This window comes from Saccostrea cucullata, unplaced genomic scaffold (genome assembly GCF_032062105.1).
Source record: "Saccostrea cucullata isolate Sc308-1 unplaced genomic scaffold, CSIRO_AGI_Scuc_v1 ctg284, whole genome shotgun sequence".
Classification (NCBI taxonomy): Eukaryota; Metazoa; Mollusca; class Bivalvia; order Ostreida; family Ostreidae; genus Saccostrea; species Saccostrea cuccullata.
The window spans coordinates 1-58,502 of NW_026924831.1; the positions used below are offsets into that span (position 1 = coordinate 1).

The 58,502-nt window shown below is 32.0% G+C and overlaps 5 protein-coding genes and 1 non-coding gene across 6 annotated transcripts; 3 read left to right on the forward strand and 3 right to left on the reverse strand.

The window, feature by feature from the left end:
* Nucleotides 1–169: 169 nt before the first annotated feature.
* Nucleotides 170–935, forward strand: LOC134267396 (uncharacterized). Its single transcript, XM_062749614.1, has 2 exons — nt 170–302; nt 526–935. Exons 1-2 carry the CDS (start codon nt 239–241, stop codon nt 798–800), a joined length of 339 nt encoding a protein of 112 aa, XP_062605598.1. The 5' UTR covers nt 170–238; the 3' UTR covers nt 801–935.
* A 20,036-nt stretch (nt 936–20,971) lies between these two features.
* On the reverse strand, nt 20,972–28,549 carry LOC134267401 (ADP-ribosylation factor-like protein 13B). The gene is made up of 9 exons (XM_062749618.1): nt 28,183–28,549; nt 27,802–27,872; nt 26,803–27,052; nt 25,847–25,952; nt 25,099–25,301; nt 24,514–24,643; nt 22,843–23,587; nt 22,211–22,441; nt 20,972–21,905 (listed from the first exon to the last, which is right to left on the reverse strand). Exons 1-9 carry the CDS (start codon nt 28,221–28,223, stop codon nt 21,790–21,792), a joined length of 1,893 nt encoding a protein of 630 aa, XP_062605602.1. The 5' UTR covers nt 28,224–28,549; the 3' UTR covers nt 20,972–21,789.
* A 202-nt stretch (nt 28,550–28,751) lies between these two features.
* On the forward strand, nt 28,752–28,834 carry Trnal-uaa (transfer RNA leucine (anticodon UAA)). Its single transcript has one exon. It is a non-coding gene; the product is annotated as a tRNA-Leu (tRNA).
* A 617-nt stretch (nt 28,835–29,451) lies between these two features.
* Nucleotides 29,452–31,276, reverse strand: LOC134267402 (mitochondrial pyruvate carrier 2-like). The gene is made up of 5 exons (XM_062749619.1): nt 31,137–31,276; nt 30,904–30,944; nt 30,619–30,700; nt 29,800–29,911; nt 29,452–29,708 (listed from the first exon to the last, which is right to left on the reverse strand). The coding sequence occupies exons 1-5, from the start codon at nt 31,219–31,221 to the stop codon at nt 29,666–29,668; spliced, it is 363 nt and encodes a 120-aa protein (XP_062605603.1). The 5' UTR covers nt 31,222–31,276; the 3' UTR covers nt 29,452–29,665.
* Nucleotides 31,277–41,072: 9,796 nt separating this feature from the next.
* On the forward strand, nt 41,073–42,864 carry LOC134267403 (regulation of nuclear pre-mRNA domain-containing protein 2-like). The gene is made up of 2 exons (XM_062749620.1): nt 41,073–41,177; nt 41,872–42,864. Exons 1-2 carry the CDS (start codon nt 41,175–41,177, stop codon nt 42,781–42,783), a joined length of 915 nt encoding a protein of 304 aa, XP_062605604.1. The 5' UTR covers nt 41,073–41,174; the 3' UTR covers nt 42,784–42,864.
* Nucleotides 42,865–50,974: 8,110 nt separating this feature from the next.
* LOC134267398 (glutamic acid-rich protein-like) lies at nt 50,975–53,040 on the reverse strand. The gene is made up of 3 exons (XM_062749615.1): nt 52,972–53,040; nt 52,374–52,525; nt 50,975–51,591 (listed from the first exon to the last, which is right to left on the reverse strand). Exons 1-3 carry the CDS (start codon nt 52,999–53,001, stop codon nt 51,444–51,446), a joined length of 330 nt encoding a protein of 109 aa, XP_062605599.1. The 5' UTR covers nt 53,002–53,040; the 3' UTR covers nt 50,975–51,443.
* Between the last annotated feature and the right edge of the window lie 5,462 nt (nt 53,041–58,502).

The following is a 58,502-nucleotide window of genomic DNA, read 5'->3' on the forward strand; positions in this document are numbered from 1 at the left end:
ACATCTTTGTGTAAACACAGAAGTGAATTTTGATGTTGATATCAAACTTTTGTTATAACGTTAATTGTTTGTATATTTTCATGTAAAACATTGAAAAATATTCAGAAAATTTCATATTTGAAGGATTTACTACTTTGTAAATTTCTGTTGAAAGCAAAAAAAATTAATGACTGTTTTTGTTATTTTAGCTCCACTTGGTGTATTAGACCCACTAGAACAACAAAACTTTTATAACAACATGAATACTGGCCCCCAGGGATCCATTTATTCCAGACCTCCCCCTCAGACCCCTTCACGAGAAAGTAAGTACATGTACCTGTACCTGTCACCCCCAACTAATGTGCAAATGTCAAAGGATATTTATTTTAAAAATATTTAATTTTTTCTTTAGGAAAAAATTTTGTGCTGTATCTTAAAGGATTTATTTTACGTGATAATTCATGATAATGGCACCACAGAAAATTGATTCTAAAATGTTTCTCGTATTATTTTTGTAAAAACAAAACTTGCGGTTGCTTCTTTCAGCACCACCTCCTATTCCTCCCCGGACGCCGATCACCACGCCAACCACTGCCTTGATACCGCCGGCGCCCCCACCCCAGCCCCAGCAGGACTCGGACGGCGACGGCGAACCCTGGAATTGCTCAGCCTGTACCTTTCTTAACCATCCAGCTCTGAATAAGTGTGAATGTTGTGAAATGCCCCGAATGAACACCTCTCCGCCTAGTACAGGTACTGTTACCACAGGTATTGTCCGCCATGTTTGTACATCCGAATTATGCTATTGTCATAATAGATGAAGGTTATAACCTCTGACTTTTGACCTTTTGATTTTATTCATTCATCTTACCAAGGGAGATGACTGGGGAAATTCATTATGAAACTGTCAACTTGAATATATGCAAGTAGCTGAGTAATTTTATTCCAAATGTTTTATTTTTATGCCCCCCTTCGAAGAAGGGAGGGCATATTGCTTTGCTGCTGTCTGTCGGTCCGTCGGTCTGTCGGTCCACTTAGTTTCCGTTCATTTTCTTCGCAACCGTTGTACATACTGATATGCAATTTGGTATGCAGATATATCACATGAATATCTAGGTCGAGTTCTGTTATGGGTACGATCGCACCATTTTTATCAGAGTTATGCCCCCTGAACTTAGAAAAATTTCAATTATTTGCAGTTTCCGTTCATTTTCTTCGCAACCGTTGTACATACTGAAATGAAATTTGGTATACAGATATATCACATGAATATCTAGGTCGAGTTCTGTTTTGGGTACAATCGCACCAATTTTGACAGAGTTATGCCCCCTGAACTTAGAAAAATTTCAATTATTTGCAGTTTCCATTCATTTCCTTTGCAACCGTTGCACATACTGAAATGAAATTTAGCGTACAGATTTATCAGAGGAATATCTAGTTCAAGTTTTATTTTGGGTACCATTGCACCATTTTTGATAGAGATATGCCCCTTGGACATAGAAAAATTCCAATTATTTGAAGTTTCTGTTCATTTTCTTCACAACCGTTGCACATACTGAGATCACATTTAGTGTACAGATTTATCAGATGAATTTCTAGATTAAATTAAGTTTTGGGTACCATTGCACCATTTTTGACAGAGTTATGCCCCCTGTGACTAAGAAAAAATTTCAATTATTTGCAGTTTCCTTACATTTTCTGGAGAGGGACGTTAAACAGTATACAATCAATCAATCAATCTTTGCAGAGGTTGCACATACTAAAATGAAATTTGGTATACAGATTTATCAGATGACTATCTTGGTCAAGTTCTGTTTTGGGTACATGTACAATCACACCATTTTTGACAGAGCTATGCCCTTTTGGACTTGGAAAAATTCCAATTTGGGGGGAGGGGGGCATAAGTGTTTTACAAACATCTCTTGTTGGTTTAGTATTTTCCTTTTTGGGGAAGTAATTTTATGATAGTAGTATTTTTTTTTTTAAACCTTATTATTATGGAATTAAAATTCCTGCTAATTTGTCTCAATAAGCAGATAAGCTGATTTGTAAGTGAAAAGTGATTTCTTGTAAGTTGTTGAATGAAAAATAATTTTGCACATGTTAGGGCCTTCAAAAGGAAACATTGCATATTTATATACCTACATGAAATTTTCTTTTTTAGTAAAGGGTTATCGTGATTATTGTCAAAAATTTTTATTTATTCTAAATATTTATTTCCCGTAATCATAGATAAACATTACAGGCACCTTTAACAAGGTCTTTTATTAAAAAAAAAGTTTTGAAGTGAATGCCTCTGTATATTTATGAAGACAATGAAGATTTGAGAATATTTTCTTCACTGTGATATGATAGTTACCTATGGATGATAGTTTTTTCCTGACATCTGATGTACCTTGTTATACAAATCAATGCAGATTAAATCCTGTACAGTTCTGAATTTGTGTACATACATTTCATAGTTTGAATAAAATCTAATCAAACTGGACAATTTTTTGTTTTATTCTAAGAAATGAGCAATAATACATTGTAGATCATATGAACTCTAGAACAGATAAGCATGGCTTTGTCTATATGTTAAAAGACTTTCCAACCACGTTTTTCAGTTTCTTTGCATGTTTAGAGGGTGCAAAGTTTTACTTTGCTTCTAGGTCTTAGATACACATTAAAGAAGCAATATACATTGTACTTGTAGTAGCACAATTTTAATTTTGCATGAAGTCATATTTAAAATCTTTATTTTTAATAATACAAATTTTTTCAGCAGTTTAATTTTGCCTCAATGGTTTAGATAAAATGAATTTTATTTTGGGCTTCAGTGTGGTTGCAGTAGGGGAATTTTTTAGAGCACTGTTTTCTTCTTTCTTTTATTTTGCATGCCTGTTTATTTCTATCCTTTGCTTGATTCTTTCCAGGGACACCCTCCTGAATGATCTGAGTGTGTTGAGCATACTTGACACATGGAAAAAGTGACCATTTTTACAAGATCCAACCCTTTAAAGGAGGACAGTTTTCTTTGAAGAAATCAAAAGATCGCTTTTCTTTGTCAGAATAGGCTAATTTTCAGTTTGTGTTGGATTTAATTTTATAATGTTAGGTTTTACAATGTGTTTAAAGATGATCTTTTACATGACTGAGTTTTAGAAAGGGGGATTATGTTTGAAATGTACTGAGAGTACATCAGATTTTTAATTGTATTTTTGTATGAGATATATACCTACCTTGCCGTTTTAACTTGCAGTTTTTGTCTTTGAATGTTACATCAGGATTCCTGTTTTAATTTTCTGTTATCCTTAATTTTTATTAGCTTTTTTCCCCTTTCTTCAAGCAACTTATAACAGAAGGCCTATATAATCAGGCGCGTAGCCAGCATCGAAATGAAGTGTACGCAGAAAATGGTCGGGGGTCTGGGGGCCGCCCTGAGGCCCCCAGTGGGTCCAGTGCGAAGCCCTGGTTATATTTAGGGGGCGAAAATTGGATTTTACGAAATTATTCAGTCATTTTCCTTTAAAAGAAATCACGCTACATCTCTTTTCTCAAACAAACACTTAGCTAAATTATACTTCCATGGATACTTCAGGAGGAGAAGGATAATTTGATCAAATTAATTAACAAATATATTGGTATTGGAAAAAAGTTTCCAAGTGTGACAAGATAAAACAGAGAAGTAATTCAATAAGTTATCATTGGAGTTAAAGTATTTCAAAATATACTAGTAAACGGGGATATGGGTCTTTTGATAACCTTTATGTTCTGATAGCTTAAACAATGTGAGAGTACTTAAATTCTATAAATTGGTAACATCAGTAAAAGAAGATATTCATAAATGATCTATATTTTTATATATACTTTGTTAGTAATTTGAATTTTGCCATTTTTTTTTTTTTTTGTTTATCGATATCTATTCATTACTTCAACGGAATTTCTTGTATAGTTGTCCAAAACCCTTGTAACTTTTTCTTTAGATCAATGTCACTTAGATCGCTTTCCTTCATCAAATATATACGTGTATTTGTCCGGATAATCAGGATTACGCGGATTAACAGTTGAAAATTTTGGTGCAACAATATTTTCTTGCTGAAAGAATTTTGGATTTCATTTTATAAAAGACTGGATTTTAACAATATTCTGAACAAAATTTGAATAGAAACAATAAGACGTAAAATAATTTGAAAGACAGATATAGTGCCTCTTTTTCTCCGAATAAATCTCTTTCTTTTTTATTCTTTTTTCTTTCTTTCTCTTCTTTTTTTTCTTTTTTTTTTTGAAAATGATGTGTACGCACTTGCGTACTTGCGTATAGGCAGCTACGCGCCTGATAATGATTGAAAAAATTCAGATTTTTTTTTTTTAATCCTCTTGCTTCTTTTTTACTGTTAAAATCAGGATATCAAAAGGCAGCATTAAGTACAAGTAATTTTACTTTCGAAAAGGTTATTTTAAAAAAAAATTAAAGATGCTGTAAATATACTTCTTTTTCGAAGTCATAATTCTGCATTTTTGTTTACGGTAATTTGAATGTAGCAAATTAAATGGATTTTTTGGATTGCCTTTTGAGCTTACTATGTAAAATAATTCGACATTCACATTTTTTTTTTGTTCTTTTTTCAATTAATGTCACAAATGCTGGATCTGCCCCTAATTATTTCCACATTCCACCCCCCCCAGAATTTTAAAAAAAAAAAACGACTCGTGCTTTTCTTTTTATTTTCATTTCATTGTATTCGGAAATCCTTAATACTCTAAATTTAGATATCTCTAGATGTTTCTCCTTTTCCCCAAATTTGTTATTGAAGAGGCTCTGAAATCATGAAGGTCACAAGTAAAGGTCATGTTGAAAAAGTTTAACTCAAACTTAAATGGTGAAAACATGTAATTACATAAAAATGTCAAATCCTGCTTAATTGCCATAAGTAAAATGAGGATTTGTTTATTGAAAGGGCTAATCAACAGGTATAAGCTTTGTTTTGATTTACTTCTAAAATGAAATTTACATATACCCAATATTAAATCATTTTTACTACAAGATAGCTCACAGGTTGGGTCAAAGTTAAATGAAATATGCTTGACATCTATGTATATTTTTCGTTGTTATATTCATATGACTTGCAAAATATGTCTTGCTAATTTACATGTATATTTTCTCTTGGTTGTGCTTATTTTCAAAGTAGAAAATTAACTTAATACTGCAGTATATCTGATGGCATTCATGATGAAATGCATTTATATCCTATTTGCACAGTACATGCATGTTGACTGATCTAGAGGTTCTAATGTGCACAACTAATTATTTTTCTTCCTGTAAATCAAAATGCTTTTGTTATTTATGCTTAGTTTCTTTATTAAGTTTTTCTCTCTTTTTGTTTAGAATTGCAACTTGCAATCATGAAATATCAGGAAAGAAAATATTAGGTATACATCATATGTGATAGCTTAGCAGCTCATAAGTTTGACGTTGGCTGGATCATGGATTTTTCAAATACCATTGTGATGTCAAAGTCATTTGGAAGTTTAGAACACTTTTCTTTTACCTGTATTTTGACCTCAATAATTTTAGTCCTTTGATATCTCATCCCCACTGAGTTCTACAGAACAAGGTTTGATGATACTTGTTAAATGACAAATATTACATCTTTAAAAATGTTCATTAAAAACTCCAGTCTAGTCAAAGATGAAGAAACTTCTGATTTATTATCTGTTCATGAAATCGGTGTGCAAAAATACAATTCGCATTTGATACCCAATTTCATTTATTACTTGCATTCACAAAGAAAATAATATCATTCATAAATGCTTGTTGACATTTTTGCCAATTGCTAGTACTTGAAATTTCGAAGGAAAAAGATTTTTTTTTTAAATATTTTCTTTTCTTTTAAAAGGATATATTGTTAACAGTTTATGTATAGAATGAGTGAAATTCAAAAGTTGTTGCTAGATTGAATTGTGCAGATATAAGGTGTGATATATATCGAGATTCATGCATGAATTGTAATAACTGCTTGGTATATGATTTAAATGATAAAGCAGTGTAAGATGTACTGCACAGTAATATATTGTTGTTCACATTTCATATATAATATATATGAAAAATTATGAATAAATAAAAATTGTTACAATTAAAAGATATTGAGTTCAGTTTATCTTTTAAATATGTAGGTAAAGGCAACTCAATTTTACAGATATCGGATGAAGAAATACTGTATACAAGGGAATTTTTCGCCATACCCTCATTTACAATTTAAAACCGGGCAATGCAGTATAATTCCTAAACAAAACTTTAACACGGTGAATTTAAAATGGGGCAAAATTGTATGAAAGTGTGAAAATAACTCTGGGTGAAAAAACCTTGTAAAGAGTACTCCCTATAAATAGTATGAGGAAATACTTTATACAGGGTTATTTTTGCCCCGCTTTTATGCCTGTCTGAAATTCGCCCAGTTACAGTTCTGTTTAAGAAATTATGCTGTATTCTTTGAATTCGCCCAAACAAGGATGGGGCGAAAATAATACAGGGGTGAAAATTTCCCTGTATACTGTAACCTGTCTCTGACATGGACAACAGCTGCCAAAGTCTCCCAAAGTGGTTGTTGAAATTGGTTTCAATTTATTTTCAGTCTCTCAGAGGCTTAGTCCTATCTCGCAACCACTTGGCTCTGACAACATAGCCCAAAACATTCAAAGACAGAAACAAAAGGAAAACCGAAGAAAATGTAGTAAACAGAAATTCTGATGTTCACTGGGGTTTTATTCACCCATGAAACAAAATTTTCAGCTCAACTGAGCTGGAGATTCTAGTGAGGGCTTTTTTTTTTTAATGACTAGGCCTGGAGACCGTGAACTGAGAACAGACATGGGAAAAAAGTTCAATTTTCTATAGCTTAATTGTCATAATATATACTTTATCAAACATTGGCAGGTTTGTTAAATATTTCAATATAAACATTTGTAAAAAAAAAATTTGTTTTGTTGTTATCAAAATTATTTCAAAAGTTATTTTGATTTGAAAATTTGACTTAAGTCTGTTCTCAATTTATGATCTTGGATCTAGATTACATTTCACCTTAATTATACCCCCCGCAAACGAAGTTTAGGAGGGGGTATATTGGAATCACCATGTCCGTCTGTCTGTCTGTAGACGACATTTTGTCCGGACTATTACTCAGAAACTATTGGAAGGATTTGTCTGAAAATTTGTACACATATTATTCACCATATAAAGTTGTGCACCTGAAATTTTCATCTTGATTCGACTATTATTTTGGATTTTACAGGTGTTTTTTTCATTTTTATTTTGTGGTTTTGTCCGGCCCGTTTCTCAGAAACTATTGCAATGATTAATCTGAAAATTTGTACACTTATTATTCACCATATGAAGGTGTGCACCTTGAATTTTCAACTCTTTTTGTTAATTTTTTTGCATTTTACAGGTTTTATTTTTTATTTTAATTGACTTGTTCATTTTGGGGCAAAATTTGGGCTCATGTATAAGGTTTGAGACATAGAATCTAGAATATCTGTACAAAAATACTACAGCTTAAAACTACTCATAAAAACTTAAAAGAAAGAAACATCATCAAGTGTTAAAAACAGTTTTTACATTGCACAGAAGATAATGTAATTTCATTTGTCTCTTGGGAATAATGACTGGACATGCATCCAGTTAAAGATAAATTAATGAGTTTGGTGTTGGAAGTTGTTAAGGCATACAGTATCTCTTATCAAGCGTGTGTGTTATCTAATCTCCAGGGAATAAGGCACAAGAATTAAAGAATTCTCTTAATTGTAATTTATTGTCTGTCAAAGCACTTCATTACTGGATGACCAGCTCTTTATTTTCAAAATGCATTTCAAATTGATATATCAAGATTAATTTGATTTTGTATAATGGTTTTTTTTTTTTCAACAATCAGTTTGCAGAGTGACATAACGCATAATTGCAGTATATTTTTTTAATGCAGAAATAAAAAAAATGTTACAGTGGAATTACAATGTATTAGTATTGATGTTTCATTTGGTTGCACCTTTGTTTCATTCATTAGGAAACATAATGAGCAATTATATTTCACTGCAAATTTTTGTAGGTAAATTGTGAACACCTCTAGATCCATAAAGTATTTGTGAATTGGCACCTTCTCTGAAAAACCCAGCGGGGGGTATTTGTCCCTATTGGACAGTTCTAGTTATGTTTAGCTGTCTGTCCATCTGTATTTTTTTTTTTAATTTTCGAATACTTCACAAGAACCATGCACTGAGCCAATTTCATCCAAACTGCCACAAACTACCTTAGGAAAAGGGGATTCAAATCTGTACAAGGGAAGGGCCACACCTTTTTCTGAAGGGAAATCATTAAGGCCATGCAAAGTTAATTCCTTAGTTCTCAGGCCTTTTTTCAAGAAATATGATGAGGGAGGGAGGCATTTTTAAGGTCTTCCGTCTTTACGGAAGACCTTTAATACCGTAAATCTGGAAATTTTTACGTCGATTTTATTTTGCGAATCTGGGTCAAAATGCTAAATTGATTAATTTTTACGTTTCAAAATTTTGTGAAAGACCACTACTTTGTTTACATTTTCTTACTGTTGAATCATTTTTAAGAAAAATATTTTTACAAATGCTATTTACTCGCAAATTTGCTAAAAATTTATCTACAGCAAAAATTTCAAGATTTACGGTAATTCTTTTTATTATTTTTTAGACTCTCTAATTTTGTGTCCGCGATTTCTCGAAGACTACTGGATAGAATTACATGAAATATTCAGAAAAGATGTATCGTTTAATGAACTTGATATATCTGACCGATTTTTTGAAAATTCTTATCTGGTGCCAAGTTATGGACCTTTTTCTGAATTTAAAATGACATTTTGTCCGCGGTTAATCTCAAGAACGGTACAAGATATCAATGTGAAACTTTCAGGGATTATAGATCGTGATAGATACTAACCAGGATGCGACCTTTCGTTCGTCGTCATTACTTCCGGTCTTTTGGACAAGCGAATTCAAAAATTGTATTTTCTAACCTTTTTTGTTTTTCAATATTTTGCAATTCTTGGAATGCTAATAGAGACCCTTATTAAAACGCTAAATATATAATTTGTTTAGATATTGGTAAATCTGAACTCTAGATATTAATATTTAAAAGTCTGAAGCGTGTTCAAAATGGCGGCTGTCTCCGTCAACTCCGCCATTTCGCAAGTGGGGGTTTATGGAGGCAGCCGAGCGTTTGCCGAACTAACACAAGGATAAATGTAATGTAAAAGTCTACTTGGATTGTCACGTAGTAGTTACGTTGCAATACTGTGTAAAACTCAAGCTTAATCGCCGTTTCACTGCTTTAGTGTCACTTGGCTAGATACCATATGTAATGTGTACTATGTGTTAAATGTACCGGGTACTTTCTAAACCTCGAAATAAAATATAGGCGATACGAACGTTCTATTTTTATTTAGTTTCATTGAAGCAATCACACCTATTTAATAGAAAATTACAAAGAAAAGACGCAAATATTTACTCGCGGCGTCTGGCGCAAAATTGTGAATACTGACCCTTTTTTCATAATTCTAAGACTGGTATACTGTTGTAGAAGTATAAACAAGTAAATTTAGAGTATAGCTCCAAATAGCGTAATGTAGAAGTATAAACAAGTAAATTTAGAGTATAGCTCCAAATAGCGTAATGGATAGCTTGTTGGACTTTCACGCTAGTCACCCAGGTTCAATCGCCCGAGTGTCAAAATTTTTTTATCCACATTTCAGCTCAATTTTACGTGGAATGTTTTCCAGAATCGGACGGAAGACCTCTCGTTGCTCGCAACGAGATCGTATCTATTTTTTTATTCTTTTTTTATTGCCCCCAAAACATGAACAAAGAACAAAATGACAAATTGCCATTTATATTGAATTAAATGGTCGCGAAATGTAGGCGGGAATCGAGAGTTAGCATGCGTATTTCTTTCATATTTCCTATTTTGCTCTAAATTGTACGTGAAAATCTAAGAGTTTGTTATTTTGAAATATAAAATCTTACAGAGAAAATAATCAATAAAATAATTTGGAATATTAAAAGAATTTCAAGCTCTCCAGTCGTCCGTGTGGCGCAGTGGTTAGAGCGTCTACTCTAGTGTTGCGAAGTAAGGAGTTGATCCTTACGTATACATATTACTTATAGTAATATCGAAATTGCTTATGGCTATTTACGAGTCGTGTTTAGCTTTAATTTTTAGCATGATTCATAACTTAATCTGTATTTACTTTTCAAAATTATTTGTAATTCAATCCGTTCGCCGTGTATACAAGTATTTCCTGCAAACTGGTACAGGAAGTTATGATTTCAAAATTTCCCTAACTTTATTATTTCTTTTCCCTCTTATTTTTCCCATGATTAGTAATTTATGATGCTATAAAATATAATTTGCGTTATAGTATTTGTTAATGATCATCGACGTGAGAGAAAAATTTATAAGAAAAATGTCTTCAAGATTTGTCTTAAATTTTACGTTATTATTAACCAGCATTTTGATTTTGTGTTCCATTTCTGTTAAGGAAGCTTATAGCCAAAAGAAAGTAAACTGTTCATCAGAAGAGGGATGTATTTGCAAACAGCAAGGGCCATTTTACAAAGCTTACTGTGCCGATCTTTCTTTGCAGCAAATTCCTAATTTCACGGTGAATGTGAACTGGATCGACCTGAGCCAAAATGAAATATGTTCCTTCAATTCAACCGACTCGGCAAGAATTCCACAAAACATTAGTGTTCTGAACCTGACAAAAAATTGCATAGAAACTATTCAGGGATATCCATTTAATAGATTTAAGGAACTGAAGATTCTTAAATTAGACTACAACAATGGTATTAGTTATACAGAGTATAATTTTTATGGAGGTGTTTTCAGATCCTTGACATCGTTGCAGGAATTGGATATAAAGAACAGTCCAGCTTCAACTGATCATTGGAAATTTCCAGGAAAGGTTATTACTGAGCTAGTTTCTTTGCGAGTTTTAAAAATAAATGGTCTTTCAAACATGACATTTTCTAAGAAGCTAGAGGAACTGCAATATCTTGATATATCAGGAAGGACTGGTAGTTTTTGCTCCATAAGGTATGTAACGAAAAGCTTTTTCGAAAACCTTCCTGCGTTGAGACATGTAGACATAAGTTATTGTCTTATCCGTTACATCGAGAAAGGAGTGTTCAGCAAACATCCAAGTCTGTCATTTCTTGATATATCAAGTAACCGCGAGATGGGATTTAGCGTTTTACCAAATGTCACGGATTCCTTCGATACAACAAACATTAAAACTTTCAAATTTGATTCCATAACCTGCAGCACGGGAGTAGGAACAATACTCAGACATTGTCATCTGCAGAATCTCTACAATACATCTCTCGTAGAACTTTCTGGTGCATTTAATCGACTCGAACAATTCCAAGTAGGTGTGCTGAGAAGTCTTCCAAAATCACTGAAAGCGATAAAACTGGACATGAATAGATTTACTCCAGGAAAATACTTATTTGAACTGAGCCAGCTTTCAGGGCTAGAAGTAATGGATATATCTAGACAATACGAAGGGTTAACATACCCAACTGTTTGGGCAGATCCTTGTGAAGAGAATGCAGACACCATATTGGAAAATGAGTGTACCAGAATTAACCAATATAATCATTTTCTATACAACAGTCATAATAATTTAATTGAAAGTAAAAATGGCCACTTTAACCCTGTTAACATATCCAAAACATACGCAACAATTTTTTTTCCTCCAAAAGTGAATGGAATTTTTATGCACTCAATTCACATTTATGGTAAATTACGAATGTTTGGTATTCATGGAGAAAATTTGAGGAAAGTTCATATGCAAGATAATAGCCTCTTCGATTGGGAAGGGTCTGTGTTAGGTGTAGATAATGTAACATATTTAGACATTTCTAGTAATCATTGTTATAAAGTAACAAGTTATTTTTTCATCAGTTTTCATTCCCTCCTCACTCTGAATTTATCAAACAATATCTTGGGTTTGTCATTTGCTGATGATTTAAAGGGAAATATTTTCCAAAGTCAACACAAACTTAATGTTCTGAACATTTCAAATAATAAAATTGAATTTCTACCAAGAAACTTTTTTAAACACACAGTTCAAATGATATCCTTGATTATTCGAAACAATAAACTTTCCGATTTTCACTCATATGTAAATCATATGAGGAATTTGAAATTCTTAGACTTGGCAAACAACAGGATAAGCTCTTTGTCCCAGGCAGGAATGAACTCACTTCAACAACTTTTAGACAACAGACAGGTGGAACTTACAATTGATCTTTCAGGAAACGTTTTTACATGTTCGTGTCAATCTCTTAAGTTTTTAAAGTGGATTGCCAAATATAAACAAACGTTTAAGAATCTTGAAAATTACAAATGCTCCGAAAATGATTTCGGTTTTCAGTTTTCCAAATTAGATGATTCGCTCGAAAAACTCACAAGACTCTGCAGGTCTTACCTTTCAATATATTTGTCAACTGCAATTGCTTTCACACTAATTGTATGTATATCAGTTGCGATTTTTGTTTATAAATACAAATGGACGTTGCGATATATCATATATAGAACCCAAAAGAGGTTTCATAATCGTGGAAATTTTAATGGCAACATTCAATCAACCGTACATTATGAATATGACGCATATATTTCATACTGTGGAAGTGATAGAACGTTTGTGTTATCTGAAATGCATCAACAGCTAGAAAATTGCCGTGGATTAAAGCTGCTCATTCGTGACAAAATTTTTCTTCCTGGAGAGTCCAAGTCCACCTCTATTATGGAAGGTTTACAAGATAGCTCAAAAGCAACTAGTGCTAATTGTAACGGGAACCGTTACAGATGTTCCCCAAACGCTCCCCAACTCCCTTTTGGTGCCATATTCCCTGTAAGCTTCATTAAATAAGACAAACTCTGTGCATATATGACTTGAACAACGTTTTCCCAGAAGGATACCAATTATATTCAAATTTTACCATTGCACCTGTGCGCATGTGAATACATGTGCGATATGACCATATCATCTTGTCTACACTACCTATATATTTTAATATACTATATATTAAAGCATTCAGTTCAAAAGTATTAAAAATCACTCATTCAAGTGTTTTTTTTTAATTTCACTCGTTCGAAATGCACGCACGTGCGTGCACGAGCATGATCACCATACTTTCTTGTAGGAGTCCCTTATATCTATCAGTATTCTAAATCCCATCCTGTTTGGTTGAAAAACAAGGGAGTTATAGCCATTTCAAGTTTCAGCCAATCAGATTGCAGCACACGTGCATGCGCGTAATTTCATGAATTTTTTTCTATATCATCTTGTAGGATATCCTAATGCATGACTATGTTTTAAATTTTAAAGCATTTCGTCAAAATACAAAGGAGATATAGCCATTTAAAGTTTCAGCCAATCAGATTGCAGCACACGCGCATGCGCAAGCTTTCATGAACATTTTTATATATCATGCTGTAGATCTTCATAATGTAGGACTATGTTCAAAATTTCAAAGGATTATGACAAGAAACAAGAAAGATATATTGAGACTTTAGTTTCAGCCAATCAGAGCAAAGCGCACGTGCAAGCGCGTGAGTCCTTGCTATTTTGACCATGCCAGCTTGTGCATACTACTAATGTATCCTTACATTATGAGTTTCAAAAAATTTCATCAAAAAATAGAAAAGTTACGGCAATATCCATTATATTGGTCATTTCACGTGTTGCACGTGCACGCTCTTGCAAGCACGTGCGCGCAAAATGACCTTGATTCCGCAAATCTACATAACATGTCTACTGACCCTAAAAAGGTTTTACCTACATCGGACGAGCAGTTTACAAGATCATTCCCGGACAAAAAAGTACCCAGGAAGAAGAAGAAAAATAATAATAACTAAATACGATCTCGTTGCGAGCAACGAGTGGGTCTTCCGTTCGATTCTTGATGAGATGAGATCAGATTTTGATTGAGATTCTCATTCTTAAGTAATGATTTTCCATATTCTGTAAAAAGACATTGAACATTAAAGACTTCTAAAATCGACTTTTGGCCCCTCACGGCCCCTAATATTAGGGATCAGCCCTTTTTTCTTCATAACATTTTAAAGCTCTCAGGATTATGAACACTTTTTGTTCAACAACTATTCAGAGATTCTTTTTCGTTTTCGAGTTATTCGCAAAAGAAATATTTAGGGAACAGCCCTTCAACTCCCTAATGGGGACGTTTAGCGAAAAATGAAAGGTTGCATATTGTTCAGAACATCATTTTGAACATCTTTTGTTCAATATTACTTATCAAAATATTTCTCACTTTTGAGATACAAAGCGTCAAAGATTTTGCCTACTGGCCCCTTGTGGCCCCTAATTATGTAATGTACGACTTTAAAATCATTATATACTGTTGTAGATTGTTGAGATAAACATTTTTACTTCAGTAATGTATTACAAATTATTGACTGTTAAAGAGTTATCGAAAAAGACTTTTAGCCCCTCTTGGCCCCTAATTTGTGTGTCCAGCCCCTTTTTCTGGGTTTCATCTTAAAGCTCTTAGGATTTTGAGCACTTTTTGTTCAACAACTATTCAGAGATTCTTTTTCGTTTTCGAGTTATTCGCAAAAGAAATATTTAGGGGCCAACCCTTCAACTCCCTAATGGGGACGTTTAGCGAAAAATGAAAGGTTGCATATTGTTCAGAACATCATTTTGAACATCTTTTGTTCAATATTACTTATCAAAATATTTCTCACTTTTGAGATACAAAGCGTCAAAGATTTAGCCTTCTGGCCCCTTGTGGCCCCTAATTATGTAATATACGACACAAAAATCATAATATACAGTTGTAGATTGTTGAGATAAACATTTTTACTTCAGTAATGTATTACAAATTATTGACTGTTAAAGAGTTATCGAAAAAAGACTTTTAGCCCCTCTTGGCCCCTAATTTGTGTGTCCAGCCCCTTTTTCTGGATTTCATCTTAAAGCTCTTAGGATTTTGAGCACTTTTTGTTCAACAACTATTCAGAGATTCTTTTTCGTTTTCGAGTTATTTGCAAAAGAAATATTTAGGGGCCAACCCTTCAACTCCCTAATGGGGACGTTTAGCGAAAAATGAAAGGTTGCATATTGTTCAAAACATCATTTTGAACATCTTTTGTTCAATATTACTTATCAAAATATTTCTCACTCTTGAGATATAAAGCGTCAAAGATTTAGCCTTCTGGCCCCTTGTGGCCCCTAATTATGTACCATACGTCATAAAAATTATAATATATAGCTGTAGATTGTTGAGATAAACATTTTTGCTTCAGTATTATATTACAAAATATTAACTGATAAAGAGTTATCGATTAAAGACTTTTGGCCCCTTTCTGCCCCTAATGTGATGAGTCAGCATTTTTTTCTTGATATCATTTGAAAGATCTCGTTGTTCTGCACAAATGATGTTCAGTATGTTCTTACAAAATATTTATACTTTAAAAGATATGATGCAAAATGTCTCCAAAAATCAATCGTGATTCGTGTCCTAAATTTTGACCCCTACCGAGCTTCCATACTAGATACTTCCGGAAACTATCCAAACTCCCAGTAACATGGGGACATGTCCTGTATCATCACTGAAAATTTCAGCGCTCTAGCTCAAGCCGTTTTCGAGAAAATGAACGGACAAGGAGGTCCTCTGAATTTTGATAAAAGGGCGATAACTCTAGACCGGAAGTGATTTTCACAAAATCCTTCAGCCGGTATAAACTTCAGATTATCCTACAACATCTCTGAAAATTTGAAGCAAATCCATCCAACCAGCTCTGAGAACTCTTCTGCACAAAATTTGTGCAGAAAAAAAGAATAATAATAATAATAAGAAAAGTGAAAAAGAAACATAAGAATAATAGAAGGGTCTTCCGCTGAAGACGGAAGACCCTAATAATAATAATAAGAAACAGAGTAAAAACAATATGTTCCCCAACTTCGTTTGGGGAACATAATTTGTGTTGTTTCAAAGCGGTATCTGACTTCCAAGTGGCGCGATTATGAACTCAACATGGCAAAAGTGGAAGGCGTCAAAGACAGAGGAAGCATTCGTTTTGTAATTCTTATTTTAATGCCCGATGTATATAATGGGACTTACCCAAGTAAAGTAGCCGATTTGCTAAAACAGGATTGCTACCTGGAATATCCAGAAAACGAACGGGATTATGAAGAATTCTGGGAAAAACTGATACAAAAAATTTCTCAGAATATCTCTGGTCTCTAAAAGAAATGGATATAACAATCATTTAAAAACAAGATCTTTCATTATGAATTTTTCTTTGACTATATAAATAAAGCTCTGGAAAAAATGTAGTGAAGGTATTGGGTTTTTTCAATGTCACACCCGTGTAATTATTGACCTTTGTTATGTTAAATATATTACTATTATCAAATCCTAGTTTACTCCTATAATCAAGAATGGTAGATCACACATCCTGTCTTTTATCTTCGACAAAATATTGTTCAAGAGTGTTTTCATCAATGTACATGTAGATTTTGTCAATTTACGTTAATGATTAGACTAGATTTTATTTATATCTGAGACCATCTTTAGAAAACTGTTTTGTTGCCCTCTCCGGACCGACTGATTAAAAATGGCCCGACTCAATACATGTACGTTTTTACATTCCAGGACACAATTTTCCCCCTCTTATCCAGTTAAGAAATATTTCAAAAATTTCTGGAAAAAAATTCCTCGCCTACCTACCGACCCAATAATTTTACCCTGAGTGGGAGGAGGGCAAGCAAACATTCTTATAAAGATGGTCTGGGTTCTCTTATTCAAATGCTGACTGACGTTTTTCATATAAGTGTTAGACCATAATTTACACACCGAATTGTCGACAGATTTTATCCGTTATTTCCCGATCATGACAAGATGCAATCGGTGGGTGTGATTGGTCGGCAGGGGGTGCTTACTACTCAATGGAACCTGATCCAACCTTTGGTATTTTGTAGGTCCATGTTTGCTATGCTCTTTTTATTAATGGACTTTAAAGCTTGGAAACTCTACATTATTTTCATCTCTTTGTTGTTATATCTGTCTTGCATGGAAGTCTAACGTCATTAGATGTTTCTAAGCATGCGTGCTATTAATAAACAATTGGAATTTACATTTATGGATGGTAAAGAGAATGAATAATAAAATGGTAACCTTGTCGGCAAAGGCAACTTATCATTTTTTAAGGTGCTGACTGACTTTTTCATGCTAATTGTTGGACCATTATTTGCACAGTGATATGACGACAGATTTTTTTTTTTCGTTGTAATCCTGTGACAGGGGATGCTCACTCCTCCATCGCGCCTGATCCCACTTCTTGTGGTTTAGAGGTATGTTATTAATCTTAAATGTATGGACTTTTGAGCTTAAATACTGTTCGTTATCTCCATAAATTTCATCCATTAATTTCTAAGGGATTCCATAACTGCAAGAAAAAAGAAGCTTATCATGTTGTTTGTTGAATCAAAGAAGACCTGCGAACGATAGCATTGTTCTCCCGCCTACCTCCAAGTCAATTTTTAAAAGTTAACATATTCTATAAATTTTTAGGCTATCTAAATTTAATTCCCTGGTTCTCAGGCCAATTTTCTCCAAAACAGATGCGGGAGGGCGGCATTTTATTTTTCATTTTATTGGCAATAAAGTAGATGAGGGAGGTATTTTTTTTAATTTTAATTTCCGAATTTTCTTTAACATAAAGATAATTTTTTTAATCACAGATATACTTTCCATTTCTGGTCAAAATTTCTGCTTTATCCATTGCTTAACAGCGTGTAAACATCGTAGGTAATGTCCTCGAATGTATTTTCAAACGAAGTAGCCAAAATCTCATTGTAAATGGCTACCGGAAGTGATATTTGAATACTAAACTACGAAACAAATGAGGTCGGAATTTTTTTTTCCCGGATTGGTCTCCGCAATACCAACTTTTTATTTTATCAAAAATACAATAAAATCGGCAATGCGGCTACCTCAAAACGGATGCGCGCGGGCCTGAGAACCAAGATTTCAATTTTATATGGCCTTAATATTCTCTATAGATAACTATGTGGATTTTCATAAAATAATACTTATTTGGGAAAACAAAGAGAGATAACTCTAAAATTTTGACAAAACTTGTGTTTTTTGCTAAAGAAATCAACGGAAAACGGAAAATATTTTAAATCATCCCCCGTGTCAAAAAAATTCCTTTTTATGGGTAATATGGACTGTTATTTCACAAATTCACACCAAAGCTTTTTGTGTGATACGGGGGGGGGGGGGGGGGACATTTGTTTATTGACAAAAAACGACAAAAATGCTTATTTTCCACCAATTCCAACGCGATTTAAAACTGAAACATTATATTTTGTTAATATATTCATGTTTTATTTATTTGCTTAAAACATAAGTAAAATGATGAGTGAGGTGATTTGTTGTTTTTATTTTATTAATTTAGTAATAAAAAGGGGCAATGAGGCACCCTTCAAAGAGATGAGGGAGGGCCTGAGAACCAAGAAATTAATTTGTTATGGCCTCAGAATTTGTTAAAATTAATGGCACCTTTTAAAATCTTAAGTACCCCCAGTTCAGAAAAGATAATTAAAATCTTATGTGGGAACATTATCAGGTAGAGTTGATTCAAGTATCAGTATATGTTTGAATCATAACCTTAGGGGTAGGGTGGAGCAACAATTACAGAGGAATACATAAGAAATGAATCTTTCAATTCTTTTAAGACATATTGAGCCGGAAGACTTGAAATTTATGTGAACATTGTGTACATATAGATTCAAGTCCAACCAAATCATGAATCGAAGTGATTCACGGTGACCCACTACATGCATATGAGAAGTCTTCCATAGGAATGAACAGCAGCATTCTTGTAATTCAGGTGAGTGTTGTGGTCCACAGGCTTCAATTTGATATTTAAACCTGTCTCACTCATAATTTCCATCTCCAGCTACAAAACACTGAATGTCTACCTATTTTACCAATAAGAAGGAAAAAGTCAAAACGTCACATTAGGATTTTTAAAAAAAAAAACTTTTATTTTTTGCGTACATAACAAATGATATGTTTATCCTATTAGTAAACAGGTAAAAAGACAATCTCTTTGTGAAAATCATTAATAAGTTTGCATAAAAATGCTCTCATTGTTCCCTAGAACATCAAAAAAATCACTTGGATGATATGTATAATAATGGTGCCTGATTAATCGATGTCCAGGAATTCATAAATAACTTGATTACATGAGTGAAGAGATATTCCGTTTGTCATGACATTAGAATCTGTATTCTGTAATATGGGATCCTGAAAGTGATGAAGTTTGTGTATAAAGTAGATCAGATCTTGTAACTGACAATTAAAAAAAATCAACAACAGTTCTAATTAAAATGGTTTTAGATGTTTCTTATACAGTATAATATATGGTAATTAATACACCTTGTACATGTACATATTAAAAACTTGGGCACAACAAAAATTATTATTTCAACAATCCAGTAACATTAAAATACTTTCGTTATTTTGCACTAGGATCAAATTTGATTTAAACATGCCGTCATATAACCTTTTTTGGAGGTAAATACATATAATTTATATCATTTGATATTGAAAAGGGTAGTTTCCCTTATATTCTTAGCGATATGATCATACTTATACATGTAAACATTAATACACCAATAATTATTATATACTTCTAATTCTATAGAATTATAATTTTTGTTAAGTTGAAGTTAATAGTACTCAAAACAACAATTTGACTAAATAACTTACTAATACACCATTTTTATATTCATTTATACAAACAACTTATTCTTACTACATGTATCTATTTATAAATTGTTTGATCACAGGACTTGCAAAAAATGACTAGATACCATTGTTTACAAACATGACGTAACGTCACAAAAGACTGTAAAAGAGTATCTTCCCTTTGGTGTTATCTTAAACTCAAGGGAATTCTTATACAAAAGATCAACTGTATTTTTTAAATTTATCAAATAATGCATGATCTAATTTAAAAGATGAAAAAAAATAATTTGACATTCAATTTTTTATATATCAGATGATTCAGATCTCTTTTATGATGCTGGATGATATATGTCAAAGGTTTAAAAAAAAAATACCTGCATGTATACATGTATGTATAACAATTTCTCTATGAGAAAATTGAATGTATACATTTATTTAGTATGTATCAAATACATATATAATACATGTATTACAATAATAACTACATTATTAATTAAAGCTAAAAATATTATGTATATTGAAAAAAGAGTACTAATTTCAAAATACTTTTCAATATCACAGATAACGTTTTCAGGACGGTTTTGTTCTATAAAGGAATTCACTCAAGTTTATTCACAGAAAACTAACTAGATCTAGCACTTAAAATAGGGACAGGGAAAGTAAATAATTAAAATGAAGCAAAAATTAAAAAAAAAAATCAATCTACAACATGTTCTTGTACATAATATATTGACAACCTAAAATAAACAGAAACTGTTCACAACTCTCGAGTTAAAAAATTGCATGGAGGCGATAAACCAAAGAAGAGCTTCGATTTAGTTCATTAAAGGGGAGATAATACACATCTAATATCCTAGGCAATAACATTCTAGCATATACATTGAGGTATATAAGAACATATTACCCCTTAATCATTTCATAGAAATAATATGCACATTTCATATGATGAAAATAAAAAATATCTAACATTTTTCTGATACAGAATTATTTGTCAAGTAATTACCATACATGTTCATAAGAATTAAGTAAGCAAATTTAATACAGTAAATGTATATACTAATAAGTGGACACAACTTTTAGCGCAATTGTCCTGTTCAATTCGTTAGTGCAATAAAAAATTATCACACAGGAGCTTTATCAGTTACATATGTATTAGTTTAATCAAATATATTAATGTGTTACATATATTAGTGGAGGATAGATATTAAAATATCATAGCTGCTAAAATAAAAATGTTTACACAATACTAGTATGGTGCATTTTTCACTGATTTAGTAATATTTCATAAAATAATAAAATATTTTTCACCATAATCAACACAGAAAATAATAAGTTAAAATAAAAAAAATATCTATCATGTGTACATATTAGTCTTAAGTTACAATATTTGGCACAAAACCATTTTTCTGTATAGTTGAGGCACATACATTCTTCATGTGAAACAAAAGTTTGGATCTAAGTTGACGAATTGTTCTAGTGATCAAGGACACATTGTATAAAACATAAATAAAAGATCATATTTCTAAGATATATACTGACATTTAAATAATCTCAATTCATGCCACATCTCTTCTTTTAAAGTAAAAGTTAAAGATAACAAACGTGTCTTCTTGAAAAAAAGATTACAAGTTATTTTACCAAGCCACTAACAAGGCTAACTTAGCCTCTAACAATACCTATGTATAACTATGTCTAAACCATAAGAACACAGAAATCAATGAAGATTCTAGAAACATTCACGAAAGCTGGAAAATTCAGTTATAAACTGAGAATTCTAGACCAACCCTGATGATTCGTTTTTTTCCAAAACAGAAAAAAAAACAAGGTTCTAGACAAAAACTGCCTCACTTAAAACTTTGTTGAGAAACCCAAAGTCCAGGCCATCAAAATATTCTGCTGGCAAAGGATTACTTTTCATATAATATACATGTTAATATATTACACATTAATCAATAAACAAATTCATCCTGAAAAAAGAGGGGTTGCACATATGGACTTGAAGGTCTTCCTTGTTGAGGTTTAGTAGACAATGTCTTCATCATCTTCCACATTTGACCTCAGCCTTCTGGAAGATACCGTGGAATTGTCGATTTCTGGGAGATCTTCCGCCAGTCCCCAGTTACGAGTAGACGAAACTAAAAGGTAATTTTAGTTTTAAATAATGAGAGAGAAGTTGTGGAATGCTCTTAAACATATTGTTATTAGTTAGACATATTGTTAAGTTAAACATATTGTTATAAGTTAGAAATATTGTTAAGTTAGACACAAATAATGAAAATCCTTATCTCTACATTAAAGTTTCTTTCTTTCAAAAGTATATAAGCCACATCTTATTGAATTGCACAAGACTAATTATTACCAGTTAAGATCATATTCAAAACACTATTTATAAAATGTAAAATCAATTTTGTACCCTTATTTACCACAAGTTGCTACTTACTCGAAAAATCAATGTCTCGGGGGGTATTTTTCTTTTTATCCCAGTTGGTGTGAGAGGTGGTCATTTTAGCTCCCCGCGGAAAGAAAGGTTTCCCCATGGGGTTCATGGTCCAAGAGAAATCCCTGTCCCTCCCCTCTTCCCCCGAGAGGGATTCGTCGTCTGAGGGATAGGTTTTGTTGTTTCTGAGGTAGCTTTTCTTCTTGCGGTTGGTTTTTATTTCTTTGTCATCACCTACAGGTATTAGTATTACAGTTGTAAATGTTTCATTCATATAAAGTACATTTTCACTGTCAGAGAGATTAATATTTAATTATAGCATTCAAATTTTTATTTCAATTCAAATGCATTTTCTGCTGTAAGAGAAACAAATCTGTCCACATAAAAAAATTAAATGATACATTTTTTGTCAATATTTACTCAGCTTATATAAAATATACAGTACATGACTGTGTATATACAAGTACATATTATGCATCTTTGTCATATTTCTAAGTAAGCAAGTAGGTTTGCATCTCTGTCATATTTCCAAGTAAGAACTTTAAAGTAAATCCTAAAGAAATACATATAATAAATCATCAATACCCTTATACCCTCTGAGTGTATATTTCTATTTACATGTTTCAGCCACATACCTTCCATGGCATTTGCTCTTTTTAGCCTCTCCCTCCTTGGCGTGACATCATCATCAGTTTCCTCCTCTCCGGCCAGCGTACGAGGAGTGGTCAAGTCATGCCCATATCCATTGACTTCATCTTCAGACCTATATTTCTTCTTACTTCCTTTCTTCTTCTTTTTACGGGTCGTCAATTCCACTTCATCATCCACAGTTTCTTTACTGTATCCATCATTGGTAATCCCATTCTGGGCCCGATGTAAAGAAGACATTGCGTTTACTTCAATTTTTGATAAAGAGTTCACAGATTCCTTGTACCAGGTGTTTATCTCCCCTTCCCTCTGATCATCCATAACTTCATTAGAAGTAGTCCTAAAACTAGAATAATTCTGATTGACAACCTCCTCAGAATTTTCCTCTACATTTTCCTTCAAGGCCTTAAGTTTGGGTTTCTTCTTTTTCTTTTTGAGTTTCCTCACTGGTGATTCTTCAGTGAATTTGGTTCCTATGGGTCTCTGTAAGGGAGGTAATCTAGGTGTGTCCCTCTTTTGTACTGGAGGTAGAAAACCTTCATTGTCATCATCATCATTTCTGTTGTTGTTGTTGTTTATGGAGTTTGCGTATAATAGAGAATTGCTGTAGTTGAGGCGGCGAGCTGAGCGAGGAATATCTTCATCAGAGCCTTCTTCATCGTCTTCATTAGCTTCATCATATTTCTTCTGTTTTTCTTTCTTTCTTCTATTTTCTTCTTTTAGTTTTCTTTCCTAATGACATAAAAAAGAAGAGATTTATATCATGCTTGTAAGCAAATTTTCCTTTTGTTTTTGTAAAGAAATGTTTTTACTTATAAGAGTACTCCATTAGCATTTCAGACTATTTTATACTGAATAGTATTACTCCATACTTTTTTAATTAAAATGTTTAAAGTTGTTTATCTGCTGAGTTCTTGGCAATGAATAGGCATTCAAAATATGCTATATTTTGGGCATAAATATAACCTTCAAATAATCACAAAATTAATTCTTTTTTTTTGTGGGAATGTATTAATTTTGAATTAATATAATTAAACTCAGTCACCACAAATTCACATCTACAACAGACATACAGCCATTGAAAGACTTTTTTGACACTTTTCATGTACCAGGTAATAGAAAATGTGTGAATTTAACAGTAGAAAGATTCTTTTAACACAGAATAAAAATACACTTTACAGTGTAAATAACAAAGTGGAAAAAAGTATGTGCAAACAGTTAGCATGTTAAAAAGATAAATTGAATTTCACACAACTCTCACGCTTTCATAACAGACTTTACCATGCCACAAATTTGCTATTTAGGTTTGACTGAAATTGCATAAAATTTTCAATTGATTCAAGACAATCTGTGAAACACAGTTAAGAACAATATAAAATGTTGAGAATTTAAAAAATATGTGTAAAAGAGTATCTCCGAAATCAAATGTGATTTATATATGAAGTTTAAATATCAAATTTCATGAAAAAAAGATATTTGCTGAGAGATATTTTGAATCTTTCTATTAATAGCAATGAATTAATGTAAAAAAAGGGAAAAGTTTGTTTAGAAAAACAAGAGATAATATCAAACTATTCAGATATAGAGTTGTATGAAATTAGACAAATAAATAAATTATCTGTATTAATATAAGACGATAAAACCCTCGGTCCCCTTACCTTTTTCTCCAAAGCCTGAACATCAAGTCGTCTAAACGGTCCCCCGTCCATTTCTTCAACACCTTCATCCTCATCCTCTTGGGGCGGTTTGATGCCTAAACGCTCATTCTCTTCTCGTTCTTTTCTTTCCCTGAATTAAATATTAATCAGATATAATTAATTACATCTGCTGGGAAAGGCAACATAAATTGTATACCATTATTCAATATGTTTTTAAGCATATACATAGATTTATCTTTGCTAGACAAGAGTTTTTAGGTGACTCTGAGTAGAGCAGATCAAAAATCCTTAACAAACAAAGATGAGATTGATCAAATCTTTTAACTTAAAATAAAGCTTTAATGCACATGTATTTAGTTTTACATCTCAAACTTCTTTTTAATGGAAATTAACTTTAACTCCTTTTTTAAAGCCTTCATTTAAAATCTTTGTATATAATTTCTTTATATACCCTTATCCCTTTACAACCCCTAATTGTGAGACCCCCTCACCTCTCTTCCCCACCACCAAACAAACCTCCACTAAATTTAGGAGCCCCTCACCTCTCCCCACAAACCTCCACCACTAACTTTGAGATCCCCTCACCTCTCTTCCCGTAATTTCCTGACCCTCTCCCTCCTAGCCTCCAGCTCCGCCTCTCTCTTTTTTCGATCCTCCTCCATGTCCCTTTCTACCCGTGTGTGGTACTTCTCCCAGTTGTGGTCAATCATCCCACACAGCCATTTAATTCCATTCTTTATACTTGCATCCATCTTTTTCCCAGTCCCTTTAATGGCGGAACATGTTTCCTGAAATTATAAAGTGAGGTTTTTGATCATGTATATGCCTCAGTAAGTGATGTAGGTGCTGCAAAGTATAGGAGGAGGACCATTTATGAAAGTATTAGAAGTATATAATTTTCATGATTTTCTAGCGAATGTGTCAGTTGGATTGTTGTTAGTAAAATAAAAAATTGTGTTATGCCCTCCCAGAATTTTCTGTTTATAGATCTATAAAAGATGTCAATTTTAGACCATCTAATGATTACAATGATCATGAAGAGTTACACTTTCAGGACTTTTCTTAATGCAGGACTGCTTCATTTTTTTACTTAACATTGCTTGGGTGGTGAAAAGCACTGTTTGGCACCAATGCTGTATACATGCTATATTGATTTTGCAAGACATCAAGATATTATTGTTCTATTTAATTTTTATTCCTTCATATCCATCCCACTGACAGTCAGACACCGATCTTAAAACAGTATTTGACTTATTGACGAATAAACATAAAAGAAAACAAAGGAAGGAATGCATAGTAATTTTCTTTTTTTAAAAATAGAAGTGTATCTTACAATTCTACACGGACACTTGTTGATGTTGACAAGGTTCTCCAGACTGAGCTGCTCCATGATGTCTACCTCATCTAGGGCTGACTCCTGGTCCTGCTTATTGGCCAAACTAAATCACAAAACACAAGTTATACACCAATGGAAGTTACAAAAAGAACATTAGTCTGAAATGTGTCTAAAATCTCTTAAAATGGACAATTAAAGACATTTTAACGGTATGGCTTTAAAAAAAAACCTTCTATTTGAACTCTTAAATTTATGCAATAATAATTGAATCAACATTTTTGAACGAATCCATTACTTTTTCCTGAATATAATTATGCATATTATCATGATTATGAGCACATTTGATACAAGTGAATCATTATAAATTTGTTATTTATACATAATTTAATTCTGGTTGTAACGCTGTATTTGATTGGATAAAAAATTTACTTCATATCGTATAAAATGGGTTGCCTACGTCACAATGACTTACGTCAAAAACGTATCAATCCGCCTGACGTTACATTCAAATTTTGTACAAATTGAAGTCATTTTGTTAGAACAATCATCTTTTTTCCTTACATCAAATGAATGAAAATTAAATTATAAGCAATGAAATTAATAGCTACCCATTTTATACGGTATTTTTTTATAAACCGCGTAAACTGCCCTAACCCACTTTATACCTTATAAAATGGGTAGCTATTAAATTCATTCCTTAAATAATTAAAAGTTGAAAATTTATAAACTTTTACAAAGTTCAGTGATGAATTTTGCAATTTTTAATGTTCCTACACAGCCTACCTTGAAAATTACCTCATATGCAAGTAATATTTGGTCATAAGCACAAAATGAGGCTAGTTTGGGTTTTTTTTTACAAGCCTGACAATAATTTTATCAGTCTAGTGCATCAGACTGGTGATCTATTTAGCATAGAACAGGCAGACCACATCCTGTACTTTTTCTAAACTTACAGTAACACTGGTTTTCCCTGGACTTTCTCATTTTCCAGTAAAATCTTCAGATTGTGTTTCACTTCTTCCATTCTGTCCGCTGCCGTGGAATCAACCACATACACAATTCCATAAATTTCTGGGAAGTATGTCTGCCAAATGTCCCGGATCTTTTTACCACCACCCAAGTCATAAAACTTGATGTCATAATGATGAATTCCAATGTCAGCATTGTTGAAGCCCACGGTAGGTGTGGTGTCGGTGTGGGGTTCTGTTTAGAAAAATTCAGAAGAGATTGTTTCATGACCATTATGACTATTAGGAATTTTGACATTTTTACAAATATTTTGTTGCTGACCAAATGATACATGATGATCAAAGAAATGCACTGATTAACTGACAGTGATCTGAAATGTTGATCATGTTGATACTTACACAGTAAATTCCATTTTTGCATGCAATTTTACCTTTTAGATATTATTATGCTAAGACTGTCAACAGCTATTTATGAAATCTTAAAACAGTACTTTAATTTTCTTTTTACATTCATAGTGTAACCAGGGTTATGTATTATTTAATGCCATACTATACTTGCATTGCAAATATGTGAGAATGTGGTGTGTAAGACTTTGTGTGAATGAGGTAGTTATTATTTTTAGACACATGACTTTAATCCCATTCACTGAATTCCCGCTTTCACGCACTAACATCGGGCACTCTTAGCCTAGCCGTCAAACTGGTTAGATGTCAATAACAGATAGCAATATTTGTAAATTCCTGTGTGTGTCTCGGTAAGAAATCCATTCTAAAGTAAAGTCTATTATGTTTTAATTATCTGTCTAAACATCTGTCTATGTGTCGTCTATATATTGTGTGTATTTGTAATATTTCAGGTTTTTCTGAGGTTTTATTTCTACGTTAATAAATTAATTGAACCTGAACCAGATGTTATTTCCGATATTCTACCACTGGCTACAATAGCTTAGGAAAAAGCTGGATTGTCTATAAATGTTCATTTACCTCCTGCTAAAACTTTCACGGTGGTTGTTTTTCCTGCATTGTCCACACCAAACAGTCCCAGTGTTAAAGTCCTGTTAAAAAGAAACAGTATCTTTCAGTGAAAATTCCTTTGTCTATGAGTTTGTTTTTCTGTTGCTTTGTATATGTGCACTATCAAAGATATGACTACAGTATATGAGGGTATATTTGTTATCATATATTTTATTAGTTTTGTTTACATTTCATTAATTTAGAGGATATGTGTTAAAACACACATAATAATGAATATTTTTTAAACAATTACACAAAAACCTAAATTGACCATACTGATTGCTCAAACATGGATGACATGATATCTACAGATCTCTACATATTTTCTTGAACCTTTAGAATTAAACTCACCTCTTTGGTTCATGTTTTCGTTTACACAAACAGTTTCCCATTTGGATAAGTTAAAAGCTGTTATTAAAAACAGCTGATTTTGCCCGGTAGTAATGAGCGACTTGACGTGTATGCACTTGATGTGGGATCGTTGGTTCTTGTTGTTGGAAACCAGAATATAAATAATAGAAGACTCTCAGTCAGTGGGAACAATCTATTAATTGTTTTAGCTGAATAAACCAATAAAAAATTCTTTTTCAGATCTCACAGAAATTTAAGTTAAAAAGAACCTTCACGAATTAAATATTACGAATATAAACATGATAAAGAAACACGAAATCGATCGTGATACACGGCAGCCATGATGACAACAAGTTGGTCGTTATGACGTCACAGGAATCCGAAACTAAGATATCGACATGTGCCCCAGTACGGAACTGTTAACGTGGAAAAGGCAGTTTTTCGTTTCTCAAATATTTAAAATTTTTAAAAACAAGATGTGATATTTATTATACATAAATTTTACTCAATGATGATTCTCTAAAATAACAGTTTGAAGTAATGATTTTCTTTCTTGCAGGTATGTAAGAAGTACGGTGGCCGAGTGGTTAAGGCGTTGGACTTAAGTTCCAATGGACGAATGTCCGCGTGGGTTCGAACCCCACCCGTACTAATATTTTTTTCCTTCTTTAATGTCACATCAATTTAGACCATAAAACATGTATATTTAAATTTAGCTGCAGATCTAGCGAGAATTATGGAAAAAGAACTTCTATTATGAGTCTATCAATGCAAATGTCAATGTTATATATTCAGAGAATATACAAGCAAAATGTGCCATTTTTATGCAACCTTTATTCTTAATATTACATTTTTTATATAAAATTATGACAACAAATATTTTTAAAGTCACTTATTGTTTAAAATAAGGATATATGTAGACATAATGAATGAACAAGATTTAATGAAAAATAACAATATTACATTAATTTTCCTCTTTTTCGTTCTCAGTTTTTCCTTGGTCCGCTGTATAGACAGTCATACATATGATGAATGAATTAATATGTATCATACTTAAAAGATCGAAGTTTAAAAAATATGCAGTATATATAAACTTGTTTAAAGTGTACTAAATGCACGAAGTACACAGGCACGTAGCAGTTTTTTAAAAAAATGAAAAATGCAGTATATAAACTTGTTTAATATTTACTAAATGTTTTCACTATACTATGGTAAAATAGTAAAGGTAATGTTACGCCCCCCTGGCCCCCCAGGCCTTCAAATCGCTTTGATCTGCACATGTTCAAAAATAGTTGTACAAGTCAGTCAGATATATAAGTGATTTGAAGGCCTGTGGCACGAACTTAATATTTGTTTATTGCATGTGGAAGGTATAAAACAACACATGTGAAGGAAAGTCCTGCAGTAAACTGGTATATGCCTGTTTTCCATCCTGACAGAAACTTCGAATTGCATGTCGTATTTTTCCCTGCATAGATCTGTTCTAATCCCAAAATGACATTGGTTTTCCAACTGATTTCCTGTATCTGAAATGAAAAAAAGTAAATTATGATGAGAGAGAGAGAGATTACAAAGTAGATTTATTTTGGATTCTGAATTAGAGGTCAATTAACTCACCGATAAACCCTAAAACACTGAACTGTTCCGTTAATACCAACTAAAAAGTTTATGAGAGCAAGATTCAGATTCTTTGGTTGAATAATGAAACACCATCTGGTCCAAATATAACCTGAAAAAGTTCAATGCATGGGAACAAAATGTTTTCTGAAACAGGTCCATAGGAAGCGATTTATTTCAATTTTAAGAAGACACAATTTTCACCTTTGCATGGGAATGCACTTTCACTGTTCAAAGCTCATATAAAATACTAGCAAATAAATAAATATGAAAGGTCATCCGATTCAATTACCGAGGGACATACATGTACATGTGTACCATTAAAGATTTTGGTAGGATATTATATATCGGCAAAGATTTATTAGTGGACATGCCCCAGAGAGAAAGGGAGAAAGAGAGAGAGAGAGAGTGGGGTGGGGGTGGAGGGGTTTGGTAATTTGAACACAGGTACTTCTGGACAAGACCCCCCCCCCCAATATACACTCCTGTATAGAGAACTCTATTTTATAATACCAGGGGTAGGACTTTTTTTTTTTTAGTAAATCGTCTATGTTATTTTGGGTTTTTTCATATGGAATACATTGTAAATAAGTACTAAAAACATAATTCATGAGAAAAAAATATTTTTACCAGGGGTATATGTTTTTTAGGGGGAGAGGGTCCAGTCCACAAGTACCTGTTGGTTTGAAAATAGTATGCAAAATTACATTGCAGCAATATACAATAAAAATACTTATTATATGAATTTATGTGCAATTTTTCATATGTGTATTTTTTAATTAATTATATATTTTAGCAGGATTGTTTGTTATAACTTACCTGATAACATGGAGGTGGACTGGAAAAGACTGATGTTAGAAGCTGGTCTCAGGAGATCCCCGATTCCTGCCCCCACCAAAACCTACGGATGTATCATTGTAAAAAAAAAATCCCATGAATTTTCAAGATTTTGTAATAATAATAAAGTTTTGCTTACTAGTATACTCGTTCATATTCATAAAGTAAAATGAATATATATATAATATGCAGCAAAAAATGTGTATTGGAAATTATTCTTTCCTTGGATTTGTACATGTAGGGTTAATGTACCCGGTAAATATTTACCCATTTCATGAGTGGAGCCCAGAAGAATATAGTTTTAGGACCTGTAAAAAGTAATGAATGATTTTCAAATCATATGCACTCAAATACGTATTTGCATAAAACAAATACATGACCATGCAAAATATTACACATATAAATGTCCTCCAAAGAAATTTAGGACGCTCTGACCTATATAGCTGCACCTATAAGTACACGGTAATAATTTCGATAATTTCGAGTATTTGAAAACAAACCTGCTTCATGATTCCACAAAGGACGAAATTTGGATGGAACGAATTTGTCTACAGACCTTATGATGAATTGATATGCTCTAGACATATCTTCCCGATGTTTGCTTACTGAGAGATTCTACATGCCCGTAAAGTTTGGGGACCTCACATCACACCTAGATAACAAGTGTGGATCACAGTGTGTACATAGACGAACAGGGTGATATCGCTTGATTTTATTTAAAGTTTAAGGGAAAAAAAGAAGAACAGATTAATTTTTTTTTTATTATTATTATTCATAATTTTTTCACTTTTAACAAATAATAAGAATTTTACCTTACACAATTTTGATAATTTAATTAATGCATTGATCATGTAACATACCGAAGTTGTTTTGCATTTATTATAAAAATTAAGGCAACATTTTAAAGCAATATGAGCTGCAACTTTGATGTCGGAATTTTTTGTTGCAAAATTGTAAATAAATTTTTCAATGACAGAAAAAATAATGTTAAGAAACTTCTGTTGTTCATATTTGCGATGGAAGAACTATTTGTAAGCTTCGATTGAATCAAAATTACAGTATTGTCGTCCTGTACAACAACTATTTCTTATACAAAACTGTACATTGGATTGTATATAGAAGTCTTTCTTCTGCTTTATTTTAGTCTAATTGATCAAAAAAGTTTAAGTTACATACAAACTAATCATAATAACACATTTTAACAGCAAAATAAAATTTTCAAAAAAGCAACTCATATTGCTTAAACGTATGATTTCATTTTGCTATCGAGATCCGTCAGAACTACTCAATTAGGATACAAACAAATCAGCGACACAGTTGTAAAAAATTGCGTATCTATCGATGTATTTGTAGCTCATAATTCATTACTCTACAGCATGGTGACTAAAAACTTTGACTTTAACTTGACAAACAAATTTTATTTTATATAGTTATTATATATATAGTGTTTTTTGAAATTACATTGAAATTTTAAAATGCATGATGTTAATGAAATTAACTTGTAATTTAAAAACTTTATCTCTTATACCTGAATTTTTCAATTTCGAATAAAATTTTGTAATATTCGTAAGAAATGAACCTTTTTGAAACGACAAGAACCTGCAGAATGAATACTATCCTTATAATTAAAAAAAAAAAGATGACGTGAAAATTTTCTTTTCACCAGCAAAAAAGTATTATAAGTTTGTGATCGTACATTGGCGCCTGGACGGGACCGGAAAAAAGCGGGCCCAAAAGAGTTATAAAAGAGCAGACCAAGGCGGCAGTCGCGTTACTCACAATTTTTCCATAAAATCATTTTATTTATTTATAATTCCTATAACTGATGCCCCCTTTTTTAAAATGCGACATAAAAAATAAAACATTAAAACGTACCAATGCTGGTTTTACTTTATTTTGCTCGACTATGATTTCTTTTTATATAAAGATTGGAAAAAGAAAGATTATCGTGGATTGCGGAGCAGAACGAAACTAAGGGATCACTTTACCCGGGGTCTGTCTGTTTGTCTGTCAAGCCTTATTTCTCGAGAACTGTAAGAAATAGGATTTCATATTTTGCACATATATAGGATGGTAATATGCGTTTTGTATTTTGCCATGATTACCGATTTCTTGACTTTTGAATTTAACCTTTGACCATCTTTAAAAAAAAGTTCCCACTGTAAATATACAGCTTATTTTCTCTCTCCCCCTTCTCTGTCTCCACTCTCCTCTCTCGCTCTCCCCACCCTCTGTCAAACCCATCTCTATCTTCTCTCTCCCCTCTCTCTCTCTCACTCTACTCTCTCTCTCTCCTTTCACGCACTCTTTCTCTCCCCTGTCCCTTTTGTCTCACTCCCCACTTTTTCTCTCCCCCACTCTTTCTCTCCCCTGTCTCACTCCCCCCTCTTTCTCTCCCCCACTCTTTCCTTTCTCCACACTCTCTCTCCCTCCGCTCTTTCCTCTCTCTCCACTCTCTCTGTCCCCGCTGATTCTCCACACACAGGCTCTCTCTCTCCACACACACACAGACACACACACCCTCCCCCTTTCTCTCCACACATACTCTCTCTCTCTCCACAAACACCCTCTCTCTCTCTTTCCACACCCCCCCTCTCTCTCTCTCTCTACATCCCTCTCTTTCTCTCCACACACATCGTCCCTTTCTCTCCACACACACACACACACACACACCCTCTCCACACACAAACACACTCTCTCTCCCCACATTCCCCGCTAAGAGATAAGCAGTTGTCTCGCCTTTCTCTTTCCCCACGATCTCCCCACTTTCTCACTCTCTCTTTTTTTATTTTTATTTATTTTCTATGCATCTACATGCAAATAAAGTCTGCAGACATTTAGGGGGAAAGTTTTTGTCCCCTTAAGCTTATTGCCAAAAAAAACATTTAAAGGGGAAAAACCCAGGAGATACAGTTATCACTAGGCCTTCGCCGAACCTCCCCAACCCGGGGTTAACAACCTCATGTTCATTTCTTAAAGTTATGTTTTATACAATATTAATGTGAAAAAGAAAAAAGAAGGGGGTGAAATTATATGGGGGTAATTCTTCAACGTGAATAATGATTTATACGGTCGGAAAACAACCTTATTTGTAGAATATTGACCAAGGGCCATTTTTAACTCACCCCACCCCCATTTCCTGTAATTATTCTACAGGGGTTACACTGGTTTTCTGTAAGAGTAATTGCGCTTGCTTTGTTTTCATCGGTCATAAATTGAATTCTGTATAAAGATCGTACAACATGAAAAGCATGCGCAGATCTAGGGGGCGTAAATGGACACTTTAAGAAGAACGGTGTACCAGTGAAAACAGAAAGACAGAGACGGCCGGTCAGACAGACAGACCGAAATTAATACCCCCTATGTCAGTGAAAGCGGGGGACAATAATTGCATTTTTTATTTATCCGAGAAAGGACCACATCTTCAATATATGTACAATCACTTTGCAATCAGTAGCTGTGATACCTATAATTATTTTTTTCCTTTCAATTACAGCAAAGCAATAGGAACGGGACAGCAGTCGCCAATAATTTTTCTGATATATTGTAAATATAGAAAGCATGGCCACTTTATGCTTATCCCCTCAGTAATAATTTGATACATGTACCTACCTACATGTACCTAGTCCTTGTTGCACCTGGAGGCCCCAGTAGAAAATCACGATTTCGACGGGACTTTAAAAACCAAGACTGATTTTTTTGACAAACTTCTTCAAATGAGAAAGATATACGGTATTTCAATAATAAAAAAAAACACAAAACAAAACAAAACAAAACAAAAAAATAGAGGTACTGTCGATGATACTTTCTATGCACAGTCACTCCTGTAGAGAAAGGATATACCGGTATTTCAATAATCAAAAAACAAAAAAAAAAAAAACAAAAAAAAAAAAAAACCAAAAAACAAAAAACAAAAAAAACAATAATATTATTATTAGATAGAGTCTTGCAATGTACATTTTAAATTAAGTCTTCAGACGTTAAAAATCATATAACAAAACTCATTGAACTAACATCTAACCATTATGAATCATTTTTATGATTTTTTTTTTCTAACATTGTATATCAAAACTATGAAATATAAATGTGACTTGTGTTCAAAAATTTTATATAAATTGCGTATTAAGTTTTGGGGACCTTCTTTCACCTTGTCCCTTTGTTAAGAAATAAAGGAGAAAAGAAATAAACGTGTGTTCAAATTAATACCGAATAGCATTGAAAGTTCACTGAAGGCAAAATCTGCTATTAATGAACTCTTTTCGTCTTATGAACATTTTTTAAATAAGAAATGAAAATATATTAATTCTTTTTTCTCTATCGTGCCCATAAATTACAATTAATAATATTAAATGGTGTATTAATTTAAGAAAAAGATATGTATGAATGAATAAAACATATGACATTCATTTGTTAATTTTAGAAATGCAATTGACATTTAAAAAGAAATATACTGTTGCTTCCAAAAGACGTCCTGATACTTTTTTAAAAAAATAATTTTTCTGTCCCAAAAGTTTTACTTCATTGTTGACAAATTGACGAGGCAGGAGAAAGAATATTCAAAATCAAAAATAATTTTGTTAAAATCGTAATTCTTTACTTTGGATGCCCACATATAAATTCAAAATGAAAAAAAAACCCCAAAGGTATACTGGAATATGTTGCTTTTAAAATGTGAAAAAGGGTGAAGTGAAATATATGAAGATAACGAACAGTATTCAAGCTCAAAAATCCTTAAAACAATAAAATGTTAAAGCAGAGCAAACACAGACCTGCAAAACATCAGACGTGGGATCAGGTGCTATGGAGGAGTGAGCATCCCCTGCTGACCGGTCACTCCCGCCGTGTGCTCCTAGCTTGCCATGATCGGGAAATAATAAAAAAAAAGTCGACAATTCAGTGGGCATATAATGGACTAACAAATGGTACGAAAAACGCCAGTCAGCATCTGACATAATGATAAATTGTATTTGCTGACAAGGTCATAGTATCGACCATAGAACTTACGAAACGATGACTTTAAAACAAGACTGCTGATATTACTGTTTTATCAACTAGTTTGTCAATAATATGCCTCGTTTTAGAATTATCCTTACATAGAACATGCTCTAGCGTATCGAATAAACTGAGAGATAAAGAATCTGATGCAGCTGATGAAGGTATAATGTTGCATAAGTAAGGGAAGTTGACGATTGAACAGTTAAAGTCATCACGTTTATCATAGAGCTCGGTTGTAAGATAAACGTTCACGTCTTTTTCAAGTTAAATATCTAAATATGAAATAGATGTGTCAGACTCTGTAGTATCTTTTATCTCAAGCTCACAGGATATATCGTAAATATTGTCTAGCAGAAACTCAAGCATCATTTTAATAACAATCTCAAAGTACTTATATGTACAACCAGAATTTTTTTTAACAAAATAATTTTGCAAATGACCAACGACAAGGCAAGTAAATGTACTAGTTCCAATTCCATTGAAAAAGCAGCCGTCAATGATATAAAATCATGGACTTTAATTTATCGTGTGGAATGGTTGTGTGTAAAGTTGAAAAGCTTTTATGATGTTAATTTTGAAAAAAAAAATGACAGTTTAACAAACAGTTAAGGAATGCTTTGGCCAAATTATTTATGATGCTTTATAATCCGCGAAGCGGATTTAAAAAAGCGTAAACTGACCCAAACCATATTATACTCGATAATTTGGCCAAGAATTAGAGTCATTCCTTATAATTTAATTTTAAAATAATTATTCAACTGGGATGTAAAATTGTGTTGTTTTTATGAGTTCAAATTTACCGCGCAATAATACAACCGTAGTAACAATTATAAAAATATATAGATCTAGCAGCCATGATGCTTGTTTATACGGGTAACTGTTTGAAATTAAAGGTAAATTCATTAAATCTGGAATTTTCCAGAAAACTGGAAATGAGGGGATTGATGGATACAGATGATTATGCTGGTTGAGGGGGTGTGTTATACGAAACCAGATTATACAAAATGTTATGCGTTCCGTTTTGGAAATCAACCAATGAGAGGCAAGAATACAAGCAAAATTAAATTATTTATAAATATATTTACATTGTACACTTGTATACATGTATAATAACGAACAGTTGATGGCATAAACAAGACAACACACTCCTGGGAATTCAGAAGTAAGATAAGCTACTTAGGTGGATATTTGAGTTTTCTAAGATAGCTAATTATTTTTTTTTTTAATCCTCTTTATCACTAGTATTTAAATCATAATATATACATATATATTTCAATTGCTGTTAACTGTCAGTAAATTTAAAACATTATTGTAATTAAATTTAAAAAAAACGGGAAAATTTTTATTCTTAATTTCAAGTTCTTCAAAATTGCTAGATATAATGTAATAATAATTGAGAAACATTTTGTCAACGATAAATCTAACAAAGTGTTCAGCGGCATTAGAATAAATTCTACTCACACTAGGTGTATAATGTATACTAGATACTTAAAAACTCATTAAAGTTAATCTTTCTCAAATTGCTCTTGAACATTTATGAAAAGGCCTGTTTCCCTGTTTATTTAGTATTTTTCCACTTGGATGATCACTTTCATGTTATACTTCTTTTTGTCAGGGTAATGTTAAAGCAGACATGTCTCTTACTGTGGAATCATTTGCATTCGTGGGGGGGGGGGGGGGGGGGTCAATGTTCGCGGGTAAGCAAAAGTTTGTCAGTTCGTGAGGACGTAATTTCGTGGGTAACTCGTATTCAGCAACTAGATTCAATTGATATAATAATTGTCAATGAGACTGTAAATTCGTGGATAAGGGTGACCCACGGATTGCACGAATAATGGTCCCACAAGAATACCGATTCCACAGTATAAACATAATATGGTATTCATTTAATTTGCCATTATGTCTTATATTAGGGTACGTTCTTCATTATATGAAGCAGAGAAAATATGCTATGACTTTGCTTATATACAGTTTATTTCATCACTGGAGTGTAAAATGTATCCCTGTATAAATGCACCTAACATATTTTTTCCCTTTGCATAATTAACGCAGTTTTAAAAATCCAAACAAAGAAAACGTTTTAATTTAACAAATTTGATAATTACATTTAATTTTGAATAATTCGGTATATTATGGAGCCAGAAACAAGATAGAAGATAACATTAATCATAAAGAGAGAGGTTAATCTTGTATTTCAATTGCTAAACTGTCATCACAGTGACATAGATTCAGAAATAGTTTCAAGAGGTTGAAATTCTCTGTTTTGCTTGTCAGCTTTATGATGCATGAAATGTTAAAATTAAGAACGGTATTCATGCTCGACAGTCCATTTAAACGGTACAAATTTCAAGCAGAGCAAACACTAACCTCCGAAAACAAAAGTGGGATTTGGTGCCACGGAAAAAAGAGCATTCCCTGTCGACCGGTTACATGAACACGCTCCTTGTACCTTTTTCATGTAGGGGTAACCGAAAAAATCGTAGAGAATTTATAGTGAAAATAAATAATGGCTTAAAATTCGACTTAAGAACAGATTGTATTGGCAAATAAAAAACTGTATTTCGTAAGAGGAATCTTTATATTAAAAATTGTTATTATCCTTGCATTATCAACTTACTTACGGTTCTTTCGTTTAAGAAATCGTTCATAGATAACTTGGAACATCCACATTGAATCAGCATTGAGGTATTTACACCATATGCATTTGATAACGATAACTTGTTATATAAACAAAAAAACTGAAATCATCACATGTTTAGCTGTCAGTTCGTCATCTACGTCTTTTTCTTGTAGTACATCTAAATATGATACAGAACTGGCAGATTCGATGTACAAATGAAAATGATATAATTTTAAAAAGAATATAATAAAACATCGTCGATATTTCTAATGGTCTAATTGTCTAAGGCATTACACCTTTATCACCAAAATTCATGCTTTTTTTTTATCATTAATCCATATTGTTACTCTATGGTTTGCAGGGTGATAAGGAACATTTCATTATCAAAGAAGATACTTATTAATTCTTACCAAAGAGGCTATATTTCAATCCCATTGGTTGGGAAAAACTTTCGTATATTTGTGTATCAAATTTCTGAAATTCCTCATTACTAGTATTTCTGACATTCAAATTATTTTTGTTATTTCAATGAGAACTCAGCCTTTATTTCAAAATTTGTAAAATGAATGACACTTCTATCTTGCAGATAAAGTTCAAAGGTAAGAATAAGTGGAAATACATTGAAATACACAAAATCTTTGAAAATGTTCTTTTTTTATTGAGGTAATATAGCTGTATTGTTTTTTAAATTACCCTTTTCGTTACCAAACTTGTAAAATTCAAGACCCTTGACCCAAATTGTGAAAGTTTGGGTAGGGCAAAGTTATCGCATACAGGTTATTTAAAATATCATTAAATTTGAACTAATTTCTTATCATAAATTAAATAAGTATATTGGCTTAGCTCCTTAAATGGCCAAGTTCATGATTTTCAGAGTACTGTGCAGCAATATCGTCAAGAAGTGGCGTGAAGCAGATGTGGATACTCAAAGATTCCAAAGAACGTTTGGACAATTGAAATAGCAAGATTTTACCAAAATCAACAGCTTAAAAACTTACGACTTTTCAACTTTATACACTACCATTCCCCACGATAAATTAAAGGCCAGGCTTTTTGATATCTATGACAGCTGCTTTTTCAATAAATTTACTTCCCTGGTCATTGGTCATTTGCAAAACACACACACGTACTCTGAAGTTGACATCAAAGAGATGCTTGAGTTTCTGATTGACAATACATGTATCTAGGGGTTTTTTTTAAAGACCAGGTATTTCAACAATCTATTGGAATTCCCATGGGTATCAATTGCGCACCGTTATTAGCAGATCTATTTTTATATTGACATGAAGCAGAATTTGTGCAAAATCTTATGCGTGAAAAGAAGAAAACACTTGCTGTGGCCTTCAACTCGACATTTAGATATATCGACGACGTATTGTCAATTAACAATGGTAATTTCCATTCCTACGTCGATACGATATATCCTGATGAGCTTGAGATAAAAGATACCACAGAGTCTGACACATCTGTTTCATACTTGGATATTTTACTTGAAAAAGACGTTAATGGTAATCTAACAACCAAGCTATATGATAAAAGTGATGACTTTAACTTTTCTATCGTCAACTTCCCTTACTTAGGCAGCAATATATCTTCATCAGGTGCATACGGAGTCTATATATCTCGATTGATTCGATACGAAGGCGCATGCTCTACGTATGAACAATTTCTAAAACGAGGTAAATTATTGACAAGCAAGTTGATGAAACAAGAATATCAGCAATCTCGTTTAAAGTCACCATTTCTTAAGTTCAATGGTCGATGCAATGACCTTGCCAGCAAATACAATTTATCATTAAGTCAAATGCTGGCTGACGTTTTTCATACTAATTGTTAGTCCATTATTTATACACTGAATTGACGACGGATTTTTCCGTTATTTCCCGATCATGACACACGGCGGGTGTGACCGGTCAGCAGGGGATGCTCACTCCTCCATGGAACCTGATCCCACCTCTGATGTTTTGGAGGTCTGTGTTTGCTCTGCTCCTACTTTGTATTGTTTTATGGAATTTGAGATTGAACACTGTTCGTTATCTCCGTATCCTTCTTTGTCAACGAATGCAAGCGCCTGTTAGGTATTTTTAATTACCAAATTTATTAAATGTTCACGTGTCCCTGGATCTCAAACAAGAATTTTATCATTTATTCGTCGACCATCCGTCTTAACATTTAAACGGAGTATCCATTCCTTACCAGCACATAAGTCCAGATTTTTATTAATTTGATAATTATTCTAAAAATCTTCAAAACCACAGCATATTTTATTTTTTTATTAATAAAACTGAAAAAAGCACATTTTCCGTGAAAAAAAGTTAAGTAGGTCAACAAAAAGAGTGAGCGGATTAATTTTAGCTATAAAAACATTTCTGGAGGTTTATGTTAATTTTTCAAATGTCAGTTTTATTGTTGAAATAATATACCTCTGACATTTTTACATGATTCGTGCAGAACATGCAATCCATGTACGTACAAATATTTATCATCATGGTTTAGTTTTTTCCTGAAATATTGTCCATCTTTTGTGATTTTCTGACATGTTCAGGTATACCTATCCTCGTTTTCAATGAAATTGTGACATATTCAGACCTATACATTATTATAATTACGTTATTTCTGCAAAATTTAATTGCAGCCATTAAATTTTGATGTTGGAAATAATTGCAAAATGTCCCCCATCTTCTGCATTAAAGTACGTCAGAGTTATTTTATTGCATTTGCATGTTGTATGTTTCAATCCTCTCCAAATAGAATGTACGGGATTAAATTAACAGGCTCTGCGGCTGAAGTTTGTGACATACGCGGACCTTGAATTTTAATGTCACATGATTAACTTTAGTTTATAACGCGAAACGTTTACTTTTTCTTCTTAGAGTTGAAGTGAATGTTATAAAGGATAAACCTCGGACTGTCAAAGGGCAATATGGTATGTTCAACTACTTTACTAATTTTTTTTTATTTTGAAAATTTTAATTTAAGTTATCAATTTTGATGTATGAAATTTAAGAATAAAGAACAGATTGATAATATTATACAAATATTCTAGAGTTAAGAGTTTGATAATTTTTAGAATGTTAAAATATAAAAATATATATGATTTTTTTTTTTTTTTTTTGATAGAAGAAACTGTAATTGAAAAGAAAAAAGACATTATTTTGGGATTTTAAGTTTATTAAATGATTTACTTACTTATTTATTTAAATTTATTTATTTCCTAATTATTATAATTTTGTAAAATATGTTATATACATTTCAATAAACTTATTGTGATAACATGTAAAGGCTGCAGCATTTTTTATAATCATTTTGTAAAAGTGGGAAATTAAAAGATTTATTGGATCAAATCAAATTTTATATACAAAATAATCCAATGCTCAAGAAAATTAATTTTTCTCCTCTTATATCTGATATGTACAGCTTTAATTTGTTAAGTACCTGGTCTTATTAAATACGTATAGCAAATAAGATTTTTCTTCAAAGAAAGATTTTGAAAACAGAAAAGTGTATTTAAAAGTGATTGTTCTCTAGGTGATTTAAAAATAAGAACATTTATTTATTTAGTTAACTTTTCCAATCAGACTTTATGGCTGTTTTTATTGATTTTTGCATTTTTTCTACAGGACAAAAGACTGATTTTCGTAGCTTGTTGCCTTTCTGCGGTCTACGCCGTATTTCCCCCGACATGCGAACTCGAGTGTGTGGCTGGATATATTGGAGACATTGCAGAATGTCGAGTAGATTTCCCGTACAAGCCTGCAGGACCCAATAAGGACTTACAATTGTGTTTACTCGAAGTCGAATCAGATAGAAATATCTGTATGGTGATGAATAGGGATCCAGCCTGTGTAGCAAAAGCTGCAACTAGCACAATGCATTTACCATTTAAAATGAACCTTACCAAGCCTCCCACTACAACCCCCGCTCCTACGACGACCACAACAACGACGACAACACCACCACCAAAGCCTTCAACAGCTCCATTACAAGTCGGACCAGCGCTGTCACAACCATCTCGTTCCGGCAATCATTTGATACAACTATACGTTGATCCGCGCCAACATCAGCAAACAATGCAGAGTCCATATGGACTCGTGGGAAGACCCAACCAAGGTCATTATTCCCCTGTTGCCGTGGAACCACAACAACCAATGCCATCTGGTTTAACTGTCGCGCAAGCTCGACGTCATCAACAAATTCAAAATATGATTCAAAGGAGTGCTCCACAAGCATCAGTTTCACAAAGACCAGTTCCACAAGTCCGAAGCAGCATACAACTGCCTGCCAGACCCATGCCAAAACAAATGCAACTGCCATCTCAAAGTCCACCGAAGAGAACTCATCTTCCACAACGAACTGGGCCTCAACCAAGAGTTGTACCACAGCAGCAACAACAGTCTTACTCAGTGGCCCGTACAAATCCCAAAATTATTCAAAGAAGATTGACTGTATATAAGTTGGCGAAACCATTCAAACCAAATTCATTCAGCAGTCCCCAACAGTCTTTCTCTGCAGGAAACCTATTTAGAGTATAAAGTATTCCTCATAGACAGAATTGTTTTTATCCTTATGGTTAGTTCGGATGTTTTGTCTAGGAAAGGGTTGCAAAAGAATAAAAGAGACTGCTGATCTAAAACTATACAATATAGATATTAAATATTTGAATTTTATTCATTGAAATGGCCGGTGAGAGACATTTTCCTCTCCTGGGATAATTGTTTTGTAGATTGAATCCATTGCATAATTAAGCAGTCTTTTCCCTACTCATTTACATAATTACATCTTTTTTAAAATAGGAAACATAACCCGATGTGTCAGGTTTGTGGGCTTGTTAATCCCATAACTGAGCCAAGACTTGTCAGAAATATGATCTTTTGACATTGCGGTTTAGTTTCGTACTGCGGTGTCGTGATGCTGACTAATGAGTGTGTCAGCTTCGTACTTTATTTCCATACAATGTTTTTCCAGTGCGCATTGCAGTCTTCTTATCAGTTATAACACTCAGACTGATATTAAGCAGCGTAACAGCTGGTAATGAAATCCTGTCAAAAGACAGTCTTGGAGTGCTCAGATATGTTATTGTGAAATGCTGTTGTCTCTTTCGAGCATTTTTATTCATTGTTTCGTTTTTAAAAAATATGTTTCCTGTTATTTAATTTATTTTTGCGTGTATTTTGTGTGGGTTATAATTGTTGCATTTTTACTACCTTAACTAAAACAAATTATGATAATAATGAGAAACTTATGGAGCGAAATAATTAAGAACTAAAATGATAGATTGAGTTGTGAGTTTGAAAGTGTTTGAAAGATGAGTGATATTAGCGTGATATTTTATATTTCACACATAAAATATGCTTATTAGTATATACAATGTATATCTGAGGAGAAATTGTTGCCATTTGTTGTGATTTTATTAAATTACATGTTAACCAAAACAAAAAAGTGTATTGTAATTATTTTTAAAAAACACACACACACAAATCAAAACTAACAATACCACAATATTGTTCTCTTAGGACAAAATCAAATACTTTGTAGAAGAATTGAAAGATAGATAATTTTGATATAAAGAAACAATCTGCGTTTTACCAATTTACGAACATACGATTTCAGTAATTTGTATTCTTTAACAGGTAACTAACAAATAAGCCGATGTTACAGGGCTTTGAACCAATCTAGCTTTAAGTCAGCATATTGCAAAATCTATGGGTGTTATATAAATACAGTCTATCGGTTAGTCGCATTTTGACAGTTTCACACCTATTGTTACAACACTGTTTTTATACTAATTTTACAAAACTTTAAATTCAAATTATTACAAAAAGTGTAATTTTGTTATATAACTGTCTTGAAGTTAGCTTGTCTACTTACAAAGGGTTCAAAGGAGTTGTTGCAAATCGACTGGAGATGCTTAGTCCAGCTAGATACCTGATCCTATGGACACTAAATTCTAAAATCAAGGGTCCTTACTTCTGCCTTGCTCATAGTTAATATTAATTTTTATTCGATTAATGACATTGATTCGGTCGTTATCTTCAATTTATTCACTCATTTTTATCTATGTCCTGAAAAGGCTCTCATTTTTTTGTGCGACCAATCTGGCCCTGTGATTATTTGAATAAGTAATAATATCAAATACTTAACAAATTTGGAAACGAAGGAAAGATATTCCTATTGTATATACTATATTGTATAAAATTATGAATTTTTTTCTGATGATTTTCAGTTTTCACAATAACCACCTTAAACTTCGTCAATTTAGATTTATATTTTTCCCTCAAAAGTTCTTTCTCTCAAAAGTTCTTTCTCACCTCTTTGACATATTGAGGTCTGTATTCTTACGTATTCTTACATCACTTCGTAAATAAGGTAAATGCATCTCTTCGTAAATAAGGACAATCAACAAAAAATAATTACGGTCACCTAAAATAGACTGATTTATACAGAAAAATATATCATTTAAATTTCAAGAAGTCTTGCACAAATTAGTTTATAAACTTAGAGTAAAATTATTTAAATGGAAAATGTCCTATTAAGAAGTGTAGGATATTTCGGTTTCAATGTTCTTTTCCTTGTAATGTGACAAATGTATTTTATGGGGAATCAGAAATTTTATTATTAGTACGAAATTCAAATTATTACATTTTGTTTATTCCTTATGTTAATTTCAAATCATGATCGGTAGCTTTGGTTTCGATTCTCGTTCGCCGCGCCGATTCAAACCTCAGACATTAGCATAAGTTATCACTGTCTCCCCACGCCCAACATTAGAAGTGAAATTCTTGGGCTTGTTATCTAAGATGTTTGCATCATTGCTCAATGGACCAAAGTTCCATGAATATAGGACTTAATTTGAAGCCTTTCACGGGTTTTTGGTGATGTCCCTACGAGGTTAAATACAGTCTCATACGATATAACGTACAGTTATCAATTAATGCAATTTTTTTCGAACTTGTATTAAGATACAATTTCCATATTTATCATCTTGCATATAGTACACAACGTAGGCGAAACTTTTGCTTATAAACTTCCACAAACTGCTACACGAAATTAAGACGTGTTTTGTAATGAAGTAGTGTGCAAAATGTCTGTCATTTTAGAAAATTAAATCTTTTTCCTCTAATTTTCCTTTTGAAACATGTGTTTCCTGTTCAAAATGAGGGATTCAGAAGTTTTTTTTTTAATTTAGATAAAAAATACTTGGAAAAAATTACCTAGAATTTTTTTGCACTTAAAGTGATAAATTGACTCATATTATCCAGAAATAATAACTTAGTATGAATTATTTGTTCACAATGGATAATGTGCAATTAAATTACACGTAATACATTTCATAAACCTATCTATTGCTCCTATTAAAAACATTTGGAAAACCGCAAACACTTTGCTACATTTTTATGCTTGTTTATGATGAAGAATAAAACGTGACATTTGAAATTTCTCAAATATTAAACATTAAAATTGCAAATTATTGAAATTAAGCAACATTCACCAGTCAATGATTAAATTTTAATAATATTCTCTGAAAGACAAAGCTGTCTTTTCTTCGCAAGAGACATACTAATAAACATTGTAATAAAGAGGAGAGGAAACAAAACGTGCTTGTGAAACACTAATGTCCCGTATGGCAGGTTTTGGCGAAGGTTAAAGTTTCTCAGATGCAACTCAAACTGGTCAAAGTTAAAGATTTTAAAAATTGGGTAAAACTTTATGGCAATTGTCAAATTTTCAAATTTAAGATATCCAGGGAAAGATCTTGTCATACAAAATACTTATGAGAAGTATTAAAAAGCCCTATCACCAACTCTCCAAATGTGATAGCCAAGATTAAGGGTTTTCAAAAAGAGGTTAAAGTCCAAGATCAAGGTCAAAAGGTTTATTTGTTAGTAGCAAAGGAACATCGTGTCAAGTGAAATATACCCGTGAAATATGGAAGTCTTAATACTAAATGTTCATAAGGTATATTCAAGGTTAAAGTTTTTTGAAAAGAGGGCCAAGATCTAAGGTCAAGGTCAAAAGGTCAGAAATATTTATATCCATGAAATTCATCAAAATAAATAGGCATGTAAAGTATGAAAACCTTAGCATATTAAGGTAAGTTATGGTCAATGCTAACGTTTGGTAATTTTTGCATGAGTGGGTCAAACCCCAAGGACAAGGTCAAGAGGCCAAATATGTTGAACCTCAAAGAAAGCTCTTGTAACAAGAAATACACTTGTGAAATGAAAGTCATAGCTTCAACCAATCAAATATCATGGGGAATATTATAGCGAACAAACAGACAGAAGAACGGACAAAAACTATATACTGAATCTTCAATCATGGGGACATAAAAAGACAGTTCCTTAGCTCCTTCAGCTACAATGATCATGTCTCATCTAAAGAGATTGGAAATGCTGTTTATGGTTTAACAATTTATGTCCATCAAAAACTTAGGCAAAATATTCTGAATCATTAATTGATAATGTACTATTCAGTCTCAAGTATATTTTTGCACTTAATGGACAAATTTAAAAGATCTATTAAAAGATTATCTAAAAGGTTCAATGGAACAACATGTTTTTGCAGGCAAAAAAGTAAAATATAACTTAAGTATTTATGAATATCTTAAAGCGTTGCAAAAACAAAAGTGAAGGTCACTGACATACCTGTGTCGTTTACAAATTATTGAATTAGAAATTCACATAATGAGTACACGACAATTATCGTGTACTCATTATGTGAATTTTTAATTCAATAATTAGTAAACGACACCTGTTATATGACCCGTGATATTATCTCTTAGGTTAAGGTCACGATTTATAATAAGTAAATTTTGGAATTTATGTCAAAGCAATAAATAACCACATAGTAACATTTTTTTAAAGATGCCACAGGCTGAAACAAATTTTCAACCATTGGAATGGTTCGAGATATAACTTGGAAATATAGAGAGACTTCCAGTATTTAATTTAGTTAAAAGTAAAACCATGTGTACATCTCTGACACTATTTTAACAAGCAGTTTAAATATAAATTTCTGGTCCATCGAAACAGTTTGCCACTCGCGGGTATGTTAAGGAAGCATATAAGTAATTTCTCGGGATATTTAGACTTTTTGAAGAAAATTTAGTTTAATAAATTACCAAAACCACTGATAAACGTAAACTGTTATGTACTATTGCATACAGATAAAAGCGTGTCTAACGCAAAGACGTGCATCACCGCCACGGCATCACGTGACTTCTATTAATAGCAAAATTTTCCTTAATAAAAAGGCCTACAGAACAACAATACCCCGGACTTTGATAATTTTTTTGAGTATGTAATATAGCTGAAAAACATCTATTTTCTCTAAAAAGTGCTGCTAGAATCCCACTATCTTGTCCGTAAAATATTTATTCCACACATTCGCCCGAAACCTTACCCTTTGTTTTGAATTTTATACATATGTATCGATATTTTTCGTACAACCATGCTTCATTCGGGATTCTAGCAGCACTTTCCAAGTTTGTCAAAATGCAAACTTTCAATCTGTACAAATCGTATGTTTTGAAATATCCAGCTTATTGTTGTTCTGTTGCATTTTTTGGTCAAGAATGACGGACGATAGGCCGACCGGGATACGTAATATAGCTGACTGTCTTCCAAAAAGAATATAACCGATGAAAATAAATTAGCAAAGCTGTTTAATTAATTGAACTCCATATGAATTTAACACAATATTTCCGATATTTCCTTTTAAACTCTATTTTACGTATCTTTGAACATGCCGTCTTAGCCAAATTCTCTTTACACGACATGATCAATTTCAAAGTTACTTGATGTACACATATGACGTCATCGGTGGTAGATTTCAATCATAATGACTGTTACAGCATAACAAAATAAAAACATTTTATTTTTGTTAATGTTTACACGTTTCTAACATTTTCTAGAGTTAAATTACATAGCTAAATACCAATATCACGAAAACCTGATTTTCAAAATTGACGTCATCTTGCCTACTATGACGTCATAATACAGCACTGACTTAGCCAAGGTAGAATATTTTGTATGCTTCCTTATTCCCCCTGCGTAAGAGAAGTAAAAAAAAAAATAATATGCAAATGTACATAACAAATTGTATGACTCAAAAAACGAATTTACATTTTGAAAAACCACTTGTGTTATGAGAAGTATGGATAATTTACTGTAAAACACGGAAATATAAGTCCTGTCTGCGTTTAGCTGACGAAATTAAATCATGTTTCTGGTTTTGAAATTATGCCATTAGTGGGCAAAATGCATTGTAAGTGGTGAAGCAAACAGGTGTTTTGATTTCATCCGCCCTATACATGCATTAAATGTCAAGATAGTATTATGGTTTTTAGTTCGTTGTGGTGTATGCAAAGTTGTTGAAACCATGTTCAATACATATAATTTATTCTCATTATATCTGACATCAAAATTGATTCGTAAGACGAAGAAACTCGCCTCCATATTATTTTGTCATGGACTTAAAAAAAACAAAACAATTTATTTATTTAAGAATATATTTTGAAAGGATTCAATATTGTCTATCATTGTTACAAAGACAAATATAAACATAGTTCTGAATTGCATTGTCATTTCTTTCCAAGCACATTTTAAAGTTAAAATAAAATAAAATTTGCAAAATCTTCTGTCGCCACCATTTGAATTGATGCTAGTCTGACATAGGTATTTGTAAAAATGTATATAGTATAAACATATATTAATAAATGTGATTCAGAAATGTGGAATGTTTTTCCTGATACCAACCAGTTGAAGCCTAAGTTAACTTGCATAACTGCAGGATTAGCAACGTGACGCAATCGGGTATAATTTCATCTCTAAGGTGTTTTAAGGGGGATTTTATTTTCAACTCAAATACAACTTGTTACACTCAAATACATGCAATATTTATATATTAACAAAAGGTTCTCTCTTAAAAAATTTAAAAATGTTTTCTTTAATGTTTTCTTACTTAACCAAGAGATTTTAACTTAATTATTTTTTATCTGTAACCAAAACAAATTCAATTCACATTCCTTTTAACATTTAAGATAAACTTATTATAAATGTAGGGGGATATATTGTGTTGAAGTTTACCTAATTATATAGACAGACAGCTACGTACCTGACATGAAAAATTGACCATTACAACGAACAAACGACATTAATTACAAGTTGTCTTACTCCACGAATTGTGGTCTTATCTAATGATGCAACATAAGTTTTGCAAGGTATGGTTAAACAATGCCACTTACATTTGAAAGGTTTATATTTTCAAAAGATTTTTCTTACGTTTCTTTACTTTTCACTAAACCATTTAAAGCAAACGGACCCGTTTATTTTTAATGATAAAATTTTTTACGCAAAACGAAAGAAAACACGCAATATATATATTTGATAATAATAAAAATATTCTTGTAAGAATCATTTGATTTTCCACCAATGTTATTCCATTCATAGTTTGACTCTGAAATAAAATTCAAAATAGTGTCTACCACATCTGTATCATAATTGAATACTCCATTAAATACTAGTATAGAAATATAAGTTCTGTTAAAAACTAATATTGTATGTCAAGTGAGACTAGTTTAGCATTTTCATTATTAACATTCCTCAGTTATGTAGTAATTAACGATTGGCTGCATATAGTGTCAATGTCTCCCAGTAATTCAAAACTTTATATTATGCTCCGAGTACGAAAAATGTTTTAAGCAAGGCAAACTTTTGTCTGATAAGTAGATGCTGTAAGTATTTCAACAACACTGTTTAAAGTTAGGAGATCGTAAATTGTATTGATTTCATAAACAATCTTGTTAGCAAACACAACCTAACACTGAGTCGTGTATAAGCTGACGTGCATTGTACTAATTCAGGGGTAACGTTGGGTATGTTCGGTCAATAGAGGATGCTAAACACCAAATCCCACCTTTTCGGGAGTCCGTTTTTATGCTCTGTTCACAAATAAATATTGTTTGTAGTATTTTTTTAGGCGAACACTATTCTTTATCTTTTCCTTTCCAAGTAATCAAATTCATAAAGTACTAAAATGGAACATTGCCTGTTTAATGATCGCATTTATAGTATGTTGACTTTGGTCGTAAACTTTTTTTATATTATCAGCATTATTCATTGAATTTTCATTTCAATAGAACTTTCTAGCGTTACATAACTTTCATAATATTTAATAAAAAACAAAAGAAAGGTAAAGACGATTTTATTGCAAAACAATTTATCTATCAGTACATATAAACTAAAACCGTAATTCTAGAAACAAGTTGTTTTTCCTTTAAGTTAACCTCAAAATTGTGCTTTAAAAATAACCCTCTTGCCTAATTCATTTAATGAATTAGAACTTTAAGTTTTATCTTGTAATTAATAGGTCATTGTCAAGATAAAGTTCTTGAGAGGTCCTGCTCTAAATAGCTAAACTTGGTCACTCAAGTGAAAAATAAAGGTCACGCTATGCATTTGATAAGATTTTTATATCAAATTACGAAACGTCAAGTTTTTAAACATTATGTGTAAGCGAAAGAGCATTATGATATCAAATTGAAACCATTTAAGGATAATATACATGTAAACCATTAGTTCATAAATCAGCACGATTTAAATTGATATAGTTGTTGGACAATTTGAAAGAAATTAGCAATAATATAAAATGTATTCAAATGAATGGAAAATTGCACAATGCAAATATTTGAACACCAAAGAAAATCTACGATTACTTATTTCTTTTGAATTTGTTATTTATCTGAAATTCAGTCAAAATACATTCTATCTTTTTTATCTAATTATGATGAACATGCTACGATAATGCTTACAAGTAATTTTTAAACAACTTCTTGATTAGAAAACTACTCCATGAAGGGTTAGTTTATCATTAAATAGAATTAATTATTCAACGACTTACTAAGTATACTACACGAATATGTGCTACATTTTGAGGATATATTTCTTTCTACATGCGCAGTTATGTTTTATAATTGGCCTTTTACAAGACACATGATGCAAGATTATATGAGGTTAATTGTGCAAGGCCTCTTACAATCTTATAATGAGAATTCAAGTGTCACTTACAAATGTTTAAATCTCCAAATAAAGTTTTAAAAATGTATTAAAACAAAAACACGCAATATTACATGTTTTATTGCTTTAAGAATGTATGTTATAAGCGTATATATTAAGTTCATAAACTGCATTAATCACAACATAAATGGCTTGCTGTGAAGGTTTTCTATTCGTTTTTTCTCCTCTTCTTTTTTCCGTTTCTGTATCATAGCCTGTAACTTGATATTTTTCTCCACTTCTTCCCTCTTTTGGCGGCTTTCTTTGTTTTTATCATGAAGCCACCTAATCAAACAAAGAAAATTTCTTCATCATATATAAATAAATAAATAATTATAAGTTGAAATTTTCAAAAAAAAAATTTGTTACCATTAAAATAACATTTAAAGGACATGGACGCTGTTTGATCTAAAAAAAATTCAAATTTTCCATTTTTTTAATAATGCTTACTAATGTTTAACTTATGTTATTTTAATGATCATCAAAAATTTTAATTTCAGTTGTTCAGATACAAGACAGATTTAGAGCTCAAAAACTGTGTTATGCATGTGCCATGTTTTTGTTTACATAGGTTGAATATAAGTGCTCGTTCAAAGCAGATTTTTCAATAAAGAAGTTAATTCTAAATACGATTTAACAGTTTCTAGTGATTTGCTGAATCTCGTTTTGTTAAATATGATATTTTCTATATGTTAAGAAAAACAAGGCATAAGCCTTGTTTACATTATGAAGAATTTTAAATTCTTCTCGTATATCTCCTTTTTAAATTAACAAAGGATGTTCAAATGTTTGCTGATGATCAAAATTGCCTGAGTTGGGATTTGTAAACATTAAAGTTATTGGTTTAAAAAATCAGTTGAAACCACAGGCGCTTGACGTTTTTTAACCATTCTTTTCATAAAAAAACATTCCCTTTCAATAATAACAACGTTATTATTATAGTGTAGGGGATATTTTTATTTATGAAAAGGTAGGTTAAAACGTCAAGCGCCTGTGGTTGACACTGTGTCCATGGACCTTTAATGATTATAGAAGTAAGAAAAACGTGATTTCTATTCCAAGCTTACGTTTTAAATACTTTGTTGCAATCCTCTTGTGTTCGTATCAGGTGATCATCTACTAATTCTGCGTTTTTATATCTCTCCACTTTTTTATCATATTTATGTTGTTTTCTCTTCTGTCTTAACCACTTTCGAAACGCCAGATTCTTGTCTCTTTCCTAAAAATGCAAATACACATGGTATAAAGCTCAAAACATTACGATAACAGATAAGAGATATATTCAACTAACGGACAACTGTAAAGAATATATAGGAACATTCAACAGTGTTCTACTCTATGCAAATGAGTTGAACGCTTCCTCATTTGCATGGCAAAAATTCAACTAAAGGTCAATTGACGGTCAGTTGATCACCTAGCGGTTTACTGAATACTCCGATTGAGTTCTGATGGTATTTTTTCCTATGGGTTCTTTTTGCATTTGTGTTATAAATTTTCATTTGAAACTTAAATACCGGTATACGTGTAAAACGTAAAACTTAAATATAAGTGTGTGTGTGTACCCTTATAAAAATATGTTGCTATAAGATATCAGCTGGCAATAAGAACGCAGTATCTGCTCAAAATCGGATATAAAATATTTATAATATCAAAAAATATCCTTACCACCTGTGTTGTCTGCTTTTTGTTCTCCATTTTCTATAAACAGACTTGACATTGTTCTGTGCAGTGATACGTACACTTCATTTGTTGTCTTTTCTTTGTTTCTTACATTTAAACGAGACATTTGATATGTTTCGGATTATTTGAATTAAAAATCATTGACTTTATCATTGTTTATTGTGTGTTCTCTCTTTAGTGCAGAAAGGATCCTTGCTCTATTCCTAACGTTTACATTTCAAAAAAGTTTTATAATTAGGCGATATTTTAAATCTCTCTCTCTTTCTCTCTCTCTTTCTCATTTTAAAAACCATAGAATATAATTATAATATTCCTCGTATATCAACTAAGTACTTAGCTAAGCATTTTTAACAAGTAGTAATGATCTATTAATCAGTAGATTTAAGTTAAACCTTTTGTATATCAAGTTTATCTGAGTATATTACTTATGTTTTAATTATTAGAACATTGCTTTTGGCAAACCACAGTTCTTGGTACCGAAGCTATATTAAAAACATAATGAATCTGACACTTTAAGAGCCTATCTTGCTCTTAAAAAAGAAAAATTTAAGGAAAAAAAGGTTAGTCCGCCTAAACGCTAAGAAGGTTTGATTTGCATTCTTCTGCAATTTTAAAATTTTAGTTTTATGTCTTTCTATTTTAAAGTGATGACTTCCATTTTGTCCCATTAGAGATGTTTTGTCTAAAAATGAAAAACACTAAAAGTTGAAAATGCACTTTGTTGCATCAAAAAATGGAAAGCTTAATAGAAATTATTTTATTTAACGTACAAATTACTTACTCCTCAACGATGCTTTCTCCTTAAGTCACCTCAACTCACCTCTCGAATTTCAGGATCCGTGTTTTATGCTCTTTTTTTTTTTTTTTTTTTTTTGTATTGTTTAGAGATTTTTGAAATCGATCAGTGTTCGTTATATTTAGTTTTTAAATTCAGAAGGATTTAGTAGTAAGTACATTTCCTTCCAAAATCTGTAAAGAATTGTAAACATACATGCCCTTTTTTCTTCAGCAATACATATTTTTATACGCCCGGATCGATAGATCCGAGGCGTATATTGTTTTTGACCTGTCTGTTTGTCTGTTTATCTGTTTGTCTGTTTGTCTGTCTGTCTGTTGTCAACTTTAACGTTCGCCATAACTTTTGAACCATGAAAGATAGAGACTTCATATTTAGTATGCATACTCCACCAATGAAGTTCTTTCAAATGACACCAAGGTCAATGACCTTGTGACATTGACTGTGACCTATTTGCTAAAAATAGCTTTTTCGAATTTTCGCCACTACTTTTGAACCATGAGAGATGGAGTCTTTATATTTGATATGCATACTCCACCAATGATGCTCTTTCAAATGACACCAAGGTCAATGACCTTGTGACCTTGACTGTGACCTTTATGCTAAAAATAGATTTTACAAACTTTCTCCATAACTTTTGAACCATGACAGATAGAGACTTCATATTTGGTGTGCATACTCCACTAATGAAGTTCTTCAAATGACACCAAGGCCAATGACCTTGTGACCTTGACTTAATTATCTTTTGAAAATGAAGAGTTTCATATTTAACTTTGATCATAAGCATTCTTTTTGTTCGTTTTTCAAATTATTTTGGGTAACTTTACATCTATACAAGGCCATTTCAGACAAGATGTATCAATCCTGGCCTAATACCATCTCAATGAAGAGCTGTACAAAAAGACTAACATCAACCCCCTATCCCAAGTTAAAAAAAATGCCTGTGGATAGGATGTATATGTAGAATGCACCTAACTTCCATCCCAAGGGTTGTAATTGAGATGGACACCAACTTGCAAGAGAAGAAAAGGAAGACCAAAATAGACATAGAGGAGATCGGTAGAGAAAGAAATAAAAGATAACAACTGGACATGGTGCAAAGATGGACACCAGACAGACCAGCATAAGGCCGTGTCTTTAGTAAGTTACACCTATACATTAGCTGAGAAAGAGAGAGAGAGAGAGAGAGAGAGAACCATATGTTTTAGCACTTGACTAAGCAGGTTTTAAAGTCCAATAAAACAAAACATAAGTTAATGGCAGAAAATAAAGATGCCTATTGCTATTTATCAGTAATATCATAACACTGGTATTGTAAATCTACAATGCATGAAAGAATTATGGCAAGGAAGCAAGTGTCTAAGGGCAGTTGTTTCATCGTTCTTTCAACATTGAAATGTACGCATCAATAATAAATATTTTACGTACTTTCATTCTCTTTATCTGAATAATTTATACAGACATAAAAATAAACAATAAATATGATAAAATGTATTTCATTGTTTAAATGAATGGATAAGTTCAATGACTGTAGAAAAATTTACATATTAATCTGTTTACATACTTAATTATTTTTTTCTACATTGTGGACAACTGTTCATCATTGTATTTAAACAAACAAAGAAAAGCATTATATACTTTGATGAAAAAATTTTACTGTTTCAGTAATGTGGAAAGGTGTTAAGTTTTTATATACAATGCTTGAGGTCATTTGAGGACTAATTAAATGACTGAAGAATTTTTTGGAAAATAATCTTCGTTATTCGCTTAAGAAAATTTGAGGAGAGTACTTATAAGTTTGTGAAGAGGGGGTTAGAGCTTATATCTTGTAAAAAATCATAATATAATGATGTAAATGTTTTTAAAAATGTCTGTTTTATACACATTAAAAATAAACGGTAAGGGTTATATCTCAAGCTATATGCATGAAATAACGATAAACCTTTAACAAGCCAAAGAGTGTATGAAAAATGAAAAGAATGGGTTCAAAATCATATTTTTTTTTATAAAATAAGGTTTATTTTCAAATCAAGCGATTAATGTTAAAAATTTCATGTATGGGTTGATGGCGCTTTTTATGCACCACTTTTGTTTCCAATAAAGTTTGATGTATTTTACCGCATTATCACATCTGTATGTCGTAACAATATTGTGGCTGGGAGACCACTGTTTTGTAATCATTTATTGAACTGCATTTCTGGTCAAGCTTTCCATGATTCTGGTATGTCTCCCAGCCAAATTCTTTGCCTTGGTATGCCAGTAAAGTTTTAACATAAATAGGATTTATCCAGAAGATTTTTGCAATGATTAACAACATACTTAAAAAAGATAAAAATAAACGAATTACTCCATTAACACTTTAAGTAAAGAACAATTGCTGACAAATTTTAGTTCCAAAAAACCTGGAATGTTAGGTAGGCTGTGGGTTTTAAACCAGTTTATCTGAATTTCTGTAGAATATGCATATATGCTATCTTTTGTTTCATAGGTGTGAGATGAATTCAAGTCAATGAAAATTTCAGTTATTTTCTTTTAGATTATGAAATGTTCATTAAATGGATGGATGTAGACTGTTATTTTAAGGGGAAAAAATAAATTGTGAATTTAAAATTCAAAATCAAATGAAACTGTTGTCACAATTTTTGTTATGTATTGTTGTTGTTAATGATGATGATGTTTGTTTTTTTAAATGTTATTTTGTAATACAAGTATTATTTGTGTATGTTGGGGGTTGGGTGGAGGACATGATATTGGCATTATTGCATTGATTGGTAAGTGACTTTTTTAATAAAAAAAACATACAATACTACCTCTGAATGTAAACAAAAATCTATACATCCTTTAAGCGACATAGCTGCATTCTTAACTCTTTTATTTTACATTTATTACTTGGAATATGCTAAAGAAGATCCTTTCTAAACCAAGAAAGTCAAATCTTTGAAATAATTATGAAGATAATTTAATCGTCCCACAAAGCAATTATATTTCCATCAAACATGTTTTGGTTTAAACTACACCTTAATAATTTAAATTGCCTTTATTTAACATTGTGTATATGTAAAATTTCAAAGTGTTTATTTCACTAAGCTCGTTTATACATCAAATGTAACAAACTTATAATAAACCACACTGTTTTAGTTATCACACATAATGGTTTTAATTGACTTGATATTGCTATTAAATGTGAATATATTTCAAGTAGGTGACAGCAATCTTTTCCGCGATGCTGAACATTTGAAGCATGAATATTTTTAATTTTTATTTCAAGACATTCGTAAGCATGCAAATGGTATTGCTTTTAAACTGGTACCATGATTTTTTTTCGTGATTCATTGGCTGCCTTTGTTTTACAGAACTCTGAGGATTTTTTAATGCTCGAAACAATTTTAATATCTGATTAGATTTGATTAAGGATATAATGCACATTTTATTTTGGCTAGTTTGGGGCAATAGAAATAAATCCTCAGTGTACAACAATACTTTTTTTTCCAGTATTTGAATTTCAAATGTTTAATCAATAAATAGCATTTAAAATTTTTGCATATTATGTTTAGAAACCATTTCCATGACAATTGTGTACCGGTATTATATCTAGTGAATTAAGATATGCCCATCAATAAAATATGTTCAAAACCAAACACTTCCAAATTGAGGGGTTGTTGTTGGATGAAGGCTTAAAAAGGTCTCAAGCGAAGAAGTGGCATTGGGATTCGAACCCCTTACTCCTCCGCTTACTTTGACTTAAATAAGTCAAGATTTATTTTTGTCCAGCAAGATATATGAGTAAATTGCTTATTTTTTACTTTAAAATACTTTCTTCAGAAGTCTTATGTGCAATTTATATTAGTGAACACATATATTATAAATATTATTCTCTGTAATTAGACGTTGTATCTTAATATTAAATCTAAAGGCATCGATTAGTTAGCAATTAGTTTGATATGAACAAGTTAGTCACGGTTTTGTTTGAAATTGTCAGGAATTACATAATATTTATTTGTTCGAGATCTTTGCCTTTCCTTGATTTCTTTTGCAATCAAAACAATTTTATCTCAATAGGACTTAGTTCCCCTATCAGATTGTCAAGGAACCTTAACAAAAAAAAAAAAATAAATAAATATTTGAGACATTTTTTTCATCACAGTGAAATTTGACATTTATTTGTCTTATATTTTGTCACTGTTTATTTGAAATTAAATAAATAATAAATCAATAATAGCATCATCTATATATTTAGTTTGGAATTCAAATTTCGCATTCGTTATGTCTGCTTTATTTAAGTTAAAGAGTAGATTAACGCAGGTCACCAAAAAAAATTTATTCTGAAAAATTTTCTGGAAATTTTATTTTATTCCTTCGTAGAAAAAGAAATTTGTACAAAATACATGTGTAAGCGTTTACCTTAATTAGGTGATCGTTATAAATAAAGTGTTCCATGTTAGGATCTTCTATTGGCGCTTCATTGTTTTTAACATAATTTTTTATTCCTGTAGTTCGAAGAATTATTTTTATTTCTTTTTATTTGGCTTTCCTTTCAAAAAAAATCTAATAACATGTAATTTTTTTGTCATTTTCATTTGCTGTATTATATGCATTGTACATAATTTATGTTTGTATTTTCTCTATACTGTTGTGCAGTTTAAGAGAATAAACTATTGAATTGAATTGGTATCAGTAGTGTATTCCATAGTTTTGCAATGAACAGGGTTTATTAAAGCAT

What these genes read in the sequence shown, in the direction of transcription:
- LOC134267398 (XM_062749615.1), bottom strand. Translation starts at nt 53,001, where the DNA reads ATGGAGAACAAAAAGCAGACAACACAGGTG. An exon ending in AAAAGCAGACAACACAGGTG is followed by an intron (nt 52,526 to 52,971) that starts GTAAGGATATTT and finishes TTGCATTTTTAG; the next exon opens with GAAAGAGACAAGAATCTGGC. An exon ending in TGCAACAAAGTATTTAAAAC is followed by an intron (nt 51,592 to 52,373) that starts GTAAGCTTGGAA and finishes TTGTTTGATTAG; the next exon opens with GTGGCTTCATGATAAAAACA.
- LOC134267402 (XM_062749619.1), bottom strand. Translation starts at nt 31,221, where the DNA reads ATGTCTAGAGCATATCAATTCATCATAAGGTCTGTAGACAAATTCGTT. An exon ending in GGGCTCCACTCATGAAATGG is followed by an intron (nt 30,701 to 30,903) that starts GTAAATATTTAC and finishes ATACATCCGTAG; the next exon opens with GTTTTGGTGGGGGCAGGAAT. An exon ending in CAGTGTTTTAGGGTTTATCG is followed by an intron (nt 29,709 to 29,799) that starts GTGAGTTAATTG and finishes TTTTCATTTCAG; the next exon opens with ATACAGGAAATCAGTTGGAA.
- LOC134267396 (XM_062749614.1), top strand. Translation starts at nt 239, where the DNA reads ATGAATACTGGCCCCCAGGGATCCATTTATTCCAGACCTCCCCCTCAG. An exon ending in TCAGACCCCTTCACGAGAAA is followed by an intron (nt 303 to 525) that starts GTAAGTACATGT and finishes TGCTTCTTTCAG; the next exon opens with CACCACCTCCTATTCCTCCC.
- LOC134267401 (XM_062749618.1), bottom strand. Translation starts at nt 28,223, where the DNA reads ATGGGAAACTGTTTGTGTAAACGAAAACATGAACCAAAGAG. An exon ending in CAGGGAAAACCAGTGTTACT is followed by an intron (nt 25,953 to 26,802) that starts GTAAGTTTAGAA and finishes TTTGTGATTTAG; the next exon opens with TTTGGCCAATAAGCAGGACC. An exon ending in ACAAGTGTCCGTGTAGAATT is followed by an intron (nt 25,302 to 25,846) that starts GTAAGATACACT and finishes TTATAATTTCAG; the next exon opens with GAAACATGTTCCGCCATTAA.